At 38.6% G+C, this 72089-nt stretch overlaps 3 protein-coding genes across 4 annotated transcripts; all 3 read left to right on the top strand.

The window, feature by feature from the left end:
- The first annotated feature begins 5140 nt into the window (after window positions 1-5140).
- col21a1 (collagen, type XXI, alpha 1) lies at window positions 5141-30874 on the top strand. 2 transcript variants are annotated; one of them, XM_080508167.1, is made up of 30 exons: window positions 5141-5209; window positions 9182-9286; window positions 9572-9699; window positions 9870-10430; window positions 10966-11131; window positions 11216-11444; window positions 12919-13092; window positions 14541-14618; window positions 15960-16043; window positions 17240-17302; window positions 17710-17763; window positions 17865-17918; window positions 18032-18085; window positions 22556-22609; window positions 22721-22774; window positions 22854-22907; window positions 23248-23301; window positions 25244-25288; window positions 25381-25434; window positions 25523-25576; window positions 26514-26567; window positions 26778-26849; window positions 27158-27193; window positions 27449-27493; window positions 28576-28608; window positions 28695-28841; window positions 28952-29006; window positions 29088-29279; window positions 29361-29438; window positions 29933-30874. In XM_080508167.1, the coding sequence occupies exons 3-30, from the start codon at window positions 9603-9605 to the stop codon at window positions 30118-30120; spliced, it is 2883 nt and encodes a 960-aa protein (XP_080364293.1). In that variant the 5' UTR covers window positions 5141-5209; window positions 9182-9286; window positions 9572-9602; the 3' UTR covers window positions 30121-30874. The 2 variants fall into 2 exon arrangements, with proteins under 2 accessions (XP_080364293.1, XP_080364294.1); XM_080508168.1 differs by lacking the exons at window positions 29361-29438; window positions 29933-30874 and having other exon boundaries at window positions 28699-28841; window positions 29088-29224.
- A 2100-nt stretch (window positions 30875-32974) lies between these two features.
- Window positions 32975-42939, top strand: bmp5 (bone morphogenetic protein 5). The gene is made up of 7 exons (XM_080508161.1): window positions 32975-33872; window positions 36038-36230; window positions 40142-40290; window positions 40519-40716; window positions 41547-41623; window positions 41730-41840; window positions 41952-42939. Exons 1-7 carry the CDS (start codon window positions 33371-33373, stop codon window positions 42099-42101), a joined length of 1380 nt encoding a protein of 459 aa, XP_080364287.1. The 5' UTR covers window positions 32975-33370; the 3' UTR covers window positions 42102-42939.
- Window positions 42940-52572: 9633 nt separating this feature from the next.
- hmgcll1 (3-hydroxymethyl-3-methylglutaryl-CoA lyase like 1) lies at window positions 52573-68438 on the top strand (the record flags this gene model as incomplete). Its single annotated transcript, XM_080508103.1, has 9 exons — window positions 52573-52668; window positions 54657-54734; window positions 55211-55318; window positions 56642-56737; window positions 56951-57099; window positions 57989-58052; window positions 58298-58486; window positions 67708-67833; window positions 68334-68438. The coding sequence occupies 9 exons, from the start codon at window positions 52573-52575 to the stop codon at window positions 68436-68438; spliced, it is 1011 nt and encodes a 336-aa protein (XP_080364229.1).
- Between the last annotated feature and the right edge of the window lie 3651 nt (window positions 68439-72089).

Raw genomic sequence — 72089 nt, 5'->3', positions numbered from 1 at the left:
CTCCTCCTCTTTGTGACTGCTGCGTCGTGTGTGCCATGCTACTCTGTTTTGCTCCATCAGAGGACGCTATGGCCATTCCTGTCATGGAAACTATTAGAAATCCAGATTAGCCTTCAAATGTTCTTTCTGGGCTCTCGCTGCAGACATGCTTACTAGTTATCGCTGCGGCGAACCAGACAAGTGATCATGATGAATATGGCTTAATGCATGTGAGTTGTTTTACATGGTCGAGCTTCAAAGTGATGGCACCAAAACTGAGGCTGTTGGACAGCGGGTTGACATTGTCCTCCGGCAGTCATTTCAAAAATTCGGAGTAACTGGTAAGGACTTTGACTCTAAACTCATTAAAGTAAAGCAGAAAAAGCACCACTTTTTGGTTTAAAAAAAAAAAAAATAATTTCCAGAGTGAAATTGAGCAGAACATTGGTGCTGTTTAGTCCCAGGGGGTAAATGGTGTGTTCACATGGGACTGGGAAAAATACATTTGATGAGCAAAACTTTCTAAAAAGCAAACTGGAGGGAAGTAAGCATGTCTTTTAAACATCTATTGTGCTAAACCAACTGTAAAATAAAAAAAAAAAAAGTCTAACATACCTTGAGATGAATTCTACACATAACACTGACTTCCCCACCATCAACTCATTCATGTGTTCCTTTCTTTTGTCATTTATCTGCTGTATTTTTGGGGCCGACTTGGCCACTGTGATTTCAAGTGATTGCTGCCAAGTTGTAGGAAGAAACTTCCCACCTGGAGACATTACAATCTTCCAGCAGTGCTAACACACCAAGTAACTCATCAATATTCAAACCAGGTGTGTCAAACATATGGCCAGTGACCCAAAAGGCAAAGTCATGTAATTTGTCCCATTTTCTGTTACAACAAAAATAAAAGGGACATGGTATTTTGTCTCGTCACTCTACCGAGCATCAGTATGCATCATTAAAAAGCACGTAATGAGGAAACGTCTACCTTATTTTTCTTTGTAAATTTCAGACTTGTCAGATTTCGTAAAAACATATGGTTTAGAATGTCCATGGGCAGTTCTTTATTTGCACTGAAACAAAGGTAGAACATTAACAGTTGTGGCTTGGCCACTCCCACTGTGCTGTAATGTTAGTATTCTAGCCAACTCTCAATCAAATTGAAATTAAGGGACCCTGAAACTAATTGGATACGTCTGCTTTAAATAACATTAAAACCAGAGGAAATGCTGAAGTATAGAGATTTTTAGTCATTGGATTCTTTAATTTTGTTTTGATTGCGCATGTTACAGGTGTTTAAACCTTGATCACTCTTGTTGTACCATGACACTTGTGACCTTCCCCTCACACATTCACCCAATCGACACAGACCCACCTGTTTAAGGTTGGATCCAACCACATTGAGGCCTTATCAACCGTATCCTTATCTTCAATACTCATCATCCGTCAAGCCAACTTTGATCCTGGTTTGAACTTGGCAAAAACAAACTTCATGTAGTCATACATTTTGAGCTTATCTACATACCATGTCTCTCAAATCAAAACCAACTCCAACATCCTGCTGTGCTTATTGACAGTGTGTCCAATTTGAGTTTACATTGTTTCAGATTCAAGCTCATCTATCAGGAAGAAAACATTTGGCTTAAAAAATCATTCAATGAGGTAATTTTCATTATAAGTACATGCACATGGCTTCATAGTGGTGAAGTGTTTGATGCACTCACCTAAAATTCTTGGTCAAGGTCTATTTGTGTGCGGTTTGCATGTTCTCACTGTGCATGTATGGGTTTTTGTTTTTGGTACTTCTGCAGATGGCAGCAGGAACTATGGTGGATGAAAACTTGGAAGAAGTATGCCTTAACTGTATTTCATATATGGTTAACTCATCTCCGAGTTGTCCAGTAATACTTGAGAAGAGTGTTATTATAGCAGAAGAGACATTATTTCTATAATTCTTCAGATTTGTATGTAATATTTGAAATTATTTTCAGTATAATCGCCGTGTTGAGCAACCGCTCGAAACACGTGTCTTTTGGAATGTGGAAATTTTGATTTGTGATATTAGTGGATTTTCTTTTATCCATACAGAGGAGACAAACTTTAAATATATTATTTGAATAGTGAAGAAAAACACAGAAGTTCAACAATCAAATTGGAGTTTATCCTCAGAAACAGACTGGCAGCACTGTTGTAACTGATATAACCTTTAGCATTTAAGTATCTAACAAGGATAGAAGCTTCCCTTTACAAAAGCTGTTTGCTTTGTCATTAGTTTGTGAATCCAGTGTTCGGTCCTCATTAGACTTACTGTATATCTCAGCTATTGGCCACTGTGTCCACATCAAGATGCACCTAATTGTTCTTAGCTGTAGTGTTGTTCTTAACACTACAAGTCTTTGGCAAATGTAACTTTACAGCCTGAAACTAAACCAAATCATCACTGAGGTTCTTCCTTGTAGCTTTTTCGAAAATACATCCAAATAAACTTGCGTTTTTTCCTTTTAGTTGTTCATCGTCATACACTTTTCTTTTTATCAAAGGGACTCTCATTCTTACGGGCCCTTAAATGTATATGCCCAATTTTGTAGTTCAGATGTGTCACTGTAGGTGCTTATTTGTGTTTTGAACCTCTGCCTTTAATAAGATATCTATGGATATATTCCAAAAAGAAAAATCATAAGGAAAATTGTTTATTTTAACAAGTCAGACTCATTTGCTTTCACTTCTTTGAATTATCTGTATGTTAATGAGGGGCGAAAGTATAGAATGAATCTTGGATACAATGAGATTCCAGTGGTTTTTAAGTACATTTCCTAGTTTTATGAATGTAACACAAACAACAGCTTTGCTATCCAAACCTAAATTATATAATCCAGTTTTGTGTGGCCTTCACTTCGAAAGTTTGATATCTTTCGCAGAACTGGAGCTAAAATGGCTCTATTGGTTGACACTGAGAGATAACAGACCCGTGATCAAATTGAATCAAGGCTTTTCAGCAGTTTCTTTCACTGCTCATTCGAAAATGAATTTTAATTGAGAAAAATGAATAATTTTCCTGTTTTCTCTGAAAAACGAATGAACTAATGGAAAAGAACAAAGAAAAGATACTGAAGGAAAATATCAAACACAAGTCACTGATTGTAATCTTTTATTCCGTTCACATTGTGTGTCTGATCAGTCCTGGAGATTTTAATAGTTAACATGATAGATGATCACGCATCTTATGAAACACTAAAACAAAGCATAAAAAGGAAAAATCATATGTTGTCCATAAAAAAACCCCACAAACAAACATTTTTCTTAATATAATCATAGCATCTGAAGCCAAAAACTATACATTAAATGGTCATAAACAATAAAATTGGGGGTAAATTGCTGCTTTATGTATCAGCTTTACTAGAAATACTTCAAACCTGTTAAATTAATGCAAACAAATTAAGTGATGAATTTATGAACCTCAAGCTTTGCTGAGCACCAGAACTGTTGGATTTACTGAATTACAGCTGTGGCTTTTCAGATTCATTTCAGATTCATTCAAAATGATAATTCATTTTGAATGAATCTGAAAAGCCACGTTTCCAGATCCGACCATGTGCGCGTCAGTGTCTCGGTTCCTTGTCGGAATAAACACACAGATTTCCTCCATGTGGTTTCCTTCATGTGCACCTCCTGTTGGTTACAAACCAAGGACCAAAATAGTCTGCAGAGAAGGAAGATTACTCAGCATTGGAAAGTTTGGTCTAATCAGCAGCTTGGCCACTCCCAAACTTCTTCCAAACACCAACTCCGCATTTTCCTTTGAGATCCACCAGAGTGTGCTGAGGCTCAGGGTCAACAAGGCCTTCATCAGGGACTCACTGCAGCACGCAACCAAGAAGATATATTTAATGTGTGATAACTCTTTTATCTTTTGTAGCTCTTGTTCACCCTGTAGCAATATGAGATGAATAAAGATGCATGGTGATTATCTTTACAAACAAAAGTGACACCAGAGGTAATCTTCTTAAAAGCATATGTCTTATTTCAGTATATTGTTAAATATTACATTTAATGCATTTTCATATAAGAATAATGCATAGGCATCAATGTATTTATCATTGTATATGTTGAACATATGCTCTACAAATTGCACTTCCTTGATGTACTTGACTGTACAGAAACAGACATTTAAAGTCGTTAAGTTCAATGTATATATTTTCACATAAAGATTTAAAGTGACTTATGAGATGCTACAATTTTGGGGGGGGGATATTTGTGTATACATGGTATTATTTTTGGCGAATAATCCTTTATCTTCCATTGATACCACAACTTCTCAAACTTAATTTGTTTTTGCATTCTTTTGTCAGTCACAGGCTTTCTTCTACATTTTTGCAGCTTCACACTGAATTACACTGTTGGGCTTTTTGGAACTGTCATGAGAGCCAGCGAACACAGACACTGTTGTTGGCTGATGCAGAGCAGACTGCCCCCGAGTACAAACATGATAAAACTTGTTAGAATGGATCAAACTGAAATCGGCGTGTTCTGCAAGATAGCAGATGCTTTTCTGCATTTCTAATGGATTCCAGCTGCCTGTGCAGAGAACAACTCTGCTGTAGTGTTTCACACCTTGCTCACTGCAGACTTGCAGAGCCTAATGTACTGCCCCCGCTTTGAGTCATGAAGTGAAGAGACAGAGCAGGAATTCACGCAAAGGCGGTGTAATGTATTGCACAACTGTAGGTGTGCTGCTCAGTGCATCAGGAAACTGTGTGTCGCTGTATAGTAAAAGTTGTTTGGTGATGTTGTGCTTGTCCTGCATCCAGACAAACCCCATGTTTTCTGGTTGTGCCCCGAGCAGCCTGTTCATGATCCAAACCCTCAGCACTTGGAAGGAGATTGTAGTCATTACTTTTATTTTCCTTTAAGGCTGTCAGAGATGGGCTGTCCTCTACACTATTTCATGCTCTCCTTATCTGCTTCTCTTTCCACCCATGGTAATTGACAGTGGCTCTGGGCCAGTAAAAGGCCGGAGTGAAGAGTTGGGGGGTGTGGAGAGGAAGAAGGACAGAAACAGAGGAGACAGAAGGAGCTGCTAGAAAGGGCAGGCTTTCATTCAGCTGAGAAACATGTGCACTTCTGCCTAAATTCAGTTTGTGTACACCCAGGGCTGTGAACAGGTTTGATGACTGGCTCTCAATGAGAGGATTAATGGGAATTCACACAAGGGCTTGGACGCTTACCGGTAACTTTTGTCTTTCTTTTGTACTTTTTAAGGCAACATGCTATATTTGTGCAATTTAAAGATGCTACCTTGCACTTTGTGGGTGCAAAGATATGCATAGATATACTACTGTCATACAAGATTACATATTAGATAGTCAGGCAATAAACAGTTAACTTTAGAGACACTGCACAGAGGCTTTTTTCAATGACTTTCAATGATTGTAATATATTTAACTGATTTCTTTGTATCAAATTTGTATGTTGCAGTGTAGAACCACAGCTTAACATTGTATGTTTTTGTTTATTATGAGTGTTGTGCTGTCTGTGCTGCAGTTGCATATTGAAGACATTACTAAATTACCAGTCCCTTGTTTATGCAACTATCTTGAAAAGAATGAAAAGAATTATCTCATATTTTTTCCTGGCAATTTTACTTCCCATAAAAAAGATTTCTCTTGAAATTCCCCAAACTTACTGGACAGCAGGCAGCAGCCTTGCATGGATTCTGCCCATGCATTTGTTTGATGTTCTGAAATTGGACTTTGACTGAGAAGCTTTGTTTAACTGCTTTACATGACATTATTTAAATGTTTGGATTAGTGGAACTCATTTGCTCGGAGAACAACTGATAGGGCTTGGCTTCCTCTTGTTGCATGAAGAATTTGGCTGCTATAAATCCCCCTGATCTTGGCAAAGGCTGCTCACACTGAACAGCACGTGTTGTTTCTGGACTGGAATGACTTCCTTTTGCCAAATTTATTGCAGAAAACTATATCCACAATGCCTCAAGTAGATTCAAAGTGTGATGTTACATTACACAAACTATCTGCAAAATTTAAACAGGAAAGCCTTTTTTTCTGTGTTCAATAATTGGAAAAAGTTTTCTTGAACTCAAGTCTGACTTTACTGTTAAGAGAGTGCAATGACTCAGCACAGATCACCCTGAATGCCTGATATCTTATCTACGAGAGAAATGTGAGAACTAATTTGTTCAGCAGCTTCCTGAACAGCACAACTGGATCCAAAGTGTTGCTCAATCTTATATTAAAAACAGCATTGTAGACTCAGCATAGAAACTACTGTATGAAGTATTTATAGTCAAACATCGTTAAAGCTTTTAAGATAGTACCAATTCTGCATATCAGCAAACCTGAAAATAATCTGAAGCTGCAAAATGTTTGTTCTGCTCCCGTAGCATTATAGATCTTTGAGCAGGTTTAGGATTAGTGCACTCATGTCACAGATAAGTGACATGAGTGCACCTGCTATTGCTGCCACAGTGTGCAAAATTTCCAGCTCTGACCATGATAACCTGGTAAGTGAACTGTTGTGTTGATTCTTGGACAAAGCTGGACTCCTTTCATCATGTCTAAATTTGTTTGGTTACTATTCGGACCCGGTATCTCATCGGCTGTTGGTGTAAATGAATTCCATGTGGCTCAGACTGAGGTGTAGAAACAGTCAGTTTGAGGAAAGTCAGTCGAGGGGAAAGCCATCCCCATTGAACGCTGCCAATGAGGGGGTTTTCCGACAACCTCCTCCAGCTTTAGTCAGGGGAAAAAAAAACATCTGAAGAAAAGAAACGACTTGCTCAACGACAGCTGCTTAGCGCCTCCTTCAGTGTGTAACTTCCACACTGAGTTTACATGATGGAAAAATGTAGTCGTGTTAAAGATTGTTACCCCCCCACAACCACACACACACACCCCCAGCTCTACACGCGTACACACACACACACACACACACACACACACACACACACACACACACATACACATACACACACACACACATTTTGGAGGCCAAAGGTTATATCCTGGCTACTGGTTTCTTTGACCTTCACATGTCGCAGTCTGAAGCAGCTTCAAGGTGCGTGGTCAGTTCCTTCCATTTCAGATTTCTTCCACAGACCCTATATTTCTTAACTCAAACGAAGCATAGCTGGTCTTTATTTGCAACCATTTCCTTTTAGATTGTCAGCAGTTTTTCATTCATGTGTTAAAACACAGTCAAAAACATTATAACAGTCACAGACTTGGCACATGCTTTAATACTGTCTGCCTTCACAGCAATTCATAAATGTAAAAATTACTCTTTTCAATTTTTTCCTCCATCTCTAATTTCCTATGCATGAACCATACACTTTACTATAATGTTGTATGTGCTACAAACTACATGCAACATTATTATAGCGCTCTTATTACTCAGATAAACCTGCAAAGAACAATATATGTTTAACATGCCGACGTCTCATTTGCCAGATTTGATGTTATTTCATGTGTTGCACTTGCCTTGACACTGCTATCAAAATATTTGAGCAGGCAGCACTCAGTAAAGATATTATTGTGCAGGTGCTGAGTTGGGTGGCCTGAGGGCAGGGCAAAGCAAAATTAAAACAGATCAACTCAATCAAACAGGCAAAACAAAATTTCAGGAGAAGCTGGAAGGAGTTCAAATAATAGAAACAACTCAAAAAAGATTAATCTAAAATTGTTTATCTTCTTAATACATTCCCATAGGTTAGAACATGCAGACAGTTTGAAAACATTTTGTCAAGGCGTGACATAATCACACCTGGCAACTACTGTATGTATTACAGAGTATGTGCATGTGAACAGGGTCTCACAATTGATAATGTCTACGAAGAAGGAAAAGTTTAGGAGTGAGGCTTTTCTATTGAATTTGGGCCAACAGTGGGCACAGAATGGCAAATAGCTGCAAATTTGAGGAAACAGCTGATAATCCCACAGGAAACAGCGAGCATGGGTTTCAGGGCAGATGTGGTCAGAGGTTCAGCGAGCTGTTTATTTAGTGAGGCTGACAGTGCCATGTGAGGATGTGGTAGATGAGGCTTGAAAGGATAATGCTAAGGTGTACAGGGGCTGTGGAGGCAGGATTGGAAAGACAGAAAGCACCACATTAAGGAGCATGAGAACTGAGGATTAGTTTTGCAAGCAAGTGAATGGAGGATTTCTGAGCAATCACAGAGTTTTTGAGTATTGTGATTTGTGTGATGGGTCCATGGAAATTCATGTTTTGAGGTATGTGGCTAATGTGTAGTGCCTCCTTTTACAGGACCTCTGCATTGCATGGTTCCCTGTAGGGCTTCCTTGTGTGGTTTATTACTCTGGTAAAGACATTGTGTCTCATTGTGAACATGTGTCCTGCATTAGGTCAGAACAGGGTTCATTTTAGGTGGCTGATGCCTCCACTGAAGCAGTCCACAAGGGCAAAACTCTGCTCAAGTGTTTTGCATGTAAAATGTTACAATGTTTGGGGATTTCTGTTATTTCAAAAGCGATTTCATATTTCGAGTGGTCCCTGTCAAAAAGTCATGGGGAGCAGCAAATGCTCATTCATGCAATTAATATTCTACCTGAAGTCCTATCTCAGCCCTGCAAAACCTGAAGTCTTAGGTTCTCTCAATGTTCTTTTCGCTCATCATCTTGGTTTTCCATCCTGGAGCTTTTTATTCAGTCTCACAGCTCTCATCCATCAAAGTCCCAGTCACAGAAGAAAGCTGACTTCAGCAAAGAGTAATGACAAACTGCACAAACAGCAGGATACAACATTATTGACTAGCTCATGCAGCATTTAGCAGCAGCAGAAACAATATTCTTCTTAACATCTGTTTGAAGTAACCAACAAATAACCTCAAAAGATGTATTCTCTGGACAAACTTACAACACTGTTACAGAACGTTTTGCTAACATAGTTGCCTTGTCAGCTTTATGAGGTGAAAATTTGTCAGTGTTGTTGTACCACCTCAAATGCCAAAATCAAGTCAGAGTAGAGCAGAACAAGACTTTTTTTAATTTCTCTGTGTAATTGATCTCTTTTTGTTTAGGGTTTTTCTTTCTCAAATAGATTTCCCCTGCCATTGTCAATTATCTTGCTTCTGTACTGCAAAACATGATGAGATTGCTTTGTACATATGAATGTTTGCAGGGTTGCTCCAAGACCGTGTGTTTTTGCTCTGTTCTGCAAACAGCAGAAGCAGTTCAGGAGAAGGTTCCTCAGAAGGCTTCAGTTGATATACAAGTCAGTACCTGCTTGGAAACAAAACATATCTGCCTTGGAATCCGAGAGTATTCGTGTATGTATTAGTGCTACATTTCTCAGTCAACTTTACTTCAATGTACAGATACTTGGAAGTTAATACTTGTTTGATAGTACACATGTCTTCTAGCTCAATTTGCCATGGCCCTTTAGTAAAGCGTTATTTATAGTTTTCACCTGAAACTGTGTAACAAACCAAATATTTGATAATTGTAGGTAAGCAATAGTTTGTCAAGGCAAGAATAACCATGTGCCACAAATGCTTGCCTTTGTCTTTTTCTGTTTCTGTGCAATACAAAGCATGTTTTCCCTTTCCCCGTAGGTGCATAATTGGAATTTGGTACTGCTGCATAATGGGTTATAAAGCGACATCCATGCATTGTGTCTTAGGATGCCTGTGCTTCATGCTTCTCCATTTGTTTTGTGCAGCTCAAGATGAAGATATAAGAAGTAAGAATGCTTCTGTCTTCATTTTCTCACACTTTGTTGTGCTTATTGTCTTGACATTGCAACTGTTAATTGTCATCACCTACAAAGATACATTTGTTTCTCAACCAGAGTTTAAATGATTTACTGAACTTACTGCCCATTGCTGATTGCTGATTGCTTGTGTGCTTCAGGTTGTAGGACTGCACCGTGTGATTTGGTCTTTATAGTAGACGGCTCTTGGAGTGTGGAAGATGTCAATTTTGAAATTGTGAAGCGATGGCTGGTCAATATAACAACAAGCTTCAACATTGGACAGAAATTTACCCAAGTTGGAGTTGTGCAGTACAGTGATGATCCTGTTTTAGAGATTCCACTGGGGAAGTACCTCTCCACCAAAGACCTCATCAAGGCGATGGAGTCCATTCAGTACATGGGAGGAAACACAAGGACTGGGACAGCCATTAACTTTGCCACAGACAAACTCTTTGGCCTCTCCGAGCGCGGCCCTTCGGGCATTTCCAGAATAGCTGTCGTCCTCACAGATGGGAAATCCCAGGATGAAGTTCTGAAAGCAGCCGAGGTAGCAAGGAAAAAAGGAGTCATTCTCTTTGCAATTGGTGTTGGTTCAGCGACAGAAGGAGCTGAACTGAGGGACATCGCCAACAAGCCGTCCTCGACCTATGTCTTCTCTGTTGAGGACTATAAAGCTATTTCCAGGATCATACAAGTCATACGACAGAAGCTATGTGAAGGTGAGCAAATATTTCTGAAATGATTCACTTGTCAGATCATGCCAGCTTGAATTGGAACACACATTACATAAACTTTCACTTTATTTCTATAGCACCAAATACAGCACAGTCATTTCTATGTGCTTTTTACAGAGACACCAGACAAATCCACATGAGCATGTTATATTAATGTCTATGATTTGAATCAGTTATTGTCACTCTTCATTTCCCTCTTTTGCTGCATTTTATCTTTGTTTTTTCCTAGAATGTATTTTCTCCCTATGTGTTCATATCACTGAGAAGTTCCCTGCTTCAAAATTGGGCTTTGGGACTTTTCTGTGTGGACTTTGCATGAGCGATTTTGTCTCAGTACTCTGGTTTCCTGCCAAAGTCTAAATATATGTATAATAGGTTAATTCTAAATTGTCTGAAGTTGTCAATCAGTATGTGTGATTGTCTATCTCTGTGTTGACCTTGGACTGGTCTATGGTGTACCTTGGATTTTTTCTCTGGAGGGAAATGTCTATTCCTCTAATTTACTGTCTCTTTTTAACAGAAACTGTTTGTCCAGCCAAGATTCCTGTCGATTCCCGAGATGAGAAAGGTTTTGATATTCTGTTACACTTAAACTTGGCTAAAAAAGCAAAAAAGACCCAAGGTGCATTTTATGGCACAAAGGCCTATGAAGTCACATCTCTCGTTGACTTAAGTGCGACTACAAGGTAATCATAAATGTTTTCAGTCTTTCTCTTGATCCAAGAAGTTGTATTTAAAAAGTTGACTGCCTTGTTTATCTGAATGTTCAGGACCCTTTTCCCTGATGGCCTGCCTCCATCATATGTATTTGTGGCGACGCTGAGGTATAAAGGATCCGTGCTGATCGAGGAGTGGGACCTGTGGAGAATACAGACGCGGGACGGGAAGCCTCAGATGGCGGTGACTTTAAATGGTGTGGCTCGCACTGTCATGTTCACCACGACCAGCAAGGCACCAAGTGGGACTCAGACGGTCACTTTTTCACAGCAGACAGCGAGGGTGAGTTAGAGCTGTGCAATCCTTGTCATGGTGTTAAAAGCACACTACACTTAATTTGCTTTTCATATTGCATGCATTACAGCCGCCAGTGAAAACATCTGTACAATGTCTTGTGTGGTTCTGCAGACACTTCATCAAGGTTTATTTCTGCTGGTGTTTAGAAACTGAACATTAGGGTAAGCTTTGAAGCAAATTGTGGAAAGATGACTTCGGGTATAGCTTTCGCAAATATTCTCTTAATTCAATGGAAAGACTAATCACAATTTTTCAGGATATCTTAATGGTTTACATACCACAAACAAAGTTCTCAAACTGCTCTCTCAACCCAGATCTTTTGCAAAATGTCTGTTTTGTGGACTGTGGTTGTGCCCTCAGAACTGTTTTTGTCCATATCCCAGCATGCACATTTGCAAATCCTGAGACATCTCATCAGTAACAGGTTTGTTGTAATGTGGCTTCATTTATTTTATATTTTTGTCTCTAAATGCAGATGTGTGTCTGCATGTGTGCCTGTAATTCAACCTCTCTGGTGGTCAGGATGCTATCAGTTTCCATCCACAGTCTGTTCTTTGTGGGGGTTTTCTGTATCGCCCAATCTATCAGACCCTGCCATCTGATAGACAGGTTTTCTTTTGAGTCACACACACAAAAACAGCCCCCACCACATGTTTAAGGGGGGACGTTTGAAGCTCTGATGGCCTGTTTGCAGATACAGATGCTGTGACTGAGAGGGTTGAAACAATACAGCACCTGGATGTGCTGTGTGATTAAAAATAAATGAAAACAATCTTATCTGCAATGTGGGACCTTTATTCTGTCTCTTGTGAGTCCACTGATTTTATGAACGTGGAATACTGAATTCCTTTAACAGTCAGACTGATACTTTAATGTTGTATATCATCACTTTAACCTGTCTGAGAGAAACAGCTGTGCAAGCTTAGTTGCAACAGCTGCTTGTTTCTATAGTCTTCAATATTTTATACATGGGAGATCTAACAGGAACGGTTTCCTTTCAAAAACAGATGAAACTTGTTTCAGATTGATGGCCGAAGCACTTTTCCACTGTAGTTTATTTCTACACATGTTTTCAGGTTTTCAGTTAATGAAACAAAACGATCAGTGACCATATGTGAAAATGGAAACTGGCCGTTTTGTAACTCAGTTATAAATATTAAATATTGTCATTGCAATCTCAGTAGACTCATATTATGTTATGATCGGGATATTCTGAGATAATGTAGGATCCTTTTCTCTCACCATAATGATTACAAACATTTAAATGTCATTTCTACTTTGTCTGGTTTTGATAAAGGAAGCTCATTAAACTGCAAAAGTCAATGACTTTGATTGCTCCTGCTTCCTCTCGTGAAACACAATGCTACCAATGCACTCCCAGTTTTAATGTCTCAATCAGCATATTGAAATGCACCATTGAAAGAATGATTACTTCTTATCCTTTTATCTCAAACAATAGATGCTGTTCGATGAGAAATGGCACCAGCTGCGGCTGCTTGTCACTGAAGAGGATGTGACCCTATATGTTGATGATCTGGAGATTGAAACTGTATCGTTGGAGCCTCCTGTTGGCATTTTCATCAATGGAAAGACTCAAGTAGGAAAGTATGTCCAAAAGGAAACAACAGTGCCGGTAAGTCCATCAGCATCAACAACTTTGTTCTCATGGATTAACTGTATAAGCTCATAATAGAAAGAAGGAATAGTTACTATACTGCTATAAGCTTTTATTGGGGACACATTATCAATTGCTCATTGCAACCTCCTAAGTGACATATGGGGATAGTAAAGTCTTGGCAAAATGAGCCCTGCCGGCTTCATGGTCTTATGAATCATTTTATTTGTCCCTGTTGGGTTAAATAATGTTGAATTCCTTTTTTGGTCTGTTTAGCAGTTTCTCAAATATTCAAGATATAGATCCATGCAAACGTAGCATAACATCTTACTGCACAAACATTTTATCAGAAAGGAAAATAGCTTCTTACTGTACTGCTCACACTTTTGTTTCTATTGTCAGTATGATGTAACACATTTTTATTATGAAACAATCATCCAAGCTTGCCATTTAGAGGCTCATGTTTAAGCAATTACGCAGGCTTTGCCTGCTGCAGTTGTCGTCATAATGACGGTCTACAAAATGAGACATGTTACAAGAATTGAAATAAACAATGCTCTAATTTCAGCTTGTAACACAAGTAGTTGGACGATGACTGTAATATTTAAGGAACATAATAGTATTTTGTGTAAATGAAATGTACTACTATTATGAAATGATGGGCTAACCCTTGTTGATGTTTTTTGTTACTTCTATATATCCTTCGCCAGACACAATAATAAAGTTTGAAATGTGTTTATATAAACACTCCTTGGCAATAAGAATCATTGTGTGTTGTGATCCATTGTTAAAAGGATCATGAAGTTTTAAGCCATTCAACAAAGTCAGTGTACTTATACAAGTATGATTTCCATATAAACACACTTGTAACAAGAAACAGATTCCTGTAATCGAGCCTCTCTGTGCGCACCATGATTGGACGATGTGATTTTTATGAGCATTTACCATAAAAATAACCCTCAGACAATCTAACCATGCTCAAAGTGGTGTGTAGGTCCAAATCCCAACATGTAATGTTATCAGCAGCAGAGCTGTATTGTTATCAGTTGATCTACGCTCTAAAAGTATGGAGTCACAAGGCTGGAGATAATGTAGATCATATGTTGGGGCCATTTTTTTTTTCTCCACATGGTGATTGAATTGAAACAGTCCACTGGATGTTCTGCAGCAATTTTACACCAAGTATCAACTAAATACTAAATAATGGAAGAAAAGCGTAACATTGCTACAAAACACAGAGGAGGTCTGGCAACATGGAGCCACTCAATTCCCAAGGAGGGCACTTATCTTTTCTTAGGCTGTTATAGCAAAACCGTTTCAATTCATTGGTGCCACAGCAGTGATAAAACTGAACAAAATGTTCTAAAATTACCCCTGTACACCAATTAGTTGACGTGTTTTGCTTGTTTTTCAAGCCTCACAAAGCGGAAGTTAATAAGACTTTCTTCTTTTTAAAATGTGTTTAGTTTGAAATTCAGAAGCTGCGCATTTACTGTGATCCTGAGCAGAACAACCGAGAGACTGCATGTGAAATACCTGGAGTTGTAAGTATTTGAGTCTACTTGGCCCTCCTCTTCTTTCTGTCCAAAACAAAAGTGCTTTTCAACGACTTCTCACCCTGTTCCGCGACATCTGTTTCTGCTATGAGAAGCACCCCACAATGTTGCAGCCAATCATGTCATCAACTCCGCACCTTTACACTGCACAGCATAAAATCTGGGTTTCTGGCCTCATATTTCATCATTATTACAGAAGGTGTAAACTCAGCATATTAGTGTTAAGTCACATCTGTTTATGTGTAAAATCATTTGCCGGAGGGGAACGCGTGGCTCTGCTTCAAACATGCTGCACCCAATATATAGGTTTTTTTTTTTTATTGCCCGCTGGCTCGAGTGCAGCAGCGGCCCAATGTTGAGTTGGCTTGGAAAGTGCTGTAACCACAAAGTTATAGCCAAATTACTGTTTTTAATGTGGAGCTGTCGGATAAAAATAAAAAATCAAAAGAGACAAACCAAGGAGCCTAAAAGCAAATACTTGCCAAATATCACAACTTCTATTTCTCTTTCTGTCTGTAGCTTCTCAATACGTTTATATGTAATCTCAGTTTTGAATGTAGGATCAGAGACTTTTCTGTCAAAAACAGTCACACCATTTGATATGAAATATCTTCCAAAAGATGCTTGAACCCAGTGCTTTGACTTGTGTCCTCTGTAGTGGATGTCCTTATCTCTTCCATTCTATTGCATGCACCTCACAGGGCAAATATTCCCGCCTGAGCTCGGGGATCTTTCTTTAAATAGGGTTAGGTTAGGGTTTTAAAAAGTCCCAAAACATGCATTTCAGGCTGATTGGTGACTTTAAACTGCTGTAAAGTGAATGTGTCTGTTTGTGATTGTCTCTGTGCTTGATGGACCAGTGAGCAGTCCAGAGTGTAACTTGCCTTCATTCTGGGGTCCACCCCAGCCCCCATTGTTGGATAGACCCATATAGAAGAAGGATGGATATCATGCATTATACTGGAATTCGGTGCTTCATATAAACAAAAATGGGAAAGTAGAAGAATTGTTTCCATAAAGTAATTTTCAGAAGCACTGATGATCAAAACTCCACTATTCATGTATTCGAAAACTTTCTCATTCATTGTTGTACATTTTGTAATCTTCGGGATTAAGCATGACGTTTTAAAGTTATTTTGAGAAATAATGGTTGTAGTCTAGTTAAACAAACAAAACAACATCCAAATGAAAATGAACATAAGCAATTTTTATTGGAGAAAATAAAAACTGTAGTTGTTGAGAAAGAGAGAGAAATTAATTGATTGATTAATTCACTCTTTGCACGTCACAAAGGATGTGAACGTAACAGTTTTGCTCATTTTTTTGTAGTGCTCCAATAGTCCTGATTACGCTGAACCACCACAGGAACCTTGTGGTTGCCCTCCTGGACCACCTGGATTTCCAGGAATTAAGGTCAGTTTCCTTTTTTGTTGCTATTCATGTATGAGCTCTTTCCTCTTATTTTTGTAGAGTGTTGTGTCTTTGTCCTACAATCCTAATAATAAGCTGTTGCCACTGCAAACACTGCACAGAAAACAACTTCACATGATTGGATTATAGACAAATGAGTTTGTTCCTGCTTCAGGGTACGAGCCTGATTTTTGAGTTTTCTCTGTAACCAGACAGTTGGTTAAACATTAACTCTAAACAGTGGCAGTTTTAAAAGAGAGGTTCAAAAGAGAAAAAATAACTTGATCGGCAACTTTGTTAGTTTATATGTAAGCTCAGGAATGAAATAGACACTCAATGGATCTTGTGGTGAGACAAAGCTCAAACTTTGTTTCTTACAAGTCATTCATTGTGTGCTGAATGCCCAGTTGTTATCAAAATGCTGCAAATGATTGTCTGATTCCTCAAGGTTACACTTCACTTATCAAATCCCTCAGTTATCATTAATTCCTGTAAATACAAATTACCTGTGTGTCAAAAACACTTTTGTAGGATGTACCGGCAGTTTAATACTCTAAATGTTCAGTTACCTACTGAAAATGTCCCGTTTTATAGTTTATCTACACACCTAGGGGTCTCTTTACTTCTTGGCATACAGTTGTGCCATTGGGAATAAATCATGGCTTGCTTTGTAGAATCCAGTTGTGTTGAAGTGTTTGCTTAAAGCAAACCAGACCAGTGCCCAGGATAAACTCTGCCTGGGATGGAAAATTACCAAACGAGGAAATTAAACCTACGCGTTGGTCTTTATTGATCACAGGGTATTAACCAAGTAATAGCTGCTCCAGTTATAAAAGTCTTTCCACAAGGACCTCCGAGAGATAGTAGCTTGGCAAAAAAAGACTTCTTTGTTAATAAAAGCTACATGTTTTCAAGCATGTTTGTGCTTACAAGGTCACTGGTATGTTTTTACTACATTTCTAATAGATTCATAATGTTGGGAGCATTTCTGGCTTGCAGCTGTTCCCATGCAACTACACAAGAGCATCTTACATGATATAAAATAACTGACTTAATGCATTTTATAGATAATTGAACATTGTTGGACAGCATTTTATTACAAGAATTTGATCAATTTGATCGATTTAATTAGCTGCTTTGAAACTGAAAAATGCAAATATAATATCTATGGTTGAATGACCTCATTTCACCTTGCTCAGGGAGAACCAGGAAGCTCGGGTGTACATGGTCAGCCTGGACCTGCTGGTGCTGATGGTAAGCCTGTGAGTACTTCATAGTTCAATATACAATTATACAGTACATAATCACAGCATCTGAGAGAACCACTTGAGTTAATGCATCCGTTAGGTCATGACAGTGTCTGATTGTTCATACTATGTGGTCAGGACTGCCGCAAAATGTTAAAACGGAGTGGTTTATGTGCTTATTTAATTATTTTCCCATTGGTAAATAAGAAACAGCTCTGATTATAGCAGCATTGTCAGAACTGTACTGATTCTTTGTGATGAAAACTACCCAAAAGGGAACCACATGTTTTGCAGCATGATCAAAACCTTTGAGAGAAATAATCCACCCACAGCCTTGAATTGCCCTCAGAGCATGCACACAGTGAGGGAATTCAAGTATTTAACCAAATGTTTGTGTCTTTGTTTTGTTTTTTTATCTGAAGGGGATCCCTGGCAATAGAGGAAGTCCAGGGTTTCCAGGTCCACCAGGGTTAGAGGTGAGGCAAAAATTAGATAAACATAAATGTATTTTCAAACATGAAATATGAGAATGTAAAGCTGTTTTTGTGTGTGTGTCTGTGTCTGTTTGTTCTGCCAGGGGCCACGTGGACCACATGGGTACAAAGGCGAACAAGGGAGGCCTGGTGTTTCGGTAGGAAGGTCAAAAAGCACAATTATGGCAACATGTTTGTTTGTTTGATGTGTCTTAATCAAACTGCAGGACCACTTCTTCAAGACATTTTCAATACAAGTTTGTTCTTTCAGGGTGAGCTGGGTATACCTGGATTACCAGGACCAGCTGGACAACCAGGAGAGAAGGTGCTGACATTAATTATTCAAACACTGTGGCTGTATTTTTCACCAATATGACATCTAGACACTACTCAGTGCTGTGGATGTAATATTCCTTGTTATATATTTCCTGCTCCAACATAAAAAGGGACATTCCTGACCGCACTGATAGAGCAAAGCTATAGAAGCTGCTTTTTATAGAAGATACAAACAATCTATCGTTAAAAAGTACAAAAACACATTGGATTGTCAAGGTATATCTCCTTTTTGAGATCAAATGTAGGATTGACAGGAAATCCCTGCTAGACAGATCAGCTTGAACCATTGAACATGGTTACATCAATCACTCAAGAAACCATATGTTTTAAATATAATGGTGAATCCCTTGGGAAAATATGAAAAAGAGAAGGAAGAATACAACTTCTATACTGCAGGACAGGAGCACTCAGCTGAGGGGGCATCAAGGTCATGAGAGACCTTTTAAATGTGTCCTTATGTCCTCAGCGGCTTCTTCCTTTAAAAGCTATAAGAGCATTTCTAACTTTGTAATTTATAGGAAACCATAGGTGAATCATGTTTTTTCCCTGTGCACGTTGAATTCTACCTTAGGTGTTTGAGTTATTGTCTTTGCTGAGGTGGAAAGGCATGGGTTTAAAGATAGTAGATTTAAAGATAATCAATTCTACAATCATATTGAGCTCTGAAAATAAACGTCTTATGTGGAAACCTTGAAATGAATTGATAAAGTTATCTCCAATATTCTTTTATTTTTTTTAGATTTTCAATTTTTTTGGTTTGTTTATTCATTTATTACAATAGTTCAATATAAAACGTTTTTTTATTATTTAAAATTGTATAATGTGTTTGTCCTTTATCTTTACAGATAAATTGAGAGGGGGAGAACTTGTATTTCATTTCAGTTGCAACTAAGAAAGCATGCAAGTTGATGTATAACAATCAGCATGACAAACATAAATGAGCCACGATAGCGTGCAGAGTTGACTTGAAAATGACGCAAACAAACTGATAGCGTGGCCTCTACAATGCATAGAAGGCTGGGGCTCTTCTTGCAGGATTCCCTGAGAAAGCCAGAGTCAAATAAAAGCTAACAGAACCTAAGTGATTCAACAGCTGGTACTTATTTATCACTGGAACACCTGCCTCGGCCACAGACGCTGCAGATTCAGTCACTGTGGTTCTTATGCACAACATCACAATGAGCTAATGCTTCCTCCCGGGATTGCGTCATCGCTGTCTTATCATCCTACCTTGTAATCAGTGTGACAGCAGGAGGCCTTGCCAGCTGCTTCAAGTGCTGAACAATTTAAAGTTATTCCTGCCTTGAAAAATGTGTCTCAGCCTTTTGCAAGGCAAGTTTTTTTACACCTGGAGCGGATTCTCCTGAACCATCTGTTCTGTTCTTCATCTAATGTCACTTCCAGATTTAGGATGTATCACATTAAGGTTTTATTAGTGTTTGTCCTTGTCTGCTCCACTCTCGTTGATGAGGTTGAATACTTCAAATGGAGCTAAACAGACATTCAAACACAATGGGAAATGCTGTTAAAAGTCAGCCAGATTTATCTAACTTCCTCTATTTTCAGTTAGACTGAAACCTCATAGATGATCAGTTTTACTGGCCTATAAAATTGCAAAGAGCCCATGATGAGCATTCACACAGTCTTCCAAGTGGTAGGACAACAAACCATCACAACTATATAGGACCAGAAGACTGGTTTTACAATTGCATTGAAGTACAGAGATGCTGTTCCCTTTATGGCCTTGAAGACTCGCACACAAGTTTTAAACTAAATTCAAGCAGCAACAGGGTTCCATTGGATAGGACCCATAAAAGGAGCAGTGTGGGAAAACTTAGCAAGTAACAAGTAAATTCTCAATTTCTTTCCAAAACCTTCTTCACTTCATTGTGGTTGCTGCTCTAATGGTGCTGCTTTCAAGTGTGGCTTTGTGCCATCTTAGTTTTATAAAACCAGACGGGAAGTGCAAACTGTGCACACAACATGGAAAAAGTAAGCAGGTCGCTAGTTTAGAAGTAAAACCTGAATACGAGTTAGTTCATTATCCAATGAACATCAAAGGAGCAATTTCACGAGACCAAAATGTGGTCGTGACGTGACGTGGGGAAAGTTATAGCCCCAGACGGAATGCAAACAAATAGATAGACGCACATTACTGCATAACAACACACATTATAATGTCATACCATTATGTTACAATCAGAGAGACAGACCAGTAAGCTATGAGCTAGGGGAAAGACAAGAAAAGCTGATGAAAGGTGGTATTTACTGATTTGAAATTGTCACAAGTAAAAGAAATCGAAAAGATCTGATTCATTGGCATTGTGGAGATGTGGGAATACATTTGAAGCCCAAGATGCCTGTGGCTCCACCACATTTTAAATTCTAAATATTTCTATTTCAGTTTTAAAATCTTTGGTTTATTTAAACTTCATGTGAAAGACAGCTAATTTTTCTTCATGTCAATGTGAGAGAAGTTTGCAAGAGGGGAACCTGAAGACCCTTTATAAGGAAAAAAAATCTAAATAAACTTTAATCAGCTGCTTAATATATTTTTTTAATCAAACGGAACCCACAAGTTGTCATCTTGTAGCACATACGATTTTCTTTGGATACAAACACATTTACATAAATTTTTCCTAATTGTTCCCGTATTATGCAACCACCCAATTGTGCAATTTCATTTTCCTGGCATAAGATGTGTAGAATGGAAACACACTATGTCTGCCAAAATTAAGTCATGTGCACATTGTTCAAAACCATGTTTGTGTATTTTCTGATACTTGTTAAAGACCTTAGCCATTAATCATCCTTGTATGAATAACATATTGCTAATTATGTGGGCATACAGCCTCATGCAATCACTCTTTTCTTTTCATTAGAACTGTAGCTATATTGGTGGCACTCAATTGAATCCCAATCTGTGAAATACGCCCTCCAGCCTGGAAAATAATGTGAATGTTTCTTATCACACCAGACTATTAAAATCAGTCTACAATCACACCAGTATTTTGCATGGGTCATTAAAGCTAACAAACCCAAACATTTACAATGTAGTGAAAGGAAAAGAGTACACAATTAAATTGAACTCAGTGCGGCTTAATGACAGCTGTAGAACAGATAGCTCCAATTCAAGAAGCTGTTTTGATGAGAGGCATTTTATTAGTGTTCACATGGACCCAAAATGTAGAACAACTGCCTAACACATTTTCTCAGTCTGACTGATAATCAAAAATCTAAAATCAATGTCACACGCTGTTGTACTGAACATGAGCATCACGTTGGAGCCTTCAATCTATTGCTTATGAAGGAATCACAGCCATGTTGATATGATACAGCGTCGCAGCTGGAGCTTATGCTGGAGCTTATGCTCATTCATATTGCTTAAATGAATAGTTGGCCTGAGTGTTTGTGTCTTAACTTGTAAGTATCTCTGCCCTTTGCTTTTGACAAATTTTTCAAAGTAAACAAAACTGCAATGACTGACAATTCATTTAAGGTATATTTTGACAAAAGATTCAAATGATTTTGAAATATTCTTTTCTTCACATACAAAGATGAGTAAAATAGTTTTTCTGGCTTGTTGCGAGTGAAGCAGTAATTCAAAAGATTAACAACATGAATAATAATTAGAAGAATTAACAGGTGTCAGAATTGCAAGTAGAGATTTTAAAAAAGGTGACGGTGTTAAAAAGAGAGATAAATCCAAGCAATAAGTTAGTAAATGAAAATGTGTGCAAAAACAGTAAAATAAAAAGTACAAAATAGGCCAGCTCTTGTTTTGCTAAATTTTTGTTTGTTTTAACTGGTGAGAATTTCACATTGTCTCAGGATCTTAACATATAGATATTCAGTTTCCCTTGATTTTTGAATCATAGGGTGTTTTGCACACAATATGTTATTGCTCAGAAAGCCATCCAGAAAAATGTTCTTGGTGCTGATGTCTATGAATCGCTGAAAACCAAATGCGTCATTTGGCTTTCAGCTTCAATTGATTAGCATGTCTGTGTAAGCAGGAATGCAATTTCTGAAAACCCTAGTGATGTAATTTCTCTCTTTTTTCCAAAATCATCCTTTTTTTTACTCAGAATGTTGGTGAAAAAGCCACTGACGTAATATTTCCTCCGTTTCTGCCAACATTTAACTAATACAGAAAGAACAACCGGTTTGGAGTGACCCGGTGCAACTTTAAAAATGCCTGAATGATGCGGTAAAACATGTCACTCTGTCAATTAGCAGTACAAATAGTTGTGCAATGACTGCTGACTAATGGCTGCATATGTGTGACCATGCAGACATTACGATGTTTGTTTGCCTTTGTCTCATCAGGCTATCATACTGTGTTTCGGTTCAGTACTTTCATGGAAAATCTGTCAAATACTATTATTCAAGATTGTTTGCTAGTTGAAATAAATTAATCATTTGTAGATCATAACCCTTTTCAAAAATCTTTTCTTAGGGTTCGATAGGGTTGCCGGGAACAGCTGGATTAGCTGGGAAAGCCGGTCAAGTGGTGAGGATGCATCATTTGATTAAAAACCACAAAGATTATTATAATTCTGAATTTGACTCGATATGAAATAATGAAATTGTCAATTGTAACTGTCTGTTTTAATATTTCCAGGGAGAAAAGGGAAGTGTTGGACCTCCTGGGCCACCTGGTTACCCGGGAGAACCTGTATGTATAAAACAGCTCAGGACCAACCCAGAGCCCATGTGCCAGTGCCACTGTCTGTAACACCATTCTGTGATTTCAGGGTGCGTCTGGGAGAGATGGAAAGACTGGTTTTCCTGGGAGGCCTGGTCAAAAGGTCGGCTTGTTTAGACAGTGTGACATGCTACAAAAGTCATAGTAAAGACTTGTTTTTGCAGAAGAGGCTTTGCTTTTCCCTGAACTTCTGTTGAGGTTTAGCGACCATGGAAAATGAATTGCACAGACACTGGTGTCCCTCTTGATTCTTTTCCATTCCTCATTTGACTAATGTTGTCAACATCAAAGGCTTCTTGACATTTTAGATGAATGTCTCCCTTATCGCCTGACAAATCTATGAGTCACTGATGAGATGTCATCATTGTCAAATAACGGGCCTATAATTTAAAATTGTGTTAAAAATAGATGCAGGAATTTAATTAATGTCTCTGATTTTTAAGGGAGAAGTTGGAGCCAGTGGTATTCCTGGATCTGATGGAAGACAAGGTCATCCTGTGAGTCCTTACACATATGGACAGTATTAATTGCACATGTTTGGTGCTTTGTAGGTTGCGTGAGTTCTTGCTGCTCTTGTACAATCAGAAGAAGCCCACTGTATACTATTTTGCAACATGTGCTTGAGTGGAAGAGTAAAATGGGCAAATATAATGAACTACACTTTGCATGCATAATGTTTTTTTTATTATAACGGGACTGAAGCATGTTAACAGAGACCGCCCTTGACAGCCAGTATGTTGGGGGTATTTCCCCTGTAGTTCAATCCAGGATAACCCTGTTATGTAACAAGTGGCTGTAATTGAAGGCAGTGAAAGTAACTCATCGAGAGAATGCGGTGGTGTGCTGGCAGCTCTGTTTTAGGAAGAAAGTGTTTCAACTGGGCAGCCAGCCTCGCTGATCAAGTCCTGTCCAAGAGTTTTGTGATTGGGCTACAAAAGATGAGTCACTTGCTCCACAAGGCTGCGAGCCATTTTTCCCCACCAGAACAATAGAGTTCACGATGTAACCAGGGAGACGGGATTAGTACTGCATTTCCTCAAGTTAAAACAAGATGCTTTTCCTTCAGTGCACGCCTTAGCGTGGAGATTTCTTCAGCTCTGGGGCTGGAGTGGCAGTGTATGTGTGTCTGTTTCTATGGTTCTGTCTTTGTCTCCCCCCCAATGTATTCACTGTGCACATAAGTAACTGAAACGTCAGTGTGAGGCAACCACTATGCATCACACCATGCATCTGCAAGCGTTTATATGAGGAAAGAAATAACATTAAAAACCAAAAAAGCTATCCAGTGTGAGTTTGGCTCATGGTGGACTGAATAACCTCTGAGTCTATCGGACCATTTCCTTTAAAATGTGTCTCTCTTTACATTTTTCTTCTTCATGCTATTTAAATCAGGAAAACCATTTTTTATCATTGCATTTATCAGCACGTGAAATATTTGGCAGTGCAGTGCATCCGTTTGAGCTGAGCTCATTTTAATCCAGTTCTAAAGAAGGACATTAACTTCAATTTCCAGTTTTTGGAATCAGCCATGTATGCATATATTTGCTCTCTCGCAGATTTATCAGAGCTATTTAGGATCTTGCTGCATGTTGACCAGGTAATTTGTAGGCTGAGATTATTAGTCATGATGAATAGTGCATTAATGTTTCCAAGCTCTGCCGAAAGTTAACTACTGGGATACCTTTGTTTATCAACCGTCCTGAAATGCTGCTTTGAAAAACATATTTTAACTGTGGTTTGTCCTTTTAGAATGTGATGTTTTAGCAGGGGGTGCACAGTGCAGGAGTTCCACCCTCACTTCATACTGAAAAAGTCCCTGGCTTCAGCTGAAAAGGCCTTTCTCTGCAGAGTTTGCATACTTTCCCTGTGCACGCATAAGTTTTCTCTGGGAACTCCGGTTTATTTCCACAGTCTAAAAACATACATTTGACTTTGATGCTTGTATGTGTGAATATGGTTGTGTGTCTCTTTGTTTTTGTCTCGTGTCTGGCTGGCAAATGGTCCGATGTGCATTTTGCCTTCATAATCAGCTGGGATCTGTCCCGGCTCTCAGTGACCCTGAGTTTGATAAAGCCATATGGGAGGTGAATGGATGAAGTTGTTTGGTATAAAAGGTTCCCATCCAAATTCCCTCTATATGTCATATAGTCGAAATATAGTTAGCTACTCATGAAGAGAGCTAAACATTTGTGCTTGACTGACTTCTTTAAAAAGTGGTGAAGTTATGAATTGGTTATTGAAAAAGTAATGAGGTATTTCAAAACCATAACCACGTTGAGGTGGGATCCTTTCCATTGTACATGGGTGAAGCTGCATTGAAATATAAAAGAAAAAAATATGTTTTAACAGAATTCTATCTGAAAGAAATATTGATTTTCCATGTCATGTGTACTCTCAGATATAATACATGTATTCAGTAATCTGTTGTATTGCTCTCAGGGTATGCCTGGTTTGCCTGGGGCTGCAGGTCTAAATGGACCAAAGGTAACATACTGATCCATTTCACATATTGTATGTGAAAAATACACTTCATATCTTTACATCAGTGATTTTATTTGGCTTCATTCTTATGAAAGGGGGAACCTGGTGAGCCAGGATTGAGGGGATTCAAAGGATCAACTGGACCACCTGTAAGTTAACTGTTTCTTTGTGACAAGCACTTACAAGATACACTCTGAATATAAAGAGTTAATCACTGTTTCTTTCACTCTTCTGCAGGGTGAAGTGGGTTTACCTGGTGCAACTGGGATGAAAGGACCGTCTGGGCTTAAGGTAATCATTCATGCCGGATAATAAATTACACTTAATCTTCTTTAGACTGCTGCATTAGTGTTGCAAAGTGACAATACACCTCGCGGAAATAATGCCTGCCTTTGATCTCAACTGATAGCAAAAGTTTTGAAAAAGTTAAATATAATGTGAGCTTATCCGTCTCTACATCCCGGGGCTGTTGAACACGCTGGTTGAAACTGCAGCCCTGAAAAGTCAATAACATTGCATTAATCCACACAAGCTGCCACTGGCCACGAGCAAGCTGCAGGCACAGCCTTGTCCGGATTACCGTGAAATCCAAGCACAATGTAATATAGCTGCCAACAAGTACAGCAGATCAATGCAGGGTGATGGTATATTACAAGATGTTCTTAAACTCTCAAGAGTCTCAGGAGCCTTGAACAGCATAGGAGACTGCTTGGGTCAGCAGCATTTCATGTTTTGTTTGGTCAGTGTGTAAAACACACTTTAACACAAGTAACAATGTCTTGGCCACGCCAATGGAGTTAAATTTACCAATGATCAGTGGAATTTTAGTGGAAATGTAAGCAGTCTGGTCTCGTCGCGCTGTCTCCTGATCATTTTTCATTAGCTGATCTGCCTTTAAGAAGCCAAAGTGTATTGGTTAAAGGAACAAGGAAAAGCCTAGTTCATGGACAAGCAGGCAATACTTTGATTTCATGGCGTCCTTTCAGAGAGCAATTTCTGAGACTTGTTCAACTGGAAAAGAAAGCATACAACTAGATACAATTATACCCCAAGCTGCACATTCCCAAAACCTCAGGAAAGGGGAACTCAGAATATCCTGTGCGTCAATAAAACTAATTTATGATAAGGAATTGAAAAAACTGACTGCACTCAATAACGTGAAGTGGTTCAGATGGCGTTTCATTGTATGCTTACTGTAACATAAGACTTGTTTTATTTCTTAATCAAGGGGAAGAAGGGTGAAAGTGGAAGTCCGGGTATACAAGGAACACCAGGACCTGCGGTATGTTCCCATTTAATTAATTGAATTTAAACCATGAGGCTTTTTCTTTGACTCCAAATGAAAAAACAAAAGATTAATCCAAGCAATAAAGCAGCCACTAAAACTTGTTTATCCACTTTAAAGCTGAGTATTTTTGGAAGTGTTACATCCTATTGTATGTAAATGAAGTGTGTTGTGGGGGAATAACGGCTTAACTGAACACCTTCAAAGGGAAGGGCAGGGGAGCCAGGCCAAGCAGGTCAACCGGGGCATCCGGGCATGCCAGGCCCGGAAGGAAGCAAGGTACAGTATATTATATAATTTCTGGTTTTTGGTTGAAGTGACACTGTTTTCATTGTGTTTCCTGTCATTTCCATTGTTAGCTTCTGTTAACGTCTTAGGAACAATTGACTCAGGTGAAACTGACATTTTGAAAATTTCTCCACTACCTTTTCCAGAAGTGTCATTTGTGTTACTTCCATACTGACAGACAGCCCTACAGCACATTCAGTTAATTATGAAAGAATTGCCTGTTTTATATGACATGTCACCTGCAATGAAACAATGTTTAACACTTGATTTTTGATTTTGTTTGGTTTGGTTTTTAACAGGGACACAGGGGAAACCTGGGAGAAAAGGGAGAAATAGTAAGTGGAAAAAAACGAATTACAAATCCAACATCGATTATGTAACCAGACATGAAGATCAGCCGATTTTGGTATCTAAAATCTGTCTGGCAAGAAAACTGTTTGAAGGCACCATTAATTAGCAAGTCTGAGGCTTGAATCTGAGGAAAGTGTTTCCATCGCTCATTGAAGGATTGCTTAGCTTGCGACATTGAATTGAGATGATTGAGTAAAGCCTAAAACTTTGATTTATTTTATGTGTTTTGTCCTCATCAGGGACTAAAGGGGGACAAAGGAGAACAGGGACGACCAGGAGTTCCTGTGAGTTCCTACAGAATGATGATGCCAACATCCACACTGGCAAAAATGTTTTATTTATTTTTAATGGATGCAATACAAATTAATCATTTAGATATTTGAGCAAATGTCCTACTCTCTGTAATGAAGTGCATCCATCAAATGCCACAGGTCCAAGTTCATGAAAACAAGAAATGTGGATTTGGAATTATTGATTTGTGATCCAATTAAAGGAAGTAGTAAAACTGAACTATGATTGGACAATATAACTAATTCATTCATTTATTTGGACTGATTGATCACAGCACTAACCCACAGAGACAGACTACCAAAAAAACACACGGCTTTCGCTTTAAAGTGACTAATAAATGTAACTAGCACTAGGAAGCCAGAGTTCCCAGTATAACATAGAAAGTCAACATAGAAAGACCCCCAATCAAACTTGGGCGGTTCACTCTCTGTGGCTACAATGATAAACACTGCATAATTATGTTGGGCCCCAACATAATCAGGATACAATTAGACATTTAATATATTTCCCTGATGGATATTTTTTCTTTTTCAAAATGTGTAATTTGGTGGTTAAAAAGGAAATGTAGCCACTTTTGCAGGCATTTGCTAGAGAAGCAGTCATCAGACAGGAAATAAATATTTCAAGTATATCACTCACACTTTCTGAGCTGTGTGTTTGAAAAGTAAAATATTAGTTTCTGGAATCCTACTTCCCGTGATTATTTTTGTACCTCTACTACATAAATGCATTTTTTTTTTAATCCAAACTGTGGACTTTGTTAATTTATAAATTATGCTTTTAAGAATTGGAAGCAAATTACATAGTATGAAAGTTGATTTACAAAGTTGGATTATGCAATTCTTGAACACATTTTGCACGTTCCTATACTGGGGATAGTAGAGAGCTCCATCATGGTCATGACGCAGTTCAACCTGCAGGTGGTGCTGGTGCTTCTTATTGAAAAACCATAAACTTGTTATTTTGACATGTATGTCTACTAATTGTGTTTTCATGCAGATTTGAATGCTATTTTAAAATGTATTTACAATTATGTTGTAGTTCCTAAGATTTTTTTTTTGTCTATGGTCTACAGGGGTCCGCTGGTCCGGTCGGATTGAATGGAGAGGTATGTAAGCAATACATACAGTGGTTCAGGATTTACTGAGATGTATCACTTTATCCAGCCTAACACTGGGGTGGTATTTTTGTTAGAAAGGGACAGCAGGGGACCCGGGGCAGAGAGGTCAAGACGGTCAAGTGGGGCATCCTGGACTGCCGGGTCAGTCGGGTTCACCGGGTCCCAGAGGGCAGACAGGGGACACTGGGTCCCCCGGACCACCTGGACCTCAAGGAAGATCAGTACGTGTGACACATGATGTTCCAACAGCTCTGCTGTTGTTAATTGGTTTTCTCATGAGACTGACGAACACGATCACTCTCAGCATCCTTCTTGTCACTTTACTTCACAGACGAGTGAAATGTCCGACAGTCACATTCGACAGATCTGCAGAGAGATCCTTCAGGGTGAGAACGGTTTGAGAAGCATTGATCTGCTCTCTGTACATTCTCATCATCTGAAATATTTTCTTTTGTCACATTTCTCAGCTGAGCTGCCTTCATTGTTGCTGAGCAACCAGCGGAGCAGCTGTACCAGATGTCAAAGCCGCCCTGGATCTCCCGGTGCACCAGGCCCAACTGGGCCCCAAGGACTGAGGGGCCTTCCTGGACTGAGTGGCTCGACGGGACAGCCGGGCCACCCTGGTCGACCGGGCCATCCCGGGGTTTATGGACTCAAAGGTTAAGTTAGCCTCAACTCGTCAGTGCACCGTTCAAACCACATTGAAATGAACATTAACAAGGATGTTTGTGTGTCTGCAGGAGAACCAGGTTTGAAAGGCGAAAAGGGGAACTCAGGTCGAACCATGGCTGGAGACCAAGGGCCACCTGGATCTCCTGGTAAATAATGGCTTATTATTCCATTTCAGGACAGTACTGACTGTGTTGCTAAAGTTCTACTGCATTTCACATTAAAGTGCATGTAACTGATTATTGTTACACAATTACAATGACCAGAACAAACACTGAACATTTTGTGACCTTCTCTGTTTTGCTTGCTGGCTATGAGGTGATACCTGAAGCTGTTGTGTCCACAGCAATAGTGATGTAATATTGGGTCTTAAAAAAATTAAAAAAATGTGTTTTGAATTTAAAAAAAAACTTTTTTCTCGACTGCTTCAGTTCATCCTAAATTGTTCCCGTTTCTTGCCAGCAAAAGGGCTTTACCGAGATGTGTAGCCGTCCTAACTGGAACATAACATACCTATAATATGAACAATTAAATGAATAAACTACTGTGTATTTTTCACCAACTTCTGATGACACATATTCTTGAGTATTCAGTCCAATTCTGAATTTGAACTTTTCACAATTTAGTATGTTTGCCTCCACAGGTCCAATAGGTCCACAGGGGTACAGCAAGCCAGGTCCTCCAGGTAAGCCTGGATCCCCTGGTCTTAATGGAGCAGAGGGCAAGGGCGGTAATCCTGGTGTCCCCGGCCAGCCTGGAGTGTGTGACCCGTCTATGTGCTATGGCGGCATGATGAGGCGGGATTCCTACAGCAAAGGTCCCAACTATTGACACAACGCAGCCGAGAACAAACAGTCATTCTCAGGAAGACCTCATCTTTACAGAGTCTCTCTGTCGTGCAAACAAAATGTACCTCTTCTGACCATTGAAATGATCTCTGTCAGCCCCACAGATTCTCTGGTGGTATTTTATATGATATGTCACATGTCTTTGAACCCTCTTTGAGGTTTTAATGGTGTTTGAAGAATAAGAATCCTCTGCAGTGAATACCTCTGAGCTCCTTGAACTGATGTCAGTGTGGCTGGTACACTTTCTCATATTGCCCCCTGGTGTTACTTCACTGCATGTAAACCTACATTTGCTGACTTTGTGGATACTGTAAACCTTTATGACTATAAATGACATGTTGAGTGAAACGTTGTGCCAAATCCTATTTTCTCCAGCTGATGAAGAGCTTCTGTAAGCTTGTCCATTTATCTGTTCAAAACATGTTTCTACATTTAACATTGTGTAATACGCAAAAGAAGTTAATATGTTCTGCTTTTTAACACAATGTCCATCCATTCACTTTACATTTTCTTTTAGGATTAGGTTGTAAAATGTTTAAAAATGAACTGTTTGGTAGCATTTGTTTTCCTTTTTTTTTTTTTTTTTTTTTTTTTTTAGCATTTATGTCCCTCAGTCTTGCTTTTTATTACTGTACTAGGTATTTTATTGTTATTTATGAAAGAGTCATAACTGTGTATGTCAGCAGCGACATGTCGTAAATGGCTTTTATAATTTTATTTTGTCTTTTTTTTGTTATGATGACTTTTTGTATGATTCTTTTTTAAGACCAGAATAAAAAACATCTTAGTGATTTATAAATGTTTGCACTTCTACATTCTAGCCTTTAAGCGTGACGTTTGGGGTTTATTTCCGCATTCATAATCATATTGTCTTCACATTGTTTTATTTTTGGGAGCAAAAAAACTAATCTAACTGTGTGTGAACTAAAATGAGCTTCCACATGAGCTGAATCATCATCTGGCTCTTCCACTTGGAGACACTGAACTTATATATATTGATATCCATCCATCCATTCATCCATCCATCCATCCACCAAACACATTTATATTATGATAGCTATGGCATTTGCATGTTCTCTCCTTGTGTGCATGGACTTTCTCCAGGTAGGTATTCTGGTTTCCTCCCTCAGCTCAAAAATATGCGTGTGAGGTTCATTGGTAACCCTAAACGAGTTTAGTGCTCTCCCAGTTGCAACACACCTGATTGCAATGAAAGGCTCGTTATTGGGATTTTTCACAGCCTTGGTGATGACATCGTCATTAGATCAAGGTACGTTGAAGCAGGGAGAGAACTAAAACATGCAGGACACCAGTCCCCCAGAACTGAGTTTAGACACCCCTAAACCATCCTTAAATATGAATAGGACTGTGTTGTTGTCTGCCTCTGAATTTGCCCTGTGGTGGACTGTGGTGCTGTCCAGAGTGTACCCTACGCTCGCTCATGGTAATCTTGGATGAGCTGCAGCACCTCTTGACTCTGCACAGGACAAAGTGGAATAGAAGATGGATATTATAATAGATATACTATAAAATTAATTTAAAAAAATAAATCCCAAATTTAAATGCACAAACAAATCTTCTATGCTGTTTTATTCAGCAGCGGGATGGGGGGGGGGGGGGTCTCCACAATTAACTAAAAAAAGACAAAACATAGTAATGTTACACCTCAAATTAAACAGAAGAACCTCTGCTACAAGACACAATGATAGAAAGCTTAAGCCATTCATCCTCCAAATCAAATGATCCAACTGATAGTTGCAGGATCCCAACTGCCTCTGGGTGTGACTCCAAAATGCACAGATTACCAGTCCAACACATGACAAACACAAGGAGGTAGAATCCATTTCTTTTAGTGCACAATTTTAGATTGTTTGAGAAAACTCAAGGCAAACTCAAGGAAATCGGTGCACACACAGGGAGAACATGCAAACCGATAAACCCTCAATACAAACCAGGAATCAAACTGGTGGCTTTTTTTTTCTTTTTTTTTTTTTAACTGTGAAGTGAGCGTAACAACCACATCACCAACACAATTATAGTTCTAAAAAAAAAATGAAAAAACGATGGGGACCTTAGATACAGCACTTTAAATGCTCCCTCTCTGTCCAGTAGATGTCGCTATGTGGTAACATCTCAGCATGTGCGAGAAAGACTTACCTTGGTGGACAACGCTTTTTGCGCTGTCCATTGAGGTAAGTGCTTATCTTCTCATGATACCACCGTGATTTCATCTACTTATTTACTTAATGAACTTTCTATGTAAAAAGTGAACTTCCTTTAAATTCCTTCTTTTTTGTCTCAAACTGCAATTTATATATGAGTAATCAATGCAGGAAATACAATAGAGAAATGTGACTTTCTATTGTATGTCTTCATTTTGCACAAAAATAAAACAAGTCGATGCACTTGTTGCTTTGCGCATTTCGTAAAGTTTTCAACCTCATCCACATGGATAAAAAACGGGGTCCCTGTAGTGGGTGAATGCAGCTGGAGCCCACTCCTATAAACATGCGGACTTAAATAAGTTGAAGTGATTAAAAGGCTCTGTCATTAGTCTTTCTCTCGTTAAGACGGGCTCTCGGATTTCAAGTGTCTCCTTTTACACTCCCGAGCCACTGCCACATCCATCATGGGACCGGCTGAAGTTTTATTGCGGCCGCTAGAGGAGGATGCAAAAACAAAAAGTTGAGTGTGGGATGGACTCAAAAGGGCAACTAGTCCCGATACAGGCTCTCGGGAGGGTTTTTGGAGGGGGAGGGAAAGAAAAAAAAGAGAAAAGAAAAGAAAAATGCGAGCTGGGGCATGAGTGGAGCGCTTTCCTCTGCTCGAGTTTGACACAGTTCAACACATTTCATCCTCCTGGAAACTGTGGGTTATCCCTCGACGCTGTATGGGCGTACCTCCGTGTTTTTTCATCACAGAGTAGTAAGGTGCGGGACGGGGTCACCGCTCCATAAATACTTGGTGCGGTGGAGACTTTGGATGGACCCTGGAGGAGTTCAAAACTTTACGCACTGGACAGGAGCGTCGTTTTCTCTGCAAGTTGATCCCTCATTTGTAGAAGAGCTGACTGGTGAAAAAGTCTCCACGGTTACCACTGTTTGTATTGTGGTACCTCTTGGCTGATATGGGAAATCTATGATTCCGTATTGGCATAGATATAAATGGTTTTATTCGTCTCTCAGAGTGCGATGTAGTTCACCCTCAGCCCTCAAAGTGAGCTATTTGTCAAGATGACAGCGCTTACACCTTTGGGCCGCGCTGCGCTCGGACTGGCGTGGAGCTGTTTGACTTTTCTGTCGTGCGCTCATTGCGCATTAAGTGACAACCATGTGCACTCCAGCTTTATTTACAGGAGGTTGCGCAATCACGAGCGCAGGGAGATCCAGAGAGAGATCCTCTCCATCCTGGGTCTGCCCCACCGGCCGAGGCCCTTCTCTCCCGGGAAGCAGGCGTCTTCCGCGCCGCTCTTCATGCTCGACCTGTACAACGCCATGGCCGTGGAGGAGGAGGATGGCGCGCACATCCAGCAGCAGGGCGCAGGGAAGGCTTTCGGTGCCAAGGTTCAAGGGCACTCCAGGAAAAGCTACTCCAGCCCGCAGCATGCCGCCTACTCCCGTGTGGCACAGCCTTACCGAGCCGCCCCGCTCTTAGGCCACAGCCCCGCACTGACCACCGCGCACGACACCAACTTTCTCAACGACGCAGACATGGTCATGAGTTTTGTCAATTTGGGTAAGTGTCATTAAAACGGCCTCTTTTCCCTCCCTAAATGTAAATGAATTCATGAATAATCGCGACAAGCAAACAAAAAGTAAGGAATTAGGAATAGTATATATTTTTGGGGAAAAAAGCAACAATTGATAATAAGAAATGAAAAATACACAGTAGTTTTACAGATATTTGAAGATAATTTACGCTATGTTGTGTTCTTTATAAGCCCAAAAGAAAATATTGTGCCGCTGTCTTTTATCCTTACTCGGCTATTTCTAACACATCTTTTATATTTGTATATTGAAAATATTTAAAGCCTTTTTGTCCCCAAGACGAACCACTTTTAACGTGAACACCATGTGTTCTTTTTCACTCTTTTTTAATATTTTGTATTTGATACAGTTGAGTTAAGATTTTTTGTTTTTAAATTTTTTTTAACTTATTAATGCGGTTTTCTCTCCTTTTGAAAAACAGAGGGTCTATATAATTATTGTGTTTGTTCAGTAGCTGCGACCCTTCACCCTGCACTCCAATGCATCTTATCAGATGACTGTCTGACCTTCACAAAATTGGTCTAAATTATTTCCTGTTGTTAAAGGAGAGAGCTATTGAATGATGGTTATTATTTGAGATCGTGTCGTTGAGAGAAAATAGTATTCATGTTATTCAACATATTTATGTTTCGGCAGTGAGTGTTTAAATATCATCTCTGTCACGTATAAAGCTCCTCAAAATTGGATTTTGCGGATACATTTCAGAACTTTATAGAATGGTTAAAATTCACCCTAACCTTTAAGACACAAAGCATAATGTTAGCATTGTAGTGTCGAGGGTTTAATTTTCTCAAAACATGTAAAAGTGAATTTGTAGAGTTGCTTGAAACTATAATCCCTCACCTTGTTCTGAGCCCATCTGTTTCTACTTAGTACTATAGGGCATGTACACTGTCAGCCTTGAACGCTGTGCTCCTTCTGGGGACTGTCAGCGAAGTGTTCAATGGGGCTCTGTCTTTATTACAGTACACTCAAATATAGCTACCGAGTACCGACCTCAACTGTTTAAGAAACCTCAGTGTGGCATTTCGTGCAGTTTAATGTGCTTACTGTAGCCCTTTACCTTTTGAAAACACAAGTTTAAAAAATTGGAGAACACTAAAACATGAGGGATTTGTAAATTTTTTCACTATCCTGATCCTGCTGGATCCACTTATTGAGCAACAGGTGAAGAATACACATGGTCTAAGCTTATCACCAAGTGGAGTCACTATTATTTAATTTTTATCTATTTGAAAATTGAATCCGTAACACTTTCAGTGGCACTCCTGCTTCAGATTACTGCCTGTGGTTAAAGTAATGGAACATGCTCAGTGGGTAAAAGTCAGTCCTGACCTCTGACCTGTTTGTGCTAAGTAACTGCAGGCGTTCGTTCTTGATAAAATATCAGAGAAAAGCACTGTGTGATATCACCGCGGATGTCAGGACATCCGCTGACCTCTGCTACATGCCTCTTTTCTGCTACTGGGTATTGGTGTGAGAGAGCAGAGGTCACTTTGTTGGCACGTTGATAGCGCTGACACCGTCTTTGATGCGTTCTTTGCACTGAGATGGAAACAATTAGTGTTCACTCCCACTTGACAAAACAAAAAGGAGGAAAATATCTAACTTATATTCCCTGGGTATATTAGAAATATTTCATCTCTGTTGTGAAACTATATAAGGAAACCTATGAAACCTATGGGAGGTGAGCGTGGGGTCAGAAATGAGGTCAGAGTTGACGCTGAGATGACGAAGAAATCCTGACTGGTCTTTTCTCTCACTTGAAGAGCAGACGAAAGTGTCTTTAATTGAAATCAGCCTGTTTTTCTTAACTGACAGCCCATTCATCATGGCCAGAGAATGCAGTTAGGCACACAGTAGAGGGCCTGTCTGGGAACTGCTACCTGTATTGAGTTGACTGATTTAATGAACTGGAAAGTGCTTTTGTTGGTAGTCAAAATGTTTAGATTGGACCCTGAATGTAAAAGAAGATGTGATAAATCACTCTTTTTCTGTGCCTTAATGTTGGCATATTTTCGCTTTTGAGCAACACAAGTGGCAGTTCAGGAGGTGAACTCATATATTTCATTTTTGAATAAAGGTTCGCTGCCAATAAAAATGAAGCTCATCGTAAAATATTTTCTTTCCCAGTGGAGAAAGACAAAGATTTTTCTCACCAACGAAGACACTACAAGGAGTTCCGTTTTGATCTGACTCAGATCCCAGACGGTGAAGCGGTGACGGCTGCAGAGTTTCGTATCTACAAGGATCGCAGTCATGCTCGTTATGACAACATCACTTTGAAGATCACCATATATCAAGTCATCAAGGAGTATCAGAACAAGTAAGTCCCGGATCAACCAGAACCACCCAAGAGAGACAATATTGGAGTGGAAATCACTGCTGTCGTAGTTTCTGCTTCTTTCTGTGATATAGCTCAACTATTTCTCCTTTTCACTATATCTATATGACCTATTAATCTATAATTCATTAATTTATTCTATACCACAGCCAGCCAAAAATAATAATATGCTGCTTTCTCAGTTACATGCTGGGAGCAATTTAGCGATTGTGTTGGGGGTGAATGCCAGTGCATCGGGGGATAAACCACCTCTCCAGCCCCCCACCCCCCACCACTACGAATAAAACACATAAAACATTACAAAGTCAAAGTAAAGCAGGAAACTCATACTGGACGTAAACATAACATACAGCTCGTATTTGATCTTAGTAACACATTTTGGTTCATGTCAAGCTTCTGAAAAAATGTCTCAATATATGATTTTTTGTGGGGCTCCATAAGTAAGCGTCTGTCTGTCATTATTTCTCCTTATATCCTCAATTGGGACAGCAGAAAGCTGCCACCTCTGAGCCTGGTTCTACAGGTGTTTTGATATGAACAAAGGAGTTTTTCGTTTCCACTGTGACTTATGCTTGCTTATGTGGAATTGTTGGGTTTTTCTCTGTCAAAGTGCCTTGAAATAACTTGTATTTAGTACTATAGAAATAACATTGAATTAAAATGAAATAATGAAACTCATTTAAAGCGTTTGAAGTTAGAAGCTTTTTCTTCATGCAAGGAAGACAAAGGTCCTTCTACTGTAAGTCATCTTGCTATGTGACACCTAAAGATTCTGAGCTATAGCTTATTTTTTCATTTAAATTTGTCTGTATTACATGTTTCACAGTTGTTATTTTAAACTCCATTTATTCCTTTCTAAAGATTTTCTATTTAGACTTTTACACTCACAGGGGTCCCTGTGGTTACTTCTCTGTAATTATAGACCAATATATCAATATAAATGAGCTATTAGTAGCCTATATGCCACATGGAGCCACCATCTTTACTGATTCTTGCTTACAGGCCTATTTTATTCATATATGGTTTCACCAATGATAAGCGAAGGGCACTCAATTTAATCACATTTAAATTCCATATCCATTATAATTACGTATTTTCTAACTGTATTCCCAAGAGAAAAATATCTAATGTCGATTTATTACACTTTCTTTAGAGGAGTTAAACTGTTATTTTATAATAAATCTGTTGCCATTACTCTGATTTATACTTGTTGTTTTAGTTGTGGGTCACAGGTTTCCCCCCTGGTAGTGAGAATTATTTTTTTGGTACTAAAAAAATGATGAAAGTTCCCCTTCTTTGTCCTAATAGAACATGTCAATTTTTTTTAGGTTAATCAATTCAAGGATGCCAGGCTTTTAATTGTATTTAAATACAATCTCTAAATATGTCATGCACCACCAACTGTGATATGTCTTAATCCTCTGAGAATAAACAGGTTTATATTTGACATTTGATCAAAAAAGTAAATCTGGCGCAGTCTTTCTATGCAGCTCATAAAATGGAACACAGGCAAAAGATCTGGATCATGCATGTTCACAGTTATTTGAAATGGTGACACAACACAAAGCAGGCAGGAAAACATTGCATTTGAAGTTGCAAACTGATGGAAAACAAAATAGCTGAAACTCCAGTGAAACGAAGGCAAACCTACTCACACCCTGATGTCGTGAGTGCAGTCTTATGTTCTAATTTAAAATACAAAGCAAACACTCTCCTCGTTTGAAACCTTTCCACTCGCAAACAACATCCTTGTATATCTTGAACTCTGTTCTGCTTCATTCGCACCGTGTCTGCCTTACAAATATAGTCCTCGGATAAAGAGAACTCCATTAGCAGGTTGGCCACTTATGAAGCTTTGGAAGGTCCATCAGTTATCACTCGTCTTGTGTTGCATGCCAAGTTGGCCTGTCCCAGATGAAACCTTGGAGGGCCCATATTAGGTGAGGGGGGGACTGGGCGGGGGGGGACCTCCCTCGGGTGCTCCTGCGGTCACTGTTGTGCCCACCACCTGCCTGTCTTAACAATATCCCGGAAGTTTAAAGCATGACATAGTTGAATACACCAGGGTGCACTTAAAAGTGGGCCCACATTTGCTTGCCAAAAATGTGTGTGGGTGATTGAGGGGAAGATACGACCCTCCTGGGGTTTGAAAAGGTCTTAGTCAATGGACTCTGCCATCTTAAAGGGGAAGAGTGCTCAGTTCATGTTTTCACAGGCAACCGTGTGTTTGAATTAGTGCATGCAAACAGGAGCGAATCTTTGTCAAAGCAAAACATCTGTCAGACACAGTGTGCTGAATTTATATCTTAACATATGTGAACGATGAACTCATATGGCATGCTTTTCTTAACACATCAAAACTGACCGACTGGGAACAATAAGTGATCGCTGATCGTCATTTTCAGTCAGTTTTACACAATCAATGTGTTTGCTAACTAAGTTATGAAAATAAACAAGTGGTTAGCTGTGTGTGTGTGTGTGTGTGTGTGTGTGTGTGTGTGTGTGTGTGTGTGTGTGTGTGTGTGTGTGTGTGTGTAGTCCAGTGTCTTCAAACCCCAAACAAATCTTGTGATTCCTGTTGCTGTGAATGCAAGTGTGTGTTACTGTCAGTCCTTCTGTGTTTGCTCTGTGATTTACTAAGTTGTCAGTCTAAGTTGGATGAAGCAGTCAGAGTATGAGTGGATTTATATTCCTACCATTTTAATAGTAATTTTGGCAGCTTAAATTCAGCAACAACTGTTTTTCGCCCTTTGGGATGATTAACCATTGGAAGTCATTGTTAAATAAGCAGTTTGTTCCTAACTGATTAATTTACTTTCTTTTGAAACATTTTCAGATGATTTTTGTTTTTCACTTTACAAGGCAGTCTTTCTCTTCACAACCTTTCGAGGCACCTTGCTAATTCAGTAAAATCATTCCTGTGCACTCAAGTGGACAAGACAAGCAAGGGAAAAAAAAGGTCTCTTTAAAATATATTGTTTCATATTACTCCTCGTGATAAAAAACTCCACAGGGTACCCCTGGACTCCGACCATGCCACACTAACCTGACCTGTACATGTGCATCCACATCCTGCACTGCCACTGAACTCTGCTGATAAAGGCGAATTACAAGTGCAAAATAGTAGAATATGAACATGATTTCCTGGAGACAGATTTGTTTAAAGCATATGTGGTTACCTATATTATTTAGTCATTCCAGTAACAACAGCCTAAAGCACGCAATAAACATTTATATTTTTTGATATGATTTAGAATAACTTTCACCATCACAAATGGAATGAAAGCAGGATAAAACCTAAAACTATATTTCTAGAGAGGAAATGTATTTGTATGTTTATTAAATCTTTAATAAAAAAATAAAAAAATCTTCTACACTCTTGGGGCCACATGGTTGTCTGGGACTAACATAACAAAACCACAAAAACAATCTGCCACTTGAAAGGAATATGATGCAAATTGCAAAACGGGGACTTTTTAACCTGCATTTGATTGATGTCAGATGTTAGGATTATTCTGAAAACACACAAAAGATGATATACATGTTCATAAGTCCAACAATGTTTTTTGCATTAGGAATAATGAAGTATTTGTGCATGTTTTGCTTCATAACTCTGCAGTCAATAGCTGATTTTATTTTTTATTTTACAACAGTTGCAGTGATTCTTTTTTGATGTCTGGCACACAAATGACTAAATGACCTTTACACACAAAATAATAATAGTAATATAATAATAATAATAATAGTTGTAATAAAGTTAAACCTCTTGGATTTACTGTAAATATGATCAGCTCTGCCGTATATGTATAAGGTGTTTGGATATACTGTACATTCAAACCCTAATTTATTTAATGCTGACGTTGTGATTGTATTTTGTTTTTTGTTTTCTTCAGGGATGCAGAAACTTTCTTGCTTGACTCCAAAAAGGTGCAGGCGTCCGATGGAGGTTGGCTCGTATTTGACATAACAGCCACCAGTAACCACTGGGTGATGAACCCGCAGCAGAACCTGGGCCTGCAGCTCTGTGTGGAGACCATAGATGGCAAGTCACATTCATTTTCTATTTCTTTTACCTGTCGTCTGTCTCAGTTTGAAGTTTTGATGATGTGCATTTCATATATAAATGTTTCAGCTTCAACTGTTCCCACTAAATAATGTCTGTATTAACCTAATCTTTATGTTTGAAGTTCAGGCTCACCTCAAAAGCAGCCACAAATTGATAAACTCGTCAGTTGTCTGAACATTATATTCACCTTCTGTATTTCCAAAGGACGAAGTATTAACATAAAATCTGCTGGAATCATTGGGAGGAACGGGCCACAGTCCAAGCAGCCGTTCCTGGTCGCTTTCTTTAAGGCCAGCGGGGTGTTGCTTCGCTCTGTGAGAGCCGCTGGTGGGAAAAAAAAGAACCACAATCGTAATAAATCAAATAATCAGCAAGAATCATCGAGGTCACCGAAAACTGGAGGTACGTTATGATCTCATTAAGATGCTATATTAGTATATCAATAATGTGGCCTTTCTTTTAATTGAATTCGATTTAATCATAACATTTGGTCTTCATTACCTGTTTTGGATTTTCCACTCGTCAGTTTGGTCGGCTTATCTGGTTTCTTCTGCCAGGTATCTGCACAACAGGTCAGGCTACCATGAATATGTAAATAAAGTCTTGCCTATCAACTCAGTTTTGACTTGTGTACAGGAAACATGAGTAGGCTTTATATTCTGCAGTCACTGACATGTAAACTGCAGAGTATCTAATATCTCAGTGCTCGCCAGAGGAAGTCCTTGAAATGAATTGCTGCTTTCCTTTGGTTTCATCCTTGAAATTAACTGTACATTTTATCCACACTGCTCAAACGATTCTTCAATATTTTGTTGGCTTGCTTGCATATAGAGTAATACATATGTCAGCCATGAGAGGTCGATTGCAGTTTAGCTTTTTTCAAAATATCCTTGTGGAGGCCGAAAAAACCCAAGAAAATTACTGTCGTTTATTTATTTTTTTCGATATGTGCAAATATATATTTGTGCAGAGGGATTGCTATAATGGATAGAAGCTTATTCCCATGTCAGCCAGCACTGTACATGCCATTAATAATTAATAGTCTGGCACATTGTTGGATGAATTACTGTCATGTACATCGTCTATGTGTTTAATTTGCCCGTTAAATTGACTATTCTCTGCAGCTCTGCAGCATCAACACAGGTCATCCAAAAGCAACGGCGTTTGCATTGAAAAGTGACTCATAAAGACTTGCTTTTCCCTGCGCTGATAAGTAACCCTATTTTTTTCAGATTATAACACCAGTGAACAGAAGCAAGCCTGTAAGAAGCACGAGCTTTACGTCAGCTTTCGAGACTTAGGCTGGCAGGTATGCTATTTCAAACTGAATCACCCAAATGATAATGCATCTAATGTGAGATTGTGAGACTATACAGGAGTCTGCAATAAAAGCAGTGTGCCTTTATCTTGTGAAGGACTGGATTATTGCACCGGAGGGCTACGCTGCTTTTTACTGCGACGGTGAATGCTCATTCCCACTCAATGCACACATGAACGCTACAAATCATGCAATTGTCCAAACCCTGGTAAGTGTTCCTTGGAGCAGATCACAAATCACAGTGTAAATCAATGATGTTCTGACTATATACAACCCATTAAAAAATACTTTAATCTGTCTTTATGCTCTGCTTTTATAGGTCCATTTAATGTTCCCTGACAATGTGCCAAAGCCGTGCTGCGCCCCGACCAAGCTGAACGCAATATCTGTGCTCTACTTTGATGACAGCTCGAATGTTATCCTGAAGAAGTACAGAAACATGGTAGTTAGGTCTTGTGGGTGCCATTAGGGGCCAGGCTTCAGTTTAATTTATGCAACCTGTTGTGGGAATCACAAGAAAATGCATATCTGACAGGAGTGATGTGATGTACAGTATTATGTATATAAAGTTTTATTAATTTATTTTCCTTTTTTTAAGAGAAATAGCACTGAATACTATGATATTTAAATGTTTAGAACGCAATATTGTTCTTACTTTGAATCACTTATGTAACTTTTATGTCCTCCGGCATATACTCTGTCATGGTCGCATCAGTCCGATTACTTCGCCTGTTCACTGGAATCTCTGGGATCGCATCTCCTTCTGTTTATTTGTCTCCCTTTCTCGAGTAAATTATGGTTTATTTAGTGGCCTGGACATCGTGTAATGTTCACCAATGATAGTGATAATAATCATATGTAACCAACACCTACAAAATGTATCTCAAACCCCTCAATGTGATGGTGTGAGCTTTAACATCTCTCGTTCAACAGGCTGTTGGAACTATCTTAAAACAAATTGGATCACCAGAGTAAAACAACACTCACTCTCCTCTAATATACACTTAACTGTTCAAAACTGTTTTCAAGCTGTTTTCCATGACAGTTTTTTCTTTCATAAGTTCTCATGTTTTCTCAGAATTCGAAGCTCAAATGAACCGTATATAATGTTGAATGTTCACTCTTGAACGTTTTACAAATCATGTCATTTTTTTTTTTTAAAGCAACGTTTATGTAACTGTCTCATAAATAGTGTCTCTCACTTCTCTGTGGCCTCTTTTATAACCACAAAACATATTTGCTTTGTCTAGCTTATGATTGGGATGTGTATCTTATTATAGAATCTGGTGTATTATAATAAATGTACCAATTTAAACCTCAAATCATTTGCTTACCTCTTTTCTTACTCCATTTGTCTCCCAAAACTATGTAATAAGAGTGTGGAGGATACATTATTCAAGCTTGAAGTTCCCGGGTCTTGTCTGGGTTCCTGTTTGGAGTTCAGCAGCTGTTGTACATGCCGTTGTAGGACTGCCATCTCAAATTTATAAATGTTTAACAAGGATGATATAAACTAGAGGTCCTTCCACTGAGCCTGTTGACATGCTCATGGGGAGTGGTAATGCAAGTGGTACAGCGCGAGCAGTAAAGTGCTGTGACCTCCACAGTCAGCCCAAAATGGTGATTATCACGAGGCTGAAGCTATATCATTTTGCAGGCAATCCCTTTCAGATTATGGGGGAGGGAAATACCATATATTGCATTATGTATGCGACGTGTACTGTAAACCTTGAACTTTCTTTGCGCTCTCTAAACTGAACTTCTGCTGTTGCAAGGAGCTTTGTTCCTTGGAAACAAAGTGAAAGCCATAAACAAAGTTTGAATAAACGTTGCTGCTCATGTACGGGATAAACATAATTTCCAGAAAAGTGCAAAAGACCGTGCCACTTCCAGAAAAGCACTGTGGTTACGCAGGGATTTTCGATTGGCTTGGAACTGTAGGGATTAGGTTAGGGATTAATATTTATTTACACAACTGTGTTGACCTTCACTGAACACAGGATAAGCACTGTTGCACTCCCACACCACCCTCCACTCCCTCCTACTTTTATAAGATTTTTTTTTTCTCTGACATGGCAGAACATTGAGTGACTGTATTTCACTTAATTAAAAGCGGTGGCTGGCCTGCCCAGATGTTACGGGCTCCATCGAAGAGGAGTGTTGACATTCAGTGAATAGAAGAGGCCACCTGCTAACTTAACTCTTGGCTTGAGGGGTGATTTGCATTCCTGTGGCCTGTTGCCTGGCATGATTACTCCCACCACTTAACAATCCCATCTACTGTTTAATATCGTGGATTCTTTCCAATTCCGCTACATTTTGCACTTGTCCGTAATGCAAGAGTTTCCATGAATGAGCTTCTATTTAACTTCACCTGAGCTACACACAACACTCCTGACAGCAACCTCCTGCATGACCACATGAAAGGAGACGGTAACAATTCCCATACTGAAGGCAGATTAATATACTGGCCCCTTTTCCTCCGAGACCCCGTGAGTCAGAGGTACCTTGACATTCATCAGATCAGCACTTCCAGTGGCCACTTCTCAAAACATGCTGGAAAGAGGTCACAACCCCCAGTAGTTTACTTTTCGTGAAGGATTATTTTTGTGAATTATTCATGTATCATTCTCTCTGTTTACTACATATGTCACAACATACTGTTGGCTTCACTGAAACATGGCTCCATAATGCCAAGATGTGTTTCCAGGTGCTGATGTTAAGCCCTTTTTTTTGTTTGTTTTCTTTTATTTAAAAACATGTTTACTATCTTATTCTGATTGGAAAAACAGATGTGCACCTCTTCAACTGCTGAGATCTTGTTTTATTCAGCAGCTGTACTGCATTTATTCAGAGGAGATGGCCGTGATTGGGTGTCTGTCCATCATCAGTGAGAATACTAATAATTTTGGTGTTTATATAGTCACAGGCACCACTGGGAGGAATTAGAAACACTGCATAGTTTATGGGGGTTGCTCACAGAAGTACTGATTAATGTTAAGAAGTGGAGTGACTGGATTAAAAGTGTTTGAACAACATGATAATCATAGACGAAGCAGCCAATCAGATGCTTTAAAAATGCTGTGCTTCTGTGTCAGCATGTCATTATTTTGTTCTGATAAGGAGTGAAAGCTTGAAATTATATACACATCACTGTGTATTTATAGCGTATTTAGATGTGCTGTTGTTTATATTAACATGATTGTTCCCAGTGTGTCAAGTTAAAGCATCACTTTCTCTCCTGATTTTTCACAGCCAATACGTGTTGTTCATCAAACTCCAGCTTAATATTTGTTTAAAATAGCATAACTTGCTCTGTATGATGTGTTTTGAATGTCGATTTCATTTGTAGATGAACATTTTTTGAAGTCCTGCTCTTAACGTGGATTAGAGTAGTTACAAATTCAATAATGGTAATTTTGTTGTCATAGAGTGCAGTTCAAGCATCGCAACAGTCGTTATTGTTAATTACAGATTTTCAGTGCTCTTTCCACCTCTGGTTTTGTTAAAGGGTATATTCCGTTTAGTTTCATGCATGGGTTATTTATATTGTGCGACCATTATACAATGCAAGTCGAGGTAATAGGCCATTCTTTTTCGGTGTACAGAACAAACGAGAAAACAACAAAAAGTACTTCAGTGCATCTAAAGTACAGAGATAAGAGGAACCACTAATGACACATTAATCATACCATACAAATAAATGTCATGCTTTTTACTTGGTTTCTTTTTCTGTGAGTTACATTATTGTGTATACCATTCCTTTAATTTCCTAAAGTTGTTTATTTGTGGAGTAATTTAGGTATTGTAAGCTGTTATCCATTTTGTATACAAGGGAATTGTGAATACACATCAAATATAACCAGACAGAAAAGTTGGATTTCCACACAAACAGGCTCACAAACTGTGAAAATAAACATTTGTATTATAGAGTCTGAAGTATGTTTGTTCTGTTAAGATATGTTTCCGGATTTAAAAAAAACTGTTGTGGCGTTGATTTATTGCAAACTGTACATTTAATTTTACCAATCCATTTATTATAGACGTTTGACATGTTGCATGTTTTCAATGACATGGTGCTCCGTCCAACCCGACTGCACCAAGAATAATGATTATTGTTCATTTAGTTTAGTGGATCCGGTGTTAACCAGAGATCTTTTTCTTTCTGTGGCTCAAAGTTTATTTTCAGGGTGTCACCTTGCAGTCCATCCACAAGGCAAGTGAAATTGTATCTAATAAAAATGTTGTGCAGTTTACCTAATTCATCTCCACACATATGGTTCTCCTTATTTGTGTTCTGTGGGTGGGCTATGACTTCCATACAGCTCAATCAGTCGCTCTTGATGGGGGAGACCATATGGGTCACATTTTTACATGTTGTTTGGTATGACAAGGCTGCGGCAGGACCAGCGAGGAATGTGTCCTCACAGAGGGCAATGCAGAAACACCCTTATGTTTGTTTGTTATTCACATATGCACATTAGCCTCCCGGGCCTGAGGAGAGGGGCTTTTTGGGTTCTCAGGGTTACAGCAGTGTGTTTGTGAACTCAACTGTCACTTTTCATTAACCTTAGCATTGGCACCTGTGCGTTTAAGGTTCCTATATTCTAAAACTATGTTCATTTCAACACCATAAATTCAATCGAAATATATGGTATAAAGCCTTTAGTAGGGCTTTTTTGACCAAGCTAAATAAGTAAACAACAATAATGAATTTGAACCTTCTGTTTTCTCTGACTACTTAAAACTGATTTACATGTAGTTGTTTTTTTTTTTTCTTCTTCTTTTTCTTCTTCTTTAAGCTTTAAAACTGACTTTTAGGTTTGTGTTGTATGCTTCCCATGTGTGGTCGTAAAACATGAGGGTCTTTCCAGATTCCTCTGTTGTTTCTTTAAAGAAGAAATCAAAGATAAAAGTATCTAAAATGCTCATAATGCCCACTCTCTCCTTTTTGAATCAGGTGTGTTCCTTTGTTGCCCATACACCTGAACAATTTATGGGAAAGAACGCATGTAATCAAAAATGTCAACCAAAGCACAGGCATCAAATTGAAAACCTCTTTTCTGAGGCCAAATATGTGTCTGTCCTTTATTATTAAAGCTTATTTATTGTATCACCAAAGTTTCAGATATGCCTTTTTGAAGCTGTTCAAATGGAGAAAAATATGGACAGATCTGGACATAATTATTATCTGTGAGGAGGGAACAAAAAAACCAAAAACAAATAGAACGCAGGACCATAACAGTGACTATTTAAAAACATGTTGGTCTACCATTTTCGAATTGAAAACACTCCAAAAAAATAGCTATATTTTATACCCAGTCTCCAAATCAAGAGAAGGTAGTGTCTGAGTCAGTCATTGAGTCAGACAATCGTACCTATTTTCTTGAGCTGTAATGAAACCAACTGCCAAAACAAAAAACAAACAAGTATTAATTTCCTTTATAATAATTTTCAATCATATTCATATTCATTTCTACCAGTGATTAACTGAGTGATGTAAAGAAAGGTTATTTATATCATGCTGTTAAGTAGCAGAATGACTTGTGTGTCTGTATATGTATGATATTTACATCTATGTAATGTAATTGTGTGCCTACAAGGAGCTGTGGATCCCTCGTTCTTCACCTCCACCCAAGGGCAGTCTCTCAGTTTGTTGGACTTTTACAAGTAGATTTGGCACTTTTGCAACATAGATAGTAAACTGTATCATTGGCTTTGGTTCCCCACAGTTAAGTTTCACAGGCTACGTTTTGTCAAACCAGGTGCACTAATGCTACACTTGAAATCACTGAGCACTTTTCAGTGCTACTTTAGGCATTATGGTGGTGATATACTGAAGGAGGCACAGCGAAAACTAAAATGTCTGAAAGGTGAGCCTGCCAGTGTGTAATGAGAGCAAATCAGTTACAGATCGGTCTCTGTCATGGTACCAGAGTAGCAAATACCACCAGTGAAAAACCAGCCAATTGAGGAGCATGTGGAGGTGATCACAGAGACTTTTACAGCTCTTTGTGGGCACGCACAGATTTCAATAATCTCCCACCAAATGTATTACGCATAGATAGTAATTGATGCATGCACGCACTCTTCTATTCACACACACAATAATTAATATGCACTGATTAATAGTAGCATTTTCAAGAATCTGGAATGAAAAACAAGCTTTATTGTTTTGCAAAGTATATATATTGCAATTTCATGACAAGAGGGTGTCTGTCTTCACCAGGTTGATTGTTCTCTCCTGGTTTTCTCACACCCCCATAAAAGCAATGAGGAAAAATCACTGTTACTAATTTAGGGCCCAAAGCACACAGAGATGTCAACAGCCACGACTTAACCCAATTCATGTGTATTCTGGCAGCTGTAAATTTCACTGTGAAATTCAATTTCTCCCACCACGGATAAGAATACACCGAAGGAAATCTCCGTGCTTTATGATCCAGGTGGAGCCGTAATCCAGCCGTGAAGTTCTCCATGGTACAATATAAAAATATGCGCAATAAATATCTGGCTGCTTAGAAACATCCGCTTTAATGGGTGTATGACAAAGCAGTGTTAGCTCGCGCCCTTGTGGGGAGGGAATCATTTGTTTATATGGCAGCCTGCTGATCAGTAACAGGTGCGGATTAGAGAGATTGTGATCTGTCTCCTCATTAACTAAAGTTCACGAAAAAGACCGTGTCCCACAGTGTTAGAATATGAGTAATAGAAAGGAGATTTTGTATGAAAAAAAACAAAACCTGTTCATCCGTCCTGTGAATGTATGATCATGTGTAAACACAAAGGCCTTGGTGAGTGACTTTAGTGACTAAAAACGATGCGGCGCTCGGTGGTGTGATTACAGCGAGGATAATCTTTTACACACATGCTGTCTCTGAGGGGAACTGTGGAAAGTTGGCTCGGAGTGACCGGCTTTCCTGAAAAAACTGTGGAGTAGGCTGCTATTTTTATAAAGACTATGTTTTGCTTTGAAAGGAAGTGTTGGTGGTCATTTATTCCTACAGTATACATTTGAATATTATGGAAATGAAAGTGGGTGGTGATGTTTTTCTCATTCAAATGTGCAAAAAAAAAAAAAGATTATTTATGTTTATTCTTTCCTCCTCTTCCTGATTCAGCTTCATATATGTCCCATTAAGTGGTGCACTTCTATAAAACTGAGAGTAATTGCTATAACAAACCCTTTCATCTTGCCACTATATGACAGACTATGTCATGATTATTACTTTCAGCGCAATGCTAATGTGCTATTCGCTCAGCACCAGGCACACTCTTGTTGTTACAGTTCAGTTCAAATTGAAGACGGATGGAGGATGAAAATTGATTTAATCTGGTTCCTGTTTTCTTTCTCCCACTTTGTTTTCAGTCTATATCTAAGAGCTTAAAACCTCTTTCATGCCATGCCGAAACCTGTACCCTATAAAGTATTGCTTTTCACATCTGTTTCTTTCTTAGCACCAAACGAGAGAATAGTCTCTTTCTTTTAAACGCAACCTTTTTTCCACGCTCTGAGATATAGTGTGACAACTGAAGTGTTTGATTCCATTTAATATTTTAAGACGTTTGTCTCGTGCTTAGACTCTGCAGTCCTCATGTGTAGAATATATTGTTCTCAGGAGATGCTTGCAAACTGGTGGAGAAACATCCCTTTTCCTGTCAGTGCATATCTGTTTGCCTAATCTTCACTAACTTAGACACTGAGTCCCTTTACAGAGTTTAATCCTTTTAGAAAACCTCTGAAAGTTGTGTGTTTGTTTCCTTGTGTGTATAGCTCAGGAATTTGGTTAAATGTGCATCATTTTGTTTTACTTTATTATGATGAATGCCGAACAATTCATATGGGGAGTGATTTCTGAGTACCAGAACTAAACAAAACTGAAAAACTGATCAATCCCGTTCAAACTGAAAACAACATTTTCCAACTCATTAGTCTTTCAACATGCTGCTAAAACTTTTTGGTGGAGCCATAACTTCACTCTTCACTTGTTTAAAATGGTCGAGTTAAGCAAAACAAATCAGGTTTATTTTAAAGAGACTGGGTCCAATTTCAAGAGTCTGGATGAGAGTTTGGTGTAGTTTGAAGAGGTCAAGTGAAATGCAGAAAGTCATGATTTCTTAGATAGATAGATAGATAGATAGATAGATAGATAGATAGATAGATAGATAGATAGATAGATAGATAGATAGATAGATAGATAGATAGATAGATAGATAGATAGATAGATAGATAGATAGATAGATAGATACGAACGAACAAATAATGCTTTGATAAATCCAGATGTTTCAAGAGTCCTGCCAAGTCTCACACATACAGGTGTAGTTTAGAGTCCAGTGAAATTCAAGTCTTGTTTTAATTAACCAGCTGTAGTTTAAAGAGAAAAACCTGAGTCTAGATACGGAGTAAAAAAATCGCACTCTTATTTGTACAATTTGTGCATGACTGTAAAAGAACTAGAAATGTTTTGCTCAGTTAAGAAACAAAAACAACTTAAAAGGCTAAAGACAGAGTCTGTTTTCGAAGGTTAAAGATTTTTCTTTTGAATCCTATATTATGTGGTAAGTTTCCAGGTCAAGCTTCAGTCCATGTTAGAGTTTGACTCTGATTTAAGACGATTTGTGGTATTCCAGTCTTTGCAGAGTGGCTGCAAAGTGCAGTAGTGATTATAGTGATTAGCACTCAGTTGGATTATCCCTGGTTGGATCCTGGGCTTGGAGGCCTGTCTGTGAGGAGTTTGCATGTTTCTCCAGTGCATGTTGGCACCTTGCCTGGTTTCCTTCCCGAATTATGTATAAATTATTTTTAAGTTAAATGGTATTTCTGGATTGCCCAAATTGATTGTGTTTGATTGCTCAAGTCTGTATTTGTATATTGGACTGGAGAACTCACTGTGGCTGTCACGGAAAGCAGGGTGGACCCAAACGCAGACTCAGGAATTTACATTTATTGCAACAAAGTCCTGGAAACACTAGGAAAATGCAGGAACACAGGAGTGACACGACGAGAGAGGCAACACGATGACAAGAGGCGAAACATATTGACGGGAGGAACCAACAAAGACAACTAGGGAGAGGGGTTTTGGATACACAAGTAAGGGGTGGACACAGGTGGAACACAACGATAGGAGCACACAGAGGGAGAAGGTCATTGGTTTACTGGAAACACAAGGTGAGACACACAGGGGCAGACACAGAGACCTATATACATATTCAGCTATGATCAACTCCAGCGCTTTGTGGTTTGAAATTGGATAAAGTAGAGGATATGAATGATCTATAGAAGATACAGCGATGGATAACAAATGTAAAAGTTGGTGTTGGTGGTGTTGCTTGGAGCAACACCATTTATAAAGTCCTCAAGGCCTATAAATACTGCGCTGTTTTCTGATCATATTGCAAAATCTTCCTCTTCTTACATACCATCCTCAACTTGAAAGTTTCTGCTCACCTGCATCACATTGATTCCTTTAAGCAGGAAAAGCCCTGAAGGCCAGCTCTTTAAAGAGACCCTCTACAGCTGGTTTTTGTCAAGATGAACCAGACCTGCAAAGTTTTCTTGAAAGCAAAAATGTTAAAAGGCCAGTTAGGTTTAAGTGATTGATGCAGTTATCACTGAGTAAAAAGAAAAACTTCTCCAGGACTCAAATTATTTCACTGAAAACAGACAGAAGGTATAATCAATAACTTCTTTAATGGTAACAGGGACATAATTCCTAAACATAATTCATCAAATATGGCTCGTGATTCTATATCTATTAAAATGAGCTTCAGCTTTTGTCTGATACTCAGAGAAAAATAAGACAAGTCCAAAAGATAACAATTTTTAAGAAAAAAATATCAGCAGTTGAAAGTTCATGTCAAATGTAAATCAAACTGTGCTAAATTGTCAATATTTAAAACTCCCTTGCTTCAAATGTGTCTCAAAGCTGCACTTTGCTTCTCCATCCCCACGAGGAACATGAATAAGTGATTAGCGGCCTTGCACCGGATGGGATTTCGAAATTTAGGGGGTGGCAACTGATAGACATCAACCTTGAAGTCTGCTACAAAAAAGGCTTTTTTCAAGGTTGATCATATGAGTCGCTCCCCCTCTCCTCCCCTGAGAGAGAGGTGGAGGTCTCTCATCACAGTGCAGTTTAGTGTGGTGAGATGGTTGAATGGTAGGGCTTCATTAAGCCCCTCTATTGTTAACATCTGGGTTCAGAATGGCTCTCTCTCTCTCTCTCTCGCTCTCTCTCTCTCTCTGGTAAATGTTGCTCTGGCTTAACAAGGGATTTTATTACACCACGCAGTTGACATTGGCAGCAGTGGCACGTCTGGCAATGGAAAACCCTCAGCGGTTTAGGTCACAGGAGATCAATCAAAGCACGCTGTTTCCCCGAAGCGCGCCGCTCTGAACAGGACAGGGGAGGTGAATATGCATCTGATTTTGCTGAACCAAGACGTGCAAATCTGTCAGCTGCGAGACATTTGAGTGAATACTGTTTTTTGAATTAAGAAAACGCTCAGTAGATGAAACCTACATTTTTGGATGTCAGCTGCAGATGTTTAAACCCTTATTATTATTTTTTTTTGTGTTGTATGAATGTGCACCTGAATTAACTTGAAATTTAGAGGAATTGTTATATTTCTTCCAAATTCTTCCACAAATTTCAACATTACATCTTCACCCCCCCCCCCCCCCCCCTCTCTCTCTGGCTCCCAGTGATGATGCCCCTCCCTGCGAGAGATGGGGTTACTATGGCAACTGCTGAATCATCCTCCGTCATTCATAGCGGTCCTCTAATTTAATCTCGTAATGCAGCCGGGACCCTCCATCTCTCAGGCCTGCATCAGTGTGCTGATCTGACGAATTCTTCAGCTGTGGTATTTGTGGCGAACTGTGCAGCTCATCCTCGGGGAGCAGAGCGGCGCGGCGGGCTGGAGGAGCAGCCATTCGGATGGGTAACTTACCCTCCACAGTGAAGCACTGCCTGAGCTATGAGCAACTCATTGAGGACTATCCATGGCTGAGACGCTGGCTGCAGGAGGAGAAGGTGGGCGTTGTTTTCCTTGTTTCTAAGCTGCTGCACATGCTCAGACACATGACTCCCTCATAACAGAGCAGCCAGCCACTGGTGACAGTGCTGCTCCAGCTTATGTAATGCTCATCTATCTATCTATCTATCTATCTATCTATCTATCTATCTATCTATCTATCTATCTATCTATCTATCTATCTATCTATCTATCTATCTATCTATCTATCTATCTATCTATCTATCTATCTATCTATATATCTATCTATCTATCTATCTATCTATCTATCTATCTATCTATCTATCTAACTATTTTTCCAGCATGCTGTCTTCCTCCATCCATTTGAAAAGAAATTCTGATCACATGATAGGATAAAACTGATATTTTTTTAGAACCAAAAGTTATGTTAAAATCTTACAGCCAAGCTGAAAGAATAAAACAAACAAACAGCTCAAAACAGTCTGTGTCAGGTGTGAGTGTAGCATCTACTAGTGATGTGTGATGCCACGAATCTTGTTTCTGATCCGATGTGAAGTAAAACCCTAACTGGTATTGCCAATTCAATTCTACACAGATACTTTGAGCACGAACCTGGATTCATGTGGTCAGATAAAGGAGGTTTTTTCTATCATATTTTAGCCGAAAGATAGCCACCAAATCTTTGTTTTAAACATGTCACATGTGGAGAAAGTAGTAATTACACCATTCACCATGAAAAATTTAATTATTGGTATAATGTGTAACTTTAAAGCATGTTTGGCTCAAGATGGTAACTCCAATGTAAATATTGATATTGTTACTCCAGAATCAATCCCAAAATAGACATATGTATTATCTTACGTATCCATATTCTGGTATTGATCTGCCCATCACTAGCAAGCAAAACATGACAGACTTGGCTACTCAGCCAGTAAATATATTTTCTGTTTTCCAGATAATGTTAGTTTGATGTAAATTTAAGCACATTTGAACTTGATATCAGTTGAAATTACTCCAAATCAAGTTCAAAATCAGCAACAGTAAATCATCTCGATAAAAATAAAAACAATTTAGTTGGTTTTCCTTGAAGTTAGTTGCCATATTTTTTATATAAATCCATGTAGTTTAAGTGCTCAGTCAAACATGAATGAAAATTGCATGACACGTTGTCTGTCCATTGACATTGGAGCCATTGACAATATCTGTTTGAGTCTGGACAAATTCCAGTGTGATATTTGTGACTTCAAAGTTATTTGAGAGTTTCAGTCTCAGTGAACTTCATGTGGAATACAAATTATTGTATTTGATGTATTTGATCAAATTAGCTTTTGAATATGCTTTAATGGAGATGATTTTAATTTCAATTGCATGAAAAACAAAGCATACAATTAGCATAAAAGTTGCAACAGTGTCAAACAAACAAAAAAAAAAACACTCCAAAATGAAAAGTACATTTGCTTGTATCAATCAAAATGATAATTATCTCCATACTAGAGAAAAACAGCACATTTGCCATCTTGAGTGAAAGCATAATGATTCTGAATATATTTATACTCCGTCTTGGACAAATTAGATTAGCAAGTCAGCTGGGTGGTCTTTTATAAATATCTCTGTCACTCAGTTTGACAAGTTACCTGCATAAATTCTGTAATCTTTAATCTCCCCTGAGGTTTTGCATTTTGGTTCAACAAGGGTCTGTTCTTTAAAATTATGAGGGTTTTTTTTGGGGGGGGGGATCCTCCATCCTCAGAACATCCCCTGTGGTTTGTGTGGAGTTACCCTAACCCCCTTTCCCAGGTTTTTGCTCTATGTCACATCCCCTGAGTTTGCTTGCTAATGGCATGACAGGCTTATGGTTAGGTTCTCTGGTTTCATGTGGCTTTAAGGTAGAGTTATTCACATTAGAAAATAACATGTCCAGGAGGCATGTGATACCCAAATAAGGGGGTTGGAATTTTAGCATTCAGTGTCTTGTCTAATCAGATTTGTCCAATTATTTATTTGTTTGTTTGTTTTTTTGCCCCAGACCATTACTCGGCGCAAGTTTCCAGAGTTTGTTAAAATTGTTGAAGTCGGGCCAAGAGATGGACTTCAAAATGAAAAGGTAAACACAGTCATTTCATTCGTATTTCTTATTAATATGTATAGGCTTTCTGATTTTATGACTATGATTGACCATCCCTGGAAAATCCCAGTTTATCCATATATGTTTCATACATGGAATCCAATACACATAGCTTGTTGTGTGCCATAATTGCCTGAGGCATATGTTTTACATTTTCTTTGAAATTGAATAGGAAAGATGACACGGCTTCTGACTGAGTTTACTCTGCTGAGCATGTCACAGCTTTATTATTACCTTATTGCACACCAGTAGTTTTACAGATTGCCTTGGATGTAAGAATGATTTTAATACCACGACATGTTAAGAAGGCTCTCAAAATATTAAGCAAAGGCAAGACGGGGCACGTCAAATATGAAGTGCAAAGGGAGGAAAAAGACTTATATCTCTTTGTTGCACCTCCTATCTCGAGTGGAATCAAACCCAGAAAGAGCTGTTTCAGTGTCATTGTTCCCCAGGAAATTGTTCCGACAGGGGTGAAGATCCAGCTGATTGACATGCTCTCAGAAACAGGCCTGTCTGTGATCGAGGCCACCAGCTTTGTTTCTTCAAAGTGGGTACCGCAGGTAATAACTCTTCTCTGTGCACAGCAAAAGACTGGTGAGTGATTTATGAGCCACCCTTTCTTGCTCGAGCGCGGAGTACGGAAGAATATTCTTCCCTTTTGTCATCTTTGTAGGATCCGCACATGGCTTTTGGTCATAAAGTTTCATACCTTACAAAGTCAATTTCTCATAAATTGTACTTCTTTTTACAAGTGGTGGCAAATGCACAAACATGTTTTACTTCACGAGAACTATACAGGAGGAAGAATTGACTCAAAATAGAAGAACTGTGTCAACTCAATTGCTTTAGTAAAGTTTAGTAAAAGCACTAATGTAGAGAAACAGAGTAAACAAAGAAAAAACAAGTGGCAAGATTGTAAAGATGCATTCTTCTCGTCTTTTCAGACATCATAAACATCCTTTTTTTCTGATATGAAAAAAATGAGGCAACTTTTCTGGATTGTTGATGACAATAAACTCAATTTTTATGCTTTTAAGACAAAATAATATCAAAACTTGAAAGGAAACTATAATGTTAGAACTGCAAGGAGGACCCAAACGCAGACTCAGGAAGTTCCATAAAAACCAGGTTTATTGCAACAAAATCCAGGAAACACAAGGAAAATGCAGCAACACAGGAGCGATATCACATGATGACAAGAGGCAAGACATGTTGACGAGACGAACCGACAAAGACAACTTAAGGAGAGCAGTTTAAATACACAAGTAAGGGGTGGACACAGGTGGAACACAACAATAGGAGTACACAGAGGGAGAAGGCCATTGGTTGACTGGAAATACGAGGTGAGACACACAGGAGCAGACAGAGAGGACCCGACAACAATAACATGTCAATAGCTATAATTTGTGTTGTAAAATGTACTAACTTACAATACCTTCAGAGCAAAATGAAAGTCTTGAGATTGTAACATACCCAGCATGAATTAATGACTTTTATAGTGAAACACAGAAAGTTTGTTTATGGCTGTCAATGTGTTCCTCTGTTTAAAATGTTTCACAGTTTCCCTCCCTGGCCTGTCAAACATGCAACCAGAATTTAGAAAATGAAAAGTAGAAAATAGATATGGTTATGTTCAAAAGTAGGAAGTAAAAGTAAGAAGTTGCTCCAAATAACATAAAGTAAAGAAACCTGAAAGATCTACTTAAGGACACGAACAAAGTATTTGTACTTTAAACCTCTGCTTTTTATGACATGAAAATAATTCAGTCTTTTGAAGATTGTGTACGGCAGCCATATGAAAACATTTGTGCAGGATGATGTATTTTCAGGAACATGTTTTTAAAAAATATATATTTTACATCATGTGTTTTTCCACCTTTCAGATGGCAGACCACAGCGACGTGCTCAGAGGAATCAGGAGAGTGCCCCATGTTCGGTACCCTGTTTTGACACCTAACATGCAGGGCTTTCAGGATGCTGTAAGCATTCATTTACATTTCAGGTTAATGATTTGTGTTATATGCTGTAGTTTATGTAATTCATCACATTTGCTCATGCATGTCAGTTTGAGTTAATTATTGGCATTGCACTCGTTGACTCAAATAATTCTTACGCTTACGTAAGTATCACTCCGGCAGTGTGTTCAAAACAGTTCATTTTCTCTACTTTTGCTTTTCTTTTTTTTCTCCCAGGTTGCCGCTGGTGCTACTGAAGTGGCGGTGTTTGGGTCAGCATCTGAAACCTTCAGTAAAAAAAACATTAACTGTTCCATTGATGAAAGTATGCTGAAGTTTGAGGAAGTCATTAACACTGCAAAAGAGCGACAAATTCCAGTGCGAGGGTTAGTATGCTGGATCATAAATTGTCACTTGCAATGACAGAAAACACATATGAAATGTTTTACACACTTTCTCATTTTACGCTAATTATCACTTTTATTTTTACACGCAATGGGAAACAGTTGAACATACTGGCATATAGGAGAAAAAAAAACACACACAATTTGATAATGATACCTCCATAGAAAAGTTCCAGATGTTCACCAGGTTATATCTATGCATGAGTGAACCACAAGTCCACATGGGCATTAACACAAACCAAATAGAGTAAGTTACTGAATATAGCTGGCCTTTTATCATACACACAAAAGTAAGCCACTGCGACTTTCAATGCATGGTTCTTATATTATATAAAGTGCCAAAAAAAACAAAAAACAGCCAGAACAGCACATCTGTGGAAACCTTTGTACTTTGTATATGCTGTTGTTCAGTAATAAAGAGTTCAGGCTTCTTAAAAATCCCACTCTTGTTTGAGTTTAGATGATAGACATAAAAACAAATATAATGTCATGACGGATGACATCATGATGGACATTTGTTTAATTCCACTAAAAAAAACAGCATTGCATTGCGTGACATCTGTCATCTTGCTGTCACAACACGTATTTCCATAATTTTATGTTCATCTCACCACAGGAGAGAGCTAATGTCGGATAGAAACAACTATGTGTTTATGGATATTGGATATTGGTCATTAAACCTGGAACAAAAACACTTCATCATGGGTCCGTATTTAACAAGCACAGGACAATAAACCTGTCAATACTGAAACCTGACGGAAGTTGCAGAATCTGGAAGCTCTAAGTTACCAGGATTTGCTGCTCCCTTCACAGAATAATCCTCTGCTTCAGGAGTTGAAAGAAAGAAAAACCCAATAACATCTTCTTTCAGGTATGTTTCTTGTGCTCTTGGATGCCCCCATGAAGGACACATTGAACCTGCCAAAGTTGCTGAGGTAAGAACCTCAGTTAAATTCACATAATATATGTTTTTTTTTATTTATTTTTTTATCAGTAAACTAATATATAGCCCACCAGTGTGTATTATATGATGAAATACATTTTAAATCTTGATGGGTCTCAATTATTTGATTAAATTGCAAAGTGCATCATTGATAAGTGTCACAGATAAATTTCTTCTTGTTTTATTTATTTATTTGTAATTATGAGAGAATGTCTGCCTTGTTCCACTGTTTTACAGGTAGCGAAGAGATTGTATGAGATGGGCTGTTATGAAATTTCTTTGGGGGACACTATTGGCGTTGGTAATCCGGGTTCAATGTTTGAGATGCTGCAACGGGTAATGTTGGACGTGCCCATCAGCGCTCTAGCAATCCACTGCCATGACACGTATGGACAAGCACTACCTAACATCCTCACTGCACTTGAGGTAAGAAACATCAGAACTGAAAAGTGATCTCCTAATACTGTTATTCATGGTTATTTGTTAACTAATGGTAATAATCTAGCACATTGTATATGTCACAATATTATTGTTATTATAGTTATTGCTCCTATTAGATGAAATATGTGCATTCAGTTAAGGCTCAAAATCATCTGTAGTGTCGCTCAAAAGAACGTTTAGTTTAGTGGACTGTATATCTAAAATAGGGTTTGCAACATGTAAACTTTAATCCAGACAAACAGATACGAGGGAGTGAATAAAGATGCACAATAACTCAAGTCAGTGCTGGCTGACACACACAGTCAGACAGGAAGGGAGGAACAATGGTTATACTGGACACTAAACACTCTGACAGGAGAGCTTTTATATGTGCTCGGGAACTAATGAAATGATGAAGCACATCACATGAAAAGGAGATGAGAAAGCCAGGTGTATATCAAAAAGATGATAAGCATGTGACAGCAGGATTTAGATTTGGATATCAGGCTTTATGCAAGCTGTCTACTGAAAATAAACGTTTCATACTACAACAACTTGTTTAAACATTCATTCTCTGTATCATCACAGCTGTGCTTGTGAGCACTTTTAGGATGCATTGGGCTATGCATCTGTGATTAGGTGACCACAGATTTAGACATTATTGCACTCAGTGTAAGGTTCAAATGTACAGAAAAATGTAAAAAGAGTTCAGAAATCATTGGATTGGTTATTAACAATCTGACCTCAAGACCTTTAGCTTTGATGTTCTCCATATGTGTCCACATGGGTTCTCCTGAGGTACTCAGCTTCTTCTCACAAAAAAAAGACTGACGCTTGTACGATCAACTGTTGGTGTCAAGTTGGTAAAAGGTGTGAAAGTAATAATCTGCTTCACTGCTAACTTCTGAAGGCCTGACAACCCCTATTGGGAATACTTTTCCCCAAGCAATCTCTTTTCTCAGACAGACTTCAGCCTTGGATTAAACCGCCTCAGGAAATGGATGGATGTTTGGATGTAGTCAATGTGTTGCCAATTGCCTTGTTTTTAGAAAAGCCAAGCAAAGAGAATAAATAAACAGATGGAGCATTAAATCTTAACAAGAGTCATTTTTCTCCATTCCTTGTTCGGGTTTTTTTTGTACCTTGAGAAGGAGGCGCATCTGTCTTATAGACACCTTGTGGATGTTTTCAGGTAATCAGAGAAAAAGTACAAAATTCCTGGCATGCACATCTTATTCTTGGGATGCCGTCAAGGAAGATTTTGCTGATTTTTTTTTTTTTTTTTTTTTTTTTAATAATTAATAATTTTCCTCTGTCCTGAAGACTTCAGTGTCAAGTCATTTTATGCCAACACCATGTAATCTAAAACCCGCACTGGACACAAATGGTGCAAGAGAGGGGAAAATATTGAGAACGTTTAAAAAATTAGGAACACACAAAAACCACACAGTCTCACCCTGAGTTCACTTGCCTGAGTTCACTTGTACTCCATCCAGCTGCTTTGGAAGGAAATGTGGTTTACAAGTGTTGCACTTTCTGGCAAGCCTGCACTGCTAATGAAGGAGAAAAGCTCCAAGGTACCCCAGAAATGGACGGACCGGTGAGCTTTTGAAAACAAGGACAGAGCTGCAAGGATCAAGGAGACATCTCTGAAAAACAGAATGAATCATTCACATTACGTATCTCTTATTATGTCCACGAACAGACAGAAAGATTGGACGTCGAGATGAAAACATCTGACCTTTATGGGAGGTGCATCATGTGAGAGGATCTGCTTTTTCTCTCATAAAAGAGTCAAGGCAACTTATAGATGCTAGTGTGGTCAGAGAAGGAAGCTTATTTACCTCAGTTGGAAGTATATAGTAGATTCTCCATTAAACAAGAACAAGATAGCAATACATCATCCTCTTGATCCTCATATCCTGGCATGTTAATCTGTTTGACATCTTTACTCCTCTGGTTTCCCTGAGGCTTGGCAAGGACGTGGGGCACCTTTGCCTTTCGCGTGTACTCATCTTTTTGTGATGAGTATGAATAGTCTTGCGGAGAGCCACAGGCCGATTATGGATAAATGCCCAGGCTTTGCATAAATCAGTGTACTTATTCATGATGACATGAAGAGGAGCAACCAGATGTGAAAGCAACGTTGAGGTGGTGAGTCTTGTTCCAGGATATCTTTTAACTTTCTGAAGTTACTGCCAACATTGTAGACATCATGAGGCTTGTTTTTAGGGATTTTAAATCATTACCCCTATGGGGAGAAGTCATATGTTAAGCTGATCTCAGTCCCTCTTTCTTAGGTTTAGGCAGATCACAACTTCCTCAAAGACAGCAGTTTATCTTAATTTTTTTTTTACAATGACCAAAGAAACAAAATACTGTTGAGCTGGAGTGTCTGCAAACCTCTTTCACCTTCTCCACTTATATTAGATCACAAGCTTATTCTGCGATCAATTGGGCATTTCTTACAAAAAAATAAATAATAATAATAATAATAATAATAATAATAATAATAATAATAATAACCTTCACATAATAGCACACAATGACAAAAGATTAAAATAATTTAAAAAACAAAAGGTAGCATTTAATTTTTACAGAGGTGTGTACATCCGCCATCCTCCATGTTACACTCAAACCTTAGCTGAGATGCTCCTGAGATGTTTGTGCACATGTGGTCAACAAAATTGCTTGAATATGGTTTGAATTTGCTGAAACCTGCTTATATAAGGTCCCACAGTTGAGAGTGTGTATTCGCGCAAACTCCAGGCTCGAGACTGCAGGCATCGATATGGAGAAGGTACTGAAATATGTCTAGAGCTTTCAAGGTCCCGCAAAGCACAATGACCATCACCATTTATAAATAGAAGAAGTCTGGAACCGTCAAGAGTCTTTTAAGACAAGGCCATTCAGCTAAGACAAGTAATCAGAGAAAACAGGCTACAGCCAGCGAGATGAGCAGGACCCCAGAGGGTCTCTCTGACTGACCCCTGTCATATCTTCGTGGAGACTGGAGAATCTTTAGAAGATGAATTGTCCATGCTGCAAACCATAAATCATATATGGTGGACTGCAGGGAAACCAGTCCTGGATAAAATGGCAGGTAGCCTGCTTGGAGATTGCACAATAGCGCCTGAAGGACTCTTATATATTTAAAAACATGAATTTCTGGTCTGATGCAAACTAAATTGAACTTTTGTAATACCATGTGCCAGATCTGGAAGAAACCATCCAACTTGACGAAGCTTCTCCACAGAGACTGAGCTGAAAAAGAGTCAAACCTCTTTTCAAGCAGCTCAAAGTTGTACAACTCAGTTATTTTGCTGAGGGTATATATAGACATGTCGCCCTCAAAGAACCTTTCTGTCAGTAAAAACAACTTCATTAAAAATGTAAATATTGTCAATTGTGTGAGAAAGTTTGAGGCAAAATATGAACTCTGAGTAGTACAAACATCTCAAGCAGTGTCAGTGCACCTCAACTCAGTTAAGGTGTTGTGCTGTGCACATTTGTGTATGTACAGCAATTTACAAGATCATCAAAACAGTCTAAAACATGTTTTGATATTGTCTTTATGTTGGGTAAAATACAGTGGTACTTTCAGTGGTAAAATGAGCACGGAATCTAATATAAACTGTGAAGAGAAGATGAAAGCAGTGTGAAGGTTTTTCATATTGTCTGTAGGTGATTAAATATTTATAAATTGTCATAGATATTTCTATTAGCGTGGCTTTTATCTTTTGACGTTTTGGTTCGATGTCAAACCAAGTATTATAGGCACAATAAAGCTAATCACTAATTGTTAGCTAATCTCAGAAAAATGGGTTAGATGATTCACCTTGCTTCAAACAAGTATTGCCACTTTGGAAGAAGAGAAGCAGTCTATTGTTGTCCAAGCGTTTATGAAACTCACTGTAGACCTCAAACCGCCACTGAGCCTTAATGACAATGGAGCGGTTTATGACATTATGAATGTAACCCGTTATGCGTACGTTACAATGGGACACACAGAAAAGCAGGAGCCGTCAGTCAGCAAGGAAGAGGGGCATTAAGAAACATGATCCAAGCCTCCACACAAAGCAAGATGATTCACAAACTGCCTGCTGTGGGGGGGGGCGCAGAATCTTAATGAACACAATATATTTGTAATGGACTCGTCACAGTGCATAGTAAGGACATAAATCAATTTATTCAACAGAAATAATAACTGTGGTGTAAACTTGTGTGAACCAGCCGTCAGTGAGTGTTTCTCACCACTCTGTTGGTAGTGAGCGTAAACCTGAATTACAGTATATCCAGGCTCAGCTCAGAGGTAATGTGGATATGGCTGTATCAATTCTCCAGAGCACATTGTCACTGCAGCAGAGGAAGCTCATTGGGGGCTGGGTGGGTCAGCAGATGTGAGGGGGTCAGCACAAAGGCTCACCTATTCAATGTCTATTGGACAAAGCAACTGAGAGCAAGGTGGATAGAAGGGCCCCGGGGGGCTCCTAACTCGTCTGTCGCTTGAACTCCCTGACAATGCTGTGCTTAAAGGCTGGTGGAAAATGATCCTTTCATTTGCTGGATGCTGAGCACATGATGAATGGCGCTGCAGCTGCAGAGCCTGCTCCACAAACTTTAGTTGCACTGTTTTTTTATGGGATCATAAATAACAATTGTGCAGAATATAGCTTCACTCTGTAACTTTAAGTTTGCATAACTTACTGTGTAATTGCAGCAGTGATCGTATTCATTTACTGTGCTCTCGTAATCTATCACTAAGCAAAAACAAAGTAGAGGAAACATTTAATTGCCAAGAGTTATGATCCCTCCAAAGACCCCACCATGATACATATATTTTCAAAGTGACGTACAATAAATATAGTAATTCTCTTTACCTCTAGTTCTGTTTGCTGTATATTCATCCTGCTGTACTAAAACCACAGTAGAAATTATATACAGCCGATAACATAAATTTACTTTGTAAAAAGATTATTGAGTAGTACATTTTGGTACTTGGACTTTTATGAGTGTTGTATAATTATGTAATTTCAGTCAATTCAATTCACAGCATTATAAAGTATATATTCAAATCTTTCATCAGCATTTTTCTTGCCAATACAGTATTTTTTAACAAACAAAATTCAGAATTTATATCTGTATTTATTTTCACACAGAAATTGCAACATTATTGTACAATTTATTGGTGGTCTGAGACGCGCTTTTACAGGCAACAATGTAATGACATATCTAATGATAATAAAACACTGAAAGCAGTTTTTCTTGACACATTTATTTAAGTACTGCTAAAGCAGTGTTTTGCTTTGTAATTGAGTACACTCAATTCAAACACTACAAAATTATTACACACCTATGCATCATTTAGAATGTTTTTTCAAATAAATAAATAAATAAATAAAAGAGTTTGAGCATCAGTATCAGATTAATGTAAAAATATGTAAAAACACAGCCAAACTAAAATTTGGAGTTGATGTCTGTATTCACCTTCATTTCATTTGAACTATGTGAAACCTTAGCTTTAATTTTGGTTGATGGAGTGCAAAGAAGAAAAAAAAAGATTGGTGGATCATTTTTTTAGAATGATTCATCACAGCTGCCCTGTAGGCGCAGAAAATATTTGCAGCCAGATATTTAGCTTACCATTTGCTCACCTATAAACAAGAAGGAAATGAAAGATTTTATCATAGTTTTTCATTACTGTGTGCCAGAACTCCACACCACCAACTGAGAGAGAAATGAATTCCCCCAGTGCTGTCAGCCCTGAGTCACTTCTTTTGTTCCTGATAAAGACATTCCTGAGTCTTTGTACCTTTGCTCTTTTTTTTCCTTTTCCAGGAGTTCTGGGGGGGCTTTGTTACAAACCTACTCTGGCAGGTCACACAATGACAATGTATGTACTTAAATTTCACAGACTTGGCACGGAAAATCATTTATCCTGACCTGCATTTTTGGTGCATTGTGTACTTGCTGCAGCTGGAGAATACAATATTACTTTGAACTCACACTTTGGCTTTCTTGTAACGATGATATTCATCTAGTTTTTAACTTTGTCTCGGCCCATGAGGCACTGTGCAACATCCAAACATGTTCATAGCATCAGGATACATTCATGTTGGCCCCAGTGGCAGATGTAGAGTAGAAATGAGTGACAATGTTTGGATGCAGTCATGTTATTGTACATAATCAGTTCATTATCATTTTTGTAATCAGTTCATTCTGTAGCTTGACAATGACATCTTCATTGAAATCATTAACAAAATACTCAGGTGATGATGAGGTAGGGGAAAATCATGTGAGAGAGGTCTATCGATGGAACTGCAAATTCATTCCTTGTTCACACCACAACGGATTCGAGCTGCCCAGTTACATGAGACCGCTCAAATAATCTCTACTATTTATGTGGGGTGGGACTGTGGGAGGGATAAAAAAATAGAGAGAACATAGAAAGAATTGTACTAAAACACATGGGAGAAACTGGCGGCCATGGGCCACCTGATGCCCCTGGAATGAGTAGTTAGATATTAGTTATATTTGAAGCAGACATTAACTGGGACTACTTTGTAAATACTGTAGGCATTTACTAAATAAACATAAACATAAATTGTGATATGTGGTTGTTTTCAATGAATTACTAACCGCGATCGATGTTGCCCAGCCATGGTATATAGAGTATATGATCCGTCGTATATATTGCAGAAAGCTAAGATAGATTTTTGAAATGTCTTTATTTTAGGTTATTTTCTTGTGAATTAAACTTTGGTAGTCTACTGACACGGTTTATATAGATATCAGCTATTCTTAGTGTATTTATCTTAAGAAGTGTATTTTGAGGGATGGTGGTGGCCTAAAGTTTAGAGCAACATACTTGTAATTGGAAGTTCAAGGTTTGAATCGCACTGCCCACGAAAACCAACTGAGGGTTCTGCCAGGAAGGACATCCGGTGTTCAACTTGTGCCAAGTCAAACTCGCGAAGCTTGTGGGGCAGCTGAAAGAAAGACGATCAGAAGACAATCATCATGCTATATACAGTATATAGGCATTTGGTACCTTTGTTGTACTGTAATTCAGTTTTTATCCACATGACATTTGGAGTGATGACACATATTGGATATCTAATATAAAATACTGGACTGTCATAAAACATGTTACGGGTAAAAAAAACAAAAATAAGAAAGAAATCTAAGTCATTTATTATTAAGTTATATTTTTTTTTTGACATGATGGAGTTTCCACATTCATAACCTTCCATGATCCCAGGTAGATGAATGGAAGAGGAATGATGTTGATGTTATGCTGAAAGAAATCACAATATATTCTAATCATTTATTTTTATTTTCACGTGCAATATGCATCCTTGCTGCCTTGCTATGTCTGGGGCTTTGCAGGCTTATTCAAGCATTCCTGGAAAGTGGTGATATATGTGTCAGCAACGGATCTGTGACAGTTTGTTTCAGCCCCCTGGTTTATATAGTAGTGGGTGAAGCATTGCTGCTTCATATCCTCCCCTGAATACACACTCTCCCCTTCTGTCTCTGACGCAGTTATAAAACCGAAATGGGAACATGTCCATCTTCAGCTTCGTCCACTCAGAGAGTAGAACGTCAACAAGCTTATCCCGAATCATGCAAGCTTAAAAAAATGCACTGTATCTTTATCCAAGAATGCATTGTTTTTATACAGCCGCAGCTCACTGAATCTGGCTTTTTAACACTGAGCACACATCTGGTTTCTTAGGAGTGTGAACGTAAGTGAGCATTGGCAAGCTCGAGCTGCTGACCACCAATTCCTGCGTGATTAGTGACCAGAGGTGCGGGGCATGCTGCTAAAGGGTTTATTTTGTTCTCCTCGGAAACAGTATGCTGAAGACCTGTGGCTTTACGGAAGGTTGCTGCTGAAAGTGAGAGGATTGGCATGGCAGATTACAACTCTGTGTTTATACAACAAAAAAATTCTGCCCAGTACAATATCCTGCTCGGGCTTTAACCAAGGTCTGGAAATCTCGTGCACTGCACACACTGGAGTAGATCTCCTCCTCCTTCTACCCACCTCCTCCTTTTCCCTTGCCAACACAAACAGCAATTACGGCTGGCTCAGACAGCCCTCCGAAAGAAATAGGTTCTTGTCTGGAGGAAAAGCGACCAATTAGCAACATTGTTCCAGAAAAGCCACCAAGATTAATTTATTTAGCTGGGCTGTGCTCCGTGGGGTGGGAGCACCTCATGACCTGATGCCACTGAGAGCAGCAGCTTGTTAATTTCATCTCACTCCACCGTCCTGTGTCATCTGGGTCTGCCATGGAAGCTGGAAAACATCTTTAACATTCTCATGACAGTCCCAGGGATATGTCGAAAACATCCCGAGGCTTCAGTCCATAATAACTCTGATGTCTGACTTCATTTTAGTGTGAAAGAAAGGGATATAATGATGGTTATCTCTGGCAGCAGATTGTGTTATTTGTCGAGGCATTCTGCTTTACACAGTCAACATCAAAACAAAGGGAAATAATAGATGTTTGATTGTTCGATCAATCAACTGTAAAAATACTGAAAAGGAACTGTTCATTTGCATATTGAGGGCAGACACTTGCTTTTTCATTCCATTTTGGTGTCTGGCTGACACTGACAGTGATTATAAGCACTCAGACTCTCAGCCAAACGTGTGTCAACGTAAACAAGCCTGAAATTGAGACATGGGGAAACATTTAAAAACCAAGGTAAAATATCCATTACAAATGTATTTTTCTGTTTTCACAGCTAACAACTGAATATTTGCGTAGCAATGTTACAGTTGCTTAGTGTGATGAGAGAAGACAGTGTCCATTCAAGTCAGGGAAAAAGTGTCCTTTCAATATGGCATGAAAGTGAATCCCCCTGTTGGGGAGCAGAATCGTGTTGTAAAAACATGAGTAACCATGAGAATCAGAAACACATGAAATGTTCTGTTCAGCATTTATAATGTTCCTCTCATATGAGCAAGGCTATAATTATGTGGTGCTGGTGGTTTAAGCTGACAAAGGGGATGACTAAGCCGTGCTGTGGGACATTCTGTGCCCACTCATCTTCAGGACTGAAGCCCACAGTTCTCTGAAACAGCTGTAAAACACGACCACAGGCCTGGCAAGGTGTGCTGCACCAGTTCAAACAATCCCACAGAACAAGGATCTTTGTTTCGGGGTTTTTACCTGCGCAGAGATGCTGAATGTATGTCTTGTATGTCCCTGCAGATGGGGGTCTGTGTGGTGGATTCTGCAGTGGCAGGCCTGGGAGGTTGCCCCTACGCGCAGGGTTCATCTGGCAACGTTTCAACAGAGGATGTTCTTTATATGCTTCATGGCATGGGCATTGAAACAGTAAGTTTGTCTTCACAGTGCCCTTTGACAGGCCTGCTGTGTTTTCTGTCAGTGATACCCCTGTTAAAAAAAACTTCATTATACAGTCTTTCAGCTCTCAGTTACATAAACTCGTCGTGCAGACATACTCTCCTTTGTAAATGTTTATTCTATGTCACAACTTTTACACAACTTGTGCAAGGGCATGTTATTACACACATGGTCTCAAGAACAATTTATTTAACAATTTCTACCCCTGGTGGTGAATTATTTTCACTGCAATTTAGAGTTCTGTCACCCGTTTCAAAGATCTTGATGATCCTCTGTTTATCTCACATAAACCAAAGCAAGTTTTTGTGAAATTTCACTTTCTTCTAATAAGCCATTGACTGTAGAGTGGAATGAGATAGCATTGCATTAATGACTATATGTGCAAAAAATGTATTCAATTGAATTGAATTACAGTTAAAAAGAAAAAAATCGCCTTGTAAATAAAGAATAATTTTGACTATTTCTTCCAGGGTGTGAACTTGGCCAAAGTTATAGAGGCTGGTTACTTCATCTGTGAGGTTTTGTGCCGCAAGACAAACTCCAAGGTTGCTCAGGCAAGAGGCGGGTCACTGTGATGGGTCTCCTTCAAGAAATATATTTATTTATGTGGCTCTGTCCTTTTTAAAGTGCTTCCTCCTGCTGTTGATGCCTTTACATTTATTGCCTAAGCATTTCAATCTGAAATATGTTGTTTTGTGTGTCTGGCATGAAAAAGTTTTATCTGTTTTCATTTGTTCTTTGCAGTTCCACATTTTATTTTCATGTTTCTATGTACAGTTTATTTAGACTATTGTAATGAGTTTACTTCACTCTATTATAAAGTCATGGACAATTGGAATGTAAGAAGGCACTTGGAAACACTAAAATAAATCTTAATTTATGATAGAAGCTCAAAATTCTTATTTTGTGAGTTATGGATGCATGCCCAGTTTGTTTTAGCCTTATTTATTCTGCTTTGGCAAGTAAACCTATTTCATGTTACTCACTTTAGCTCAGTGGCCTTATATATAATAAGAATTTGTCTTTAGCTTCCTGCTGCAGTCTGTGGCTTAAGCACTTTACTTTTAAAGCCATTTCTGTTTTTTTGAGTTACTGAAATCTTTTTAATGAATACAATACAATTCAATACTTTATTAATCCCTGGGGGAAATTCTATTCCAACTACCACTACAACGATATCAGTTTGAATCAGGGTCTAAGGACATTGTTGCCATAAGATTTGCCAAAGAACACTAAAGAAAAGTGCTCCATGATGTCTTAATTTTTCAAATTGATTTACTTATTTACTTTTACCATGACATAAGCTATCGTCTGTGATGATCGTCTTTCTTGAAGCAAAATGTGGTTTATTTTTGCGTTCCTATTGTCTACATGTACTATGCTATCAGTGATAAAGAATAAAGTAAAAACATTGGAATAAAAATTTAATTTCAGCTTCATAAGTGTTTTTTGTTTGTAGTTTATCATTATTTATTACCCAGGAGTCAGGGCACTTCTGGTGTTTTATCCAGCGAGTTAATTCACATCTATTACCCTGAATTTAATGCCCCGAAATGAAACTAATTAGCAGACCAACATTATGCAAACTGGGACAAGAAAGCACGTGACTGCAATAAACAGATGTGTGAAAAAAGCTCCTACATTTGCATAAGTGTGTTGAAAATGTGATGATTGCTGAGCGCTTGAGGTTCTTCACCATCACATATGTAAATAGTGATCTGGTGAAGATATTTCATTAATGCAGAGTCACGAACAAGTTTTGAGTGGAAAGTTTTGTCTGACTTTATACAGATGTGTATATGAAAAATACATCCACTTTAACTGGGCTCTTTGAAAAGATTAGACAATAGCATTTTATTCAGTCATTATGGCAGTAGAATCTCACACAATGGTCATTTCAATTGAAAAATTGCATCTTTTTTTCTCCTAACTAAACATGCTTCAACAAAAAAACAAAACATTTTAACAACTGAGTGAACAATACAGTGTCATCAGTTTGAATGAGGAACATTTCCAAAACACTTGGACAATGATAAAAAAAATGCTGATTTACACTGTTTGGTCTGATTTCTTCTGCAATGTTTGAATGGGAGGATCAGACTTCAGTGGAAACTATATCACAACTTGAGTCCACTGTTGCGTCAACAATTCGGGCTGTTGCTGATGGTGATGTAATGTTGGGAGAGAAATTTTCTTGGCACACTTGGAACTCTTCAACTGAACATAATCAAAACCCTAAATTGTCTCAGTGTTGTTGCTGACCCCGTCCATGTCACAAAGGCTGCAGTGTACCCTCCCCTAATGGTTGATTTATGCAGGATTGTGTACCTGTTTTAAGGCTCCAATCTTCTGAAAATGGTTTGTTGGGCATTAAGATTTAGTTCACTGGACTTAAATATCCTCAGCCACTAGATCTCAGTCAAACAGAGCACCTCTGCAACATGGTACAAACAGAAATTGATATTATGGATGTGCAGTTGTGAAATCTGGAGCAACTGTGTGATGCGATGTCTCTACAACCCAAAATTACAGAGCATTTTTTGTAACATATATTCACTGACTGGCTGACTGACTGACTGACTGACTCACACACTCACACACTCACTCACTCACTCACTCACTCACTCACAATGTATGTCAAATTTAAGGGCAAAATGTTCGCAAACATCAGTTCACACATCAGTTTGTCTGAGTGAAAAATGGTCTATTCCATATTCCATCCTTTGCTCATTGTGCAGCTCTGTTACCAAACATGTCAGAAAGTCAGAAACATTCAGCAGCCAAAATCCGACCAAAATCAGCACTTAGAATGTGACTTGGAGGTGTTCAGAGAGAGCTATTGCCACAATTTTCTTAGAAAAGCTCCAACTACACTTTGATACTTTCAGTTAGTCAGTTTGCTGAAGAAAAATAGTAAAAAGCTGAGAACCTTTGAAATCTTCCCAGACAACTCAGATCCCTGAGAGACGAGAGTGGCACTCAAAATGAGAAAAATAGACAAAACACAACAGTTAGACTAGAGACAGAAAAAGAAAACTCTTCATGTCTTTTATCATGACTCTTGCATTAAAAGACATGTTTGGAGAAAAAAACAAGGCAGATAGAGCAAAAAAAAAGAAAAAATAGAATTACACAGCCCCCATCACCTTTTATACCCCACTTCCCTTCTGATATTTATGTCCTCCTCCATGATTTTCATGGTTGACTCATTGTGGCCTCACAGGAGGAATGTTCTGGCTTCCAACCAATTGGGGTCTTTCTAACGCGTGGTTGTGTGTTTACTTATGCTCCTGATGTCTGTGTGGGTTTCTTTCTCCTCTCATGTCCAAGAGTATCGGTGAGGCTAAACATTTAATTCAAACAGATCTTTTATGACTTCTGATTCTGACATTACTTCCTTGTATTTACTTTTCTTGTAGAGCCCACCTTACAAAAGTAGTATTGTCTGTCATCAGGAGAGTGATGCTTTTGATATTATCTGATGGGACTTTGTGGCAACATGCATTTCAGTGTGTGAAGGAAAAGTAAAGAAAATTAGAATTCATGATAGAAACTGAAATGACCCTATGCTCATGTTTCCAGAGCTTATAATGTGAGAAAAAATACCTCGAAAGCCCCACCTACCTTCTCACTCCCCAAATATTTTGTGTCATGTCACATTGTTACTTTTGTCACTTCTGAATTATTTAAATTCATCGAGATATAATTATTAGCCACTATTTGATCATAAAAATGTTCCCTAATGTTTAGTGAAAGTCTCTACACTCAAAGAAAAAAACTCCTGGGTATATTTAATAATATTATGGATCTTGTTTTGTCCAAAGTCATTTTTATTTGTTTTTTAATTGAGAAACTACTTTGTAGCATGACTTAAATATGTTGTGCCAACATGGTTCATTGGTGTTCCTGTTACCTATTAAAAGGGTTGAGTTTAACATAATTTGAAAAGTTTATTCCAACATAGTTAAGCTGATAGAATTTTTTTGGATCACTTACATTTTAATGGTGTTGATGAAACTAGAGTACTCTGATGTTTTCAGTCATTACTTTCCCTTCTTTCTTTGGATGGTAAGCAGAAAGGATTTGCTATATAGCAAACCTCAGAATTAAGTTGGGTTAACATAAATCACTCTAGAAAATGTTAGCTCATTGCCTGTCATGCTACAAAAACATAATAGGTTTTCAACCACAATACATACATTAATTCTATAGAAGTTGTATGTTAC

Source organism: Blennius ocellaris, assembly GCF_963422515.1.
Source record: "Blennius ocellaris genome assembly, chromosome: 13".
Classification (NCBI taxonomy): domain Eukaryota; kingdom Metazoa; phylum Chordata; class Actinopteri; order Blenniiformes; family Blenniidae; genus Blennius; species Blennius ocellaris.
Note: the sequence above shows the minus strand (reverse complement) of the source record. Positions and strands in the feature narration are given on the sequence as shown.

Bases quoted from the DNA above. Each gene is read 5' to 3' on its own strand.
- col21a1 (XM_080508167.1), top strand. From the start codon at position 9,603: ATGGGTTATAAAGCGACATCCATGCATTGTGTCTTAGGATGCCTGTGC. The intron at 16,044-17,239 runs GTCAGTTTCCTT...CACCTTGCTCAG, and splicing joins CTGGATTTCCAGGAATTAAG to GGAGAACCAGGAAGCTCGGG. The intron at 26,850-27,157 runs GTACAGTATATT...GGTTTTTAACAG, and splicing joins CAGGCCCGGAAGGAAGCAAG to GGACACAGGGGAAACCTGGG.
- bmp5 (XM_080508161.1), top strand. From the start codon at position 33,371: ATGACAGCGCTTACACCTTTGGGCCGCGCTGCGCTCGGACTGGCGTGG. The intron at 33,873-36,037 runs GTAAGTGTCATT...TTTCTTTCCCAG, and splicing joins CATGAGTTTTGTCAATTTGG to TGGAGAAAGACAAAGATTTT. The intron at 41,624-41,729 runs GTATGCTATTTC...TATCTTGTGAAG, and splicing joins TTCGAGACTTAGGCTGGCAG to GACTGGATTATTGCACCGGA.